Source organism: Microcebus murinus, chromosome 4 (genome assembly GCF_040939455.1).
Source record: "Microcebus murinus isolate Inina chromosome 4, M.murinus_Inina_mat1.0, whole genome shotgun sequence".
NCBI lineage: Eukaryota > Metazoa > Chordata > Mammalia > Primates > Cheirogaleidae > Microcebus > Microcebus murinus.
In genome coordinates, this window is record NC_134107.1 from 8,971,966 (window position 1) to 9,041,060 (window position 69,095).

Genomic DNA, 69,095 nt, shown 5'->3' on the forward strand with positions numbered 1-69,095 from the left:
GACTCTGTCTCAAAAAAAAAAAAAAAAAAATGTTAAGGTACACAAAAATCATAGGCATTCAGCACAGGATTTATACGAAGACCAATTTCATCTGGGTAGATAGCTTCTAATTTAGTGTCCATTTTCTTTTCTTTTCTTTTTTTCTTTCTTTTTTTTTTTTTTGAGACAGAGTCTGGTTCTGTTGCCCAGGCTAGAGTGAGTGCCGTGGCGTCAGCCTAGTTCACAGCAACCTCCAACTCCTGGGCTCAAGCAATCCTCCTGCCTCAGCCTCCCGAGTAGCTGGGACTACAGGCATGTGCCATCATGCCTGGCTCATTTTTTTCCTATATGTTTTTAGTTGGCCAATTAATTTCTTTCTATTTCTTAGTAGAGACAGGGTCTTGCTCTTGCTCTGGCTGGTTTTGGACTCCTGACCTTGAGTGATCCTCCCGCCTCGGCCACCCAGAGTGCTAGGATTACAGGCGTGAGCCACTGCGCCCAGCCTAGTCTCCATTTTCTAACTGGAGCAATGGGCTCAGGGCAGAGCCCACTAACAAACAGGGCTAACAAAGCGTTTGCAGTTCCAGGGCCTAATACTTATATATGTGAAAAGCAGGTATGGCTGGAAAGTGGAGAGTATAAACCCCCAGCAATCAAGGATTCTACTTTAACGCTGAATTCGGGTCCCCCAAAGGGGGAAATGCCTGGGGACAGGCTGCACACTCGTCAGTGTGTACCTCACTGGGGGGATGTTCCCCCAAGGCTGAGGGCACCCCAAGCCCAGTTGGCCCACTCTGGGATCAGCCCATCCACGTGGGTTTCACCCCTTGATAATGGCATTTCCATAGTGCCCAGACCGCACCTGTCTCATCTCAAGACACAAAGCAGCAAGCAGCCCCTGCAGCAATAACCACCCCCTGCAACCCCCAGAACCGCAGCCCTCACCGGGGACTTGCGGCTGTCACACGGAGGCCCAGTGCCCTCCTGCACTGCAGGCTAAGCTCCGGAACCCCCAAAGCCAAAGATACTGGGGAACTCCTGCAAGAAGAGCAGAGCTTTAGGCTAGGCGCGGTGGCTCACGCCTGTAATCCCAGCACTCTGGGAGGCCGATTGCTTGCGGGCGGATTGCTCCAGGTCAGGAGTTCGAAACCAGCCTGAGCAAGAGCGAGACCCCGTCTCTACTAAAAATAGAAAGAAATTAATTGGCCAACTAATATATATAGAAAAAATTAGCCGGGCATGGTGGCGCATGCCTGTAGTCCCAGCTACTTGGGAGGCTGAGGCAGGAGGATCGCTGGAGCCCAGGAATTTGAGGTTGCTGTGAGCTAGGCTGAGGCCACGGCACTCACTCTAGCCCGGGCAACAGAGTGAGACTCTGTCTCAAAAAAACTCAAAAAAAGAGCAGAGCTTTAGACCTGAGAGGAACCTGCCCAAGACTCCGGGGCTGCACGTGGAAGGCAGAAGACCCCCAGAGGGGGGCCTGGCGCCTCTTCTGTGTTCCTCCAGGGGTCTGGGGCTGCTAGGATCTCCCTCTAGACTTCTTCACGTGGCATCAAAGACGGCAAAAGGAAGAGGGAGCAGAAATGGAAGGAGATGGAAATCAAGTCTTAGAAGAGGCGGTCTGGGGAGATTCCAGGCTTTCCAAAAGGCCAATGACATTTTACAGTTTTCTCAGCAAAAATGATGCTGACGAGAAAGGGAAGAGAGCAGTCCCAGGTCTGGGCGTGCGACTTCTCGTTTAGCGCTGTCTGATCATAAGACAGTGACAGCTGCCCTTGGCCGCGCTCCAAGTACCCAACAGGCTCTGCTCTACGGCCTTCCCCTGTGGCAGTCCCTGAAGCCACAGCAGGCTCGTGGAAACACGCGTGGGGACATCCAGCGCACACGCTGCTTAGTGACGGAGGTGGCCGTCTGATTGAAAGCCCTTGCGCTCAGCTGCTGGGGTGCCCTGTGTCCTGTCTTTTCCCTGTCACACGTTTCTTCCATGCCTCACCGCCTTGCGGCGGCTGGGAGGTTTTGGGGTGGCAGTGGCTTTGGGCCTCGGGCCACCCTTGGCCCCGCAGAGTAAGGGCTGAGCTCTGCAGCCAGAGGAGCGAGGGACAATGCTCGGGTGAGGGCAGCTGCAGGGACCCGGGACCCAAGCAAGGTCAAGGTGGGTGCTGGCGGGGGCTGCGTCCGTGGGAGGTGGGGCCACGGGGCTTGGAGGCCCCTGGGCGAAGCACGGCAGGCGAGTCCCGGCAAAGCCCACAGGCTAACCGGGCAGCAAGGTGTTCCCGTGAGAAGGGAGCAGAGAACGCTGCCTGCCGAGGCCACCAGCCAGCTGGGACAAGGATGTGGTGTGTGGGCAGGGGCTTCCTGCCACCCCCAGGCAGCGCACCATGCAGGTGTGTGATCACCTGTCCAGCCTTCACGGGGGCATTTACGTTCTATAAGGACAGTGATGTGGATGGCTCCTGCTTTTTTTTTATTCAATTAAGAAATGCAGGCCGGGCGCTGTGGCTCACGCCTGTAATCCTAGCTCTTGGGAGGCCGAGGCGGGCGGATTGCTCAAGGTCAGGAGTTCAAAACCAGCCTGAGCGAGACCCCGTCTCTACTATAAATAGAAAGAAATTAATTGGCCAACTGATATATATATAAAAAAAATTAGCCGGGCATGGTGGCGCATGCCTGTAGTCCCAGCTACTTGGGAGGCTGAGGCAGAAGGATCACTCGAGCCCAGGAGTTTGAGGTTGCTGTGAGCTAGGCTGATGCCACGGCACTCACTCTAGCCTGGGCAACAAAGCGAGACTCTGTCTCAAAAAAAAAAAAAAAAAAAAAAAAAAAAAAAAAAAAAAAGAAATGCAACTTGTTAACCTCATCCATTTAAGAAAAATTGTAGTTAAATACACAGAAAATTACCCATTTTATTATTTTTTTTGAGACAGGGTCTCATTCTGATCCTCAGGCTGGAGTGCAGTGGTGCTAGCTCACTGCAGCCTCCAACTCCTGGGCTGAAGTGATCCTCCTGCCTCAGCCTCCCAGGTAGCCGGGACGAGCGTGAGCCACCACGCCCGGCTAATTTTTCTTATTGTTTGTAGAGATGAGGTCTTGTTACGTTGCCCAGGCTGGTCTCCAACTCCTGGCTCAAGTGACACTATTATCTTGGCCTCCCACAGGGCTGGGATTACGGGCGCGAGCCACTGTGCCTGGCCTTACCCACTGACATGTACAGTTCGGTGCCGTTAAGTACATCACACTGTTGTGCAACCATTGCCACCGGCCACCTCCAGAAATTTTTTCATCTTGCAAAAGTGAAGCTCTGTCCCCATGAAACACTAACTCCCTATTCCCCTCCCCCTTTCCCTGGCACCCTTCTACTTTCTGTTTCTACGAATTTGACTCCTCTGGGAACCTCATGCTCGGAATCATACAAATAGTTGTCTTTTTGTGACTGTCTTCTTTCACTCTGCATGATGTCTTCAGGGTTCACCCATGTTGTAGCACGTGTCAGAATTTCCTTCCTTTTTAAGGCTGAATAACATCCCACTGAATAACACTCCACGTCTTGTTTATTCATTCATCTGTTGCCGGACTCTTGGGCTGCTCCCACCTTTCGGCTCCTGTGAGTGACCCAGCACAAAGACAGTGTGCAAACGTCTCTTCCAGACCCTGCTGTGGATTGCTCTGGGCATATGTTCGGAAGCAGAATTCCTGGCTCATATGGTAATTGTTTTTAATTTTTTTTGAGACATAGTCTTATTCTGCCCTGGCTAGAGTGCTGTGGCGTCAGCCTAGCTCACAACAACCTCAAACTCCTGGGCTCAAGCAATCCTCCTGCCTCGGCCTCCCGAGTAGCTGGGACTACAGGCACGCGCCACCATGCCCAGCTAATTTTTTCTATATATTTTTAGTTGGCCAATTAATTTCTTCCTATTTATAGTAGAGACGGGGTCTTGCTCTTGCTCAGGCTGGTTTTGAACTCCTGACCTTGAGCGATCCGCCGGCCTCGGCCTCCCAGAGTGCTAGGATTACAGGCGTGAGCCACCGCGCCTGGCCTGTTTTTAACTTTTTGAGGAACCTAGTCCAGTTAACTTTCACCAGTTCAACACCGATAATGGCACCAAACAGTTCCCCAGATGGCAGTGGCTCTGTGTCTTTCTAGGTAATACAAATAGTAAATTTGAGCACTTACTATGTCCCCACGGCAAACCGGCAGGGCAGGTGCTAGTATCATCCCATTTGGCAGATGAGGAAGTTGAGGCTCAGGGACTGGGTAACTTGCTCAAGGTCACACTCAGCTCACTGGGGTTCAGGACTTGCCTCCAGAGCTCACACACACAATTGCCAAACTGAACCACCTGACTGCAGCAGACGCTTCCAGAATCGAAGTTTCAAATGTAGCACAAAATACGACGTGTCTAAGTCAAAGAATATGGAACGTGACTCCTGCCTTCAGCCTTCTCTGACCTGCACACGAAACAGCGACCACGCGAGAGGGTGCTGGGAGAGAACCAGAGAGAAGGGCTGGGCGAGGGACATTGCCAGGCCCCGTGATTCTACGTTTATTGAAACTTCCAGATGTGGCTGCACCATGGCCGCATTAGAGATGAGGGCGAGCAGCCCGTGTGGCGAGGTTCCGCCCTGCCACCCTCCCTACCCCGCACCCCACAACCAACAGGGTCCCAGAGGCCCCTCAGGTTCCCCCTCTCCACGTCCAGGCGGACGGGGGACCACAGGCTGGCACGCCCAGCGCCCCCTGCTGCACGCGGAGCACGTGACCGGGAGCCAGGGCGTGGCGCCTGTCCTCCTTCCCGATCTCAGGGCTGCCCCATGCAACTCTCTGGAAACACGTAAGGGGAATTATTTACCAGTTTGATTAGAGATATCACGCCGACAGCCCTAACTGTTCTTTTGGAGGACGGCCCTGTCTCCTCGAATGAACCACACCAAGGTCCTGGGGGCGCCTGAGCCCCTCATGCCCCGGCCTCAAGTCCTTCTGTTTGCTGGCCCCTCCAGTCCTCTGGCCACTCCAGTCCTTCTGGCCACTCTGGGCCAGGCCCTTGTCCCTTCTCACCTGGATTAGCTTCCAGCGTGTCCTCCCCTTGCTGCCTTAGCCACCCCCGCAGATGGGAGCGGTCCCCGCTCCCGGGGCTGTCCGCCGTGCCCGCCCACAGCCGCCTTGCCAGCTCTGCCAAGTGGAGCAAAGGGCACGCGCAGGGGCGCTGGGCGCGGGCCGCCGGCCCCAAGCTCCGGCTTTCAGAAAGGCAAATGGCTGTAAACAGGTGTGTTCTGATTACCCAGAGGTGGAATTTGCTCATGTCTTTGTCCGTTTCGTGGACTTGAGGCTGGGCCTGTGCTGCCGGCTCTCCGGTCCCAGCCGTGTCCTCACCTGCCCTTCCGGCCTGCCGCCCGGGCGGAGGCTGCCAAGAACACTCTCAGCCGCCTCCGGCAGCCGCGAGGCTGCGCGCAGGAGGCCGCGCTTGCCTTGCCGTTCTCCCCAAGGCCCTATTTTCTCTGGCTCAGGGAGGCGGTTGCCTATGGACATGTTTAAGTTAAAACAATGTAGAACAGACATGCGTGGCTTTTAAAATCAGAACACAGAAACTCAGTCTCCTTGGAAAACAAGAATTTACTTTTACATTTCTGTGAACACGAGCTTGGCGGTCACAACAAACCCGGCGCGATCTCAATGCTGTTTATCCGGAGGACGGTCTGCGGGGTCACGATGACTGAAAAGAGAGGACACCATGGCAGGCCTGACACAGTCCGAGCACCACTCACAGCCACAGAGAGCCCAAAGCTGCTGGCCCTACCACCCCCAGGCGGCCCAGGCCCCTGGTGGCGCCCCGTGTCCCACACGCCCGCGTCTGTCCCATGGTGTGCGCCCACGGCCTCACCGCCCCCGTGAGCACGAGCGGAGGCTGGAACACAGCGCCTTGCAGCCGTGTCTCGCCCTTCTTCCCCCACCGTCCACACTGCCACCTCCGGACTACGTGGGGTGAGGTGGCCCCATCTGACTGACTTTGAGGCTACCTAGAAGTGTCAGAAGACACACATGTCCTCCTACCAAACTGACCCTAAGGTGACAGCAAATGCTGCTGCTGCAGGTACGTTTAACTGCACCACACAGCTGGCAGTGTAGGCCAGCAGCTGCTGCTGTGGCTGCGCGGGGACACAGGACTCTGCAGCCGTCGCTTGTGTGTGGCCCTGTGGGGTCCTGTCCTTGAGGCGCCCCCACCGTGGGGACGGTCTTCAGTGGGGGCTCCTGAAGGACGGCACCGGGTCTGCTCGTGGACTAACTGCTGCGTTGGGGGCAGCGGCAGGTGTCACGAGTTAGAACAAAGCAGGTCGCGTGAGGCCAGTTGAGGAGAAAGAGCGTGAGGCCAGGCCCCTGTCCCCTCCAGGACGGGGTGGAAAGTGAGCGGCGGCAGCTGCACTGAGACCTGCAGGCCCCCAGCCCCGCATGCACCCCGCCCGAGGGCCTGCCCGCAGCCAAGGACACACCTGTGGCCCAGGGCACGGCCAGCGGGACTTTCCCTAACTTACTTCTTTTCCTCCTGTAGTTTTTCCTCTTCCTAAATTTCATGTTGATTCTTGGCCACGATTCTGTCCTTTCAATGATGGTGGCTTCTATTCGAACAAGATCCTTTCTAGAAGGAAGGAAAATAAACAATGATGTACCTCCTTATTTTTCAATTTTACACTTGATCTTAGCCAAAAGGCCGAGAAGCGATTTTTTAAAATTTTACAAATGCCTAACGCGAGAGTTTCTAAAATGAAGGTTTACTTTCTTTTTGGCTGGTTATAAAAGTGATGTGCCAGGCTGAGCGCGGGGGCTCACGCCTGTGATCCCAGCAAGCTGGGAGGCCGAGGCGGGAGGATCGCTTGGGCCCAGGGGTTTGAGGTTGCAGTCAGCTCTCATGATGCCTTTGCACTCTCGCCCGGGTGACAGAGTGAAAAAAAAAAGCGTTAACAAAGAACAGTTCAGGGGGGAGAGGGGGCAAGGGCAATATACGGAACCTTAACATTTGTACCCCCATAATATGCTGGAAAAAAAAAGAACAGTTCAGTGGAGTCTGTGAGCACATCTTAAAAGGGCCACACTGTAATGAATTATTAATAGTAACAGACTAATAACGTGGTCTGGATGTTCTTTCTCACGGGACACCAAATATCCACTTCGATTAGGTATAAACGTTGTGCTCAGTGTGGGCAGTGATTATAGCCCTAACCCCCTCCACCTGGCCTAACTATGCCATGTCCACCGTGTGCACGTTAGGCCCTGGGGCCCTAGACAAAGCCCAGAACTTAACAGTGCATTACCCGAGGAGTGGCTTGCCAAGCAGCGTGAAGTTCTCAGCCCCAACCAGCAGGACCTGAAAAAATTAAACAGGCGCATTTCATCATTGGCTTATTACAATAAAGAAGATAAAAGTTGCTGAGAACAGGTAACAATGAGAACACAATGCAAAATGAGAAAGACATTGCTTACCTGAGAATGAAAACATCATGGCATGAATTTCATCTGCTATCTAATTATTCCTTTAACATTGAATCATTGGGCTGTGAGCCTATAATGGGGTGGCAGTACATAGCAATGGGACTATCTTATGTGCACACTCCAGACCCTTACAGGAAGGAGGTGGGAAATTTGATTATTTGATGCCATGATTATACAAGAGGTTAACTGTATTAACCTCTTTTATAAACTGTGACTTAGGCAGGGTGTGGTGGCTCACGCCTGTAATCCTAGCCCTCTGGGAAGCTGAGGCGGGAGGATTGCTTGAGGTCAGGAGTTTAAGACCAGCCTGAGCAAGAGTAAGACCTTGTCCCTACTAAAAATAGAAAAAATTAGCTGGGCATGGTGGCGAGCACCTGTAGTCCCAGCTACTCGGGAGGCTGAGGCAGGAGGATCGCCTGAGCCCGGGAGATTGAGGTTGCTGTGAGCTAGGCTGATGCCACGGCACTCACTCTAGCCTGGGCAACACAGTGAGACTCTGTCTGAAAAACAAAACAAAAACACCCTGTGACTTAAACAAAACTCTTTATTGGATGTGTGATGTAGAGAGAGAAAATGCACAAATCATACCACAGTGTCTCTTCAACCAGTTTACAATACTTTTAATAGTGAATGATTAGAGGGGAGGGGGGGGCATGGGCAATATACGTAACCTTAACATTTGACCCCCATAATGTGCTGAAATAAAATAAATAAATACTGTGGCTCACGCCTGTAATCCTAGCTCTTGGGAGGCCGAGGCGGGCGGATTGCTCAAGGTCAGGAGTTCAAAACCAGCCTGAGCAAGAGCGAGACCCCGTCTCTACTACAAATAGAAAGAAATTAATTGGCCAACTGATATATATATATAAAATTAGCCGGGCATGGTGGCGCATGCCTAGTCCCAGCTACCCGGGAGGCTGAGGCAGAAGGATCACTCGAGCCCAGGAGTTTGAGGTTGCTGTGAGCTAGGCTGACGCCACGGCACTCACTCTAGCCTGGACAACAAAGCGAGACTCTGTCTCAAAAAAAAAAAAAAATAAATAAAATAAATAAAATAATTAAAGAAAAATAGTGAATGATTTAGGTTCAACTGTATTCTTTTAATGACTGCAAAATTCTGAACAGTCAGGCAACCATTCTCAATCCAGGGAAACTGTGACACTAAGTGTGGCCACAGATGAAGACACTGTTAGCTTCCAAGTGCAACAGTGTTTTTATTAGATATGGGAAGATTGCCTTTACTTTTACTGATAAGAAAAAATCTAATCATACTAAACTCAAATGTGTAAAGAGAAAGTATATTTTATGACAATCTAAGTGGACATTTTCATTAGATACTGAAAAATAATAAAATAATGTCTACTAATACACTACTGAAGTATCCTCCTCATTTTAGACATAAAAAAAATAAATGTGCTTTTGCTCAAGAGCTTATGACAGAGTCCCTGGTGTCATTAAGAAGAGAGCTTTGCCAGACACGGTTCCATTAAATTAATTAGTTTGGCTCTGAGCTAAGGAGTCAGGTCAGATCATCCGAGAAACAGAGCTTCCTGTTCTTCTTGGCGTACATATGCAAAGATCTACGTTCACAGAGGAGGAGTTTCAATTAACAAGGAAAATCATATATCTTAGATTACACTGCTAATTAAATAATCAAAGAAAAATTATCTGCAGCGCCCAGGGAATTGCCTCTAAACCAGGCCTTAGTGTTTAAAAACAGCAGCAGCCATCAAATCTAATGGTAGGGTTTTGCAGAAACTTGACACATTTTCCCCTTAAACGCGGGCTTGAAAACTTACCACATGCTTAACTGGGTTTTTTATTATATCTGCAATCAAACATTCTTCTATGGGAATACATTCATGAGATTGTAAGGTGAAGCAAATTTTTATTTCTTTTTTTTTTTTTCTATTTTTAGTTGGCCAATTAAATTTTTTTTTTAATTTTTAGTAGAGACAGGGTCACGCTCTTATTCAGGCTGGTCTTGAACTCCTGAGCTCAAACGATCCACTCTGTCCTCCCAGAGTGCTAGGATTACAGGTGTGAGCCACCGCACCCGGCTGATTTTTTTTTTTTCAGACAGGTTCTCACTCTATTGCCCAGGCTGGAGTGCAGTGGCATCATCATAACTCACTGTAGCCTCCAATTCCTGGGCTCATGTGATCCTCCTAAGTGGCTGGGATTACAGGTGCGCAACACCACACCTGGCTGATTTGTCTAGTTTTTATAGAGATAAGGTCTTGCTATGTTGCTCAGGCTGGTCTTGAACTATTGGGCTCAAGTCATCCTCCTGCCTTGGCCTTCCGAAATGCCAGGTTTATAGGCCTGAGCCACCGCACCTGGCCCGAGACGTGTGTTTTCATCCTCAGAGACGTGCTGTCTCCTCCCTCTAAGGAACCAACCCGCTAGGCCAGGCGCTCTGCCCTGGCCCTGCCCTCCGCCGCAGCCACCGGCCACTCTTTCCCTCCAGTCCTTCGCAGCCCTGGCTTTGCTGGCCTTCGCTGCAGACTGGAAGAAACCTCCTCAGGGATGGACTGAGGCATGACGATTGCACATTTGGTGGCCGAGTCCCTGCATATACAAGCGACTCAGGGGTCTCACCTTCTCCAGTCGAATCCTCTCTCCACATGCAATGTCCGGTGCGTTTTCAACTAAGATCAGGTCTTCGGAGGTCACCTTCCACTGGCGGCCAGCAAAGTGCACCACAGCAAAGAGCCTGCCGTACTGCCCGGTGGCGATGAGCTCGTTCACCTTCCGCACGACCTCTGTGGGGAAAGGCGGCTGGGCAGTCACCCACGGCTGCTCCCCCCCACCAACTCTCCCCTGCTGCAGCGTGCCATGGAGTTCCCAGGGGAGGGGTCCTGGGGGGCACGTGACAGCTTACCCCTTGGGGGCACCTCACTGGTGGCCACCCAGCCCTTGCTGCCCATCCTGCAGGTGCAGGCTCAGGGTCAATCTGTAGTTCCCAGGAGCACAGGCACATTGGCACATGGGGCTTCTAAGGACAGAAGCTTCCCCAGACTTCACAGAGCGTCCAAACCACCTTCTGCAGTTCTCTGGCCTGAGCACTTGGCATGCCTGGCTCCATTTCTGTGCCTCTGGGCAAAAACCTCCACCCTGTTTAATCCCATTCCTTATGAGAAGCTGGGCGGGGGGACATGCACACTGGTAAATGAAAGGAGAGGCCTTCTGCAGCAAGGAATATCCACAATCACGTCCCCATGGGCTGCGTGGATTGCCTGCATGCCTCCTTCACACGGGCTCTGTGCCTGCTGCCCCTGCCCTGGCGCGGGTAACAATCCCCTCTGCCCCGCACCATTTACTCCGAACAGCACCTGCTGACCGCTGCCCTGCCGGCCTGGCCTAGGGCTGGGTACAGAACGAACACGACATAGTTTCTGCCCTGGCACAAGGGCCCAAACCAGCAGGTGCACCTGGCAGAGGGTGGAAGTCTCGGCGTGTTTACCTTGCACAGTATCTGAAACGGTATTTTAAAATACCAGGAGACTCCACTCAACAGCTAGATCTCTAGCTTTCTGGAAGAGTGAGGATGACGGCAACAGTGGCTGGCCGTGCGGTCCCTTCTCAGGACACTGCACGGCTTGGAAAGGTCCCTGACACCCCTGCATGTCTCTCCAGCAGCCAGCGAGGCACCGGCTTCTGTTCAAAATCGGGCCTAACTGTTCTTCTGACTGGGGAGAACTGTCCCTGAATCCCATGTTTCTACTCACGGTGGGCAACAAGAGATGGACCACGTGCCCCCTTCCCTCAAGGGGCTGGGCGCGAGCTCAGGGAGTGTGTATTAAATGAATGAGCACTTTAAATTTTGGTGTTAAATGGCAAAAAATGAACATGAGTGCTCACACTATTGTGTCTAGGAGCCCCTGGAAAGGTGACTTCCTTGCTCTGTGGCCTGGTGCCCATCTTTGTTGGTGACCAGGGTGGGGACGGCACTACCCTCTGGTTTGTCTCCCGGGGAAGTCTTTTTTTTTTTGAGACAGAGTCTCGCTTTGTTGTCCAGGCTAGAGTGAGTGCCGTGGCGTCAGCCTGGCTCACAGCAACCTCCAACTCCTGGGCTCAAGCGATCCTTCTGCCTCAGCCTCCCGAGTAGCTGGGACTACAGGCATGCGCCACCATGCCCGGCTAATTTTTTCTATATATATTAGTTGGCCAATTAATTTCTTTCTATTTATAGTAGAGATGGGGTCTCGCTCTTGCTCAGGCTGGTTTCAAACTCCTGACCTCGAGCAATCCGCCTGCCTCGGCCTCCCAGAGTGCTAGGATTACAGGCGTGAGCCACGGCGCCCGGCCATCTCCCAGGAAGTCTTTTACCTGTGTGGTGTCTGCTCTCCTCAACCGGGTCTGGCAGGACAACTTCCGGCCAAGGTGGTGAACTCAGGGATGTTTTAGGAACATATCTGTGAGAAACATTTAATATGTGCAGGTCACACACACGTGAAAAGGCAGCTCAAAATCCCTAAGAAATGGCTGTGCACAGTGTCAGGAAGGATGAAAGTCTACCCAGTCCCTGACTTGGGTCTGCATCCTCCGGTCACCTGCTAGAACGGTGACACTCACATTCATAGGAAAGGCCCAGCTGTAGGGAGGAGCCCCAGCTGTGAGTGTGCACATGTGTGTGCGTGTGCATGTGTGTGTACATGTGTAAGGCTGCTATCTCAATGCTGAGGGATTCTAGGCAGCACCAACACTCACTCTTTTTTTAAAAAAAATATTATTATTTTTTTTAAGAGACAGGGTCTCAAACTCCTGGGCTCAAGTGATTCTCCTGCCTCAGCCTCCCAAATAGCTGGGACTGCAGGCGTGGGCTACTGCCCCGTCAATACTCAGTTTTTAGGACAGATCCCACCTCTCTGGTGTGATCCTGAGGACAGGCATCCACATGCCCTCCTAGAACTGCAACGTATTTCAGTGAGCAATAGCTAATCATTCAATAATCAAAACAGGACTCCTCAGCATTCTGTTCCAGAAGAGGCCTCCTGGAAAACTCTCAGGCCCGGGATGGTGGCCCATGCAGAAGGCTGGACTCCGTTAGTGTCCTCAGGGAACATTTACTCTTAGAGATACGTGCTGAAATGTTCAACCCCTCCCTCCACTTTTCTACAATACACGACTCAGGGCGAGCAGCTCTCCTGTCTCCCAAACTTGGCTCTCGGGGCATTCAGGGGCGCTGAAGTATGTATGGCTCCAATCAGCCTTCCCACCCGCGCCTCACACGGGATCCTGTCCTGCCCTCCCTCCCCCGTCAGCGCCCACCTGCAGCTCCTCCCAGGCAGGTGCCTGTTCCTCCTTCACGCCCAGACAGGAGCCGGGAGACCTGGGTCTGAACCCGAGCTCTGCCGCTGATGACTCTGTGTCCTGGTGTCTCTAGCTGAGAAAATGGGACTACAAGCACCTGCCTTAAAGGGCCGAAGTGGGATAGGGATAGTATTCCTGGCAGGCCCCAGCAGAGTGGGGCCTCTGTCGGTGCTCAGTCCCCGGAGCAGCAGCACTGTTGCCAGGACCTGTCCTGTACTGGGGTCATCTGTGTCCCTCTCCTCCCCACACTCAGAGATGCCCAGCTCGGTGCAGGCTCCCCATTGTCCTCCCCTGCTTGGCCTCAGGTGGCTGGAGGTGGTGGAGGGAAGAACGGAGGGGAGGGGAGAGTAGAGGAGGGCAGGGGAGGGGAGGGGAAGCAACAAAGGGGGAGCCTAGACTCAAAAGAAGGTGGGGTCTTCCTGACTTCCTGCTGTCTACAAAGGAGGAGCAGGTAGAGCTCAAATCAAATTACCCAGAACAGTTTTTAAGCTTTTGTTGTTGCTGCCACCTAAAAGCGAAATTTCAGTTTTTCTACGCCAGGGTTGCATGAGGAAAAATAAAGAGTTGCGACATAAGGGAAACGTGCTGACGTCCACACGGAGGCCCGCGTCTGTGTGCCCTGCCGCTGGTGCTCAGGAGGAGCTTTCCCGCCGAGTGGAGCCTCGGAGCTCCCAGAAACCTGAACCTGAGCTCTGCCACTGCCCTTGAGGGACGAGGAGGAAGACGCTGCTCTCTGCGAGGAGTCTCTGACCTGCCTGGCCTCTCGTCTCCCCCACTGGGTCCGGCCATGCCCAGTGAGAAAAGAGCAAAAGACGGGAAAGTGGGACCCTGGCAGGAAGGGCATAAGCTTTCACAAGGGACAAAATAAGCCCAATCTAGTAAAGTGCTCACTTAAGACTTCTTCCTGTACTCAGATTCAGTTTTCCATCTTCTGCTGAGAAACAAGAAAAGACTCCCGTATCTCCCCGCTGCCAGGAATCCCGGTGTCGCAGTGACAGCAGCTGACGCTGAGCTCACTGCGTGCCTGGCACTGCTCTGGGATCTTCAGAAGCAAACCTTTACTGAATTCCCACCTAACCCGTGGAGAAGCCAGCACTCCTTCCATGTGTGGAAGCTCAGGGTCCCAGGCTGTGAGGGGCGGGCTGGGACCCCACCCGGGCCTTCCCTACAGGTAACCTGTACCCTGTACTGGCCCGTACTTCCGACCAGCGAGTGGGATTTTGTCAAGTTCACTTTCTGCAGTTTATACTACTTACAAACATTTTCCTCTAAGTATAAAATTTTAACACAGAATGTGCTTTTACAAATTAAATGAGTTTCTAGAGATTCTGACACAACTTTCCTGGTTAGAAATCTTGAATTAGGCGTCAAAGGTTCTCGGTGACAAAAGGCAGAGAAAACACATGGCCTACATCTTTCTCTTTGGACTCTTGCAGTTCTGTCTATATTTTAAGGGTCTAAGAGAAGAACACTGTCAAAGAAAAGAAAACTTAAAAACATTCTTGAATACCCAAATGAGGAAGTTTTGACTCTTTTTTTTTTTTTTTTGAGACAGAGTCTTGTTCTGTCATCCAGGCTAGAGTATCCTGGTGTCAGTCTAGCTCACAGCAACCTCAAACTCCTGGGCTCAAGCGATCCTACTGCCTCAGCCTCCCAAGTGGCTGTGACCATGGGCGAGCACCATCACACCTGGCTAATTTTTTCTATTTTTAGTAGAGACAGGGTCTCGCTCTTGCTCAGGCTGGTCTCGAATTCCTGAGATCAAGCAATCCTACCACCTCGGCCTCCCAGAGTGCTAGGATTGCAGGTGTGAGCCACCATGCCAGGCAGACTTTTTTTCTTTTTCTTTTTAATACAGACAGGGTTTTGCTCTGTTGCCCAGGCTGGAGTACAATGGCATGATCATAGCTCACTGCAGCCTTGAACTCCTGGGCTCAAGTGATCCTCCTGCCTCAGCCTCCCCAGTAGATAGGACTACAGGTGCACACCACCACAAATGGCTGAGGAAGTTTTGACCTTTGAAAGACAGTTCTACAAATGAAAGGGAAAAAGTCACCAAAACCCACATTTTGGTATTACCCTTGTGGAGATGAAGTGCTCTGTGAACTCAATCTTCGAGAAGCAGACCAAAGGGAAGCTGAGGGAACAAGAGAAACATAGGTAATTACCACCACAAAATGCACAACTGCTATTACTGGCATCTGGTTTAGACCACTTCACAACCTGCCAACAGAAAAATCTAGGTGGGCAAAACTAAAATATCACTTATGGTTATGCGTGTTGAGATATGTTCGCCACGGCATATAAAAGCACCTAAGACCAGAATCACCCACCAACTCATTCCCTGATCAAGTGCCCAGTAGGTCAGACCCTGTTCTGTGGCCCGGTATGGGAGCAGCCTCCAAGGTGGCCTGATAAGTCCTGCCTCCTGGTGTTCTCGCCCTGTTGTCCCTCCCATAGGTTGCTCTTTGCGTACAATGGCTTGTGGCAGAAGCAATGGTGCACCACTCTCAAGACAGATTATAAAAGATTGCGACTTCCTTGTGGCTGCCCACTCCTGCTCCTCTCTCTGATGTCCAGCTGTAGGAGCTGCTGTGCTGTGAACGGCCCTGCGGAGAGGCCCATGTGGGAGGGAACTGGGCCTCTGGCCAAACCCACGTGGTGAGCTTGTGAGTACGTCCTCCAGCCCGGGGGGAGTCTGAAGGTAACTGCAGCCCCACAGACTTTCCTGACTGCGATCTAATGACGGACCCTGGGCCAGGACCACCCAGCTAAGCTGCTCCCATACTTACCCTCAGAAATAGTAAGAGGTAATAAATGCTTGTTGTCTACAGCTGCTAAATTTTGGGTTAATATGCTATGTAACAGTAGATAATTAATACACCAAGGGACAAAGACATTCACAGTCTACTGAGAAGAGACTCAGAAATACTTTTTGCATAGTATTTAGGTGCAAAAAGCAGACAAGAAATTTCTTAATAATTAAAAGAAATTGAACTATCATTTACATACCATAATTCACCCTTTTAAATCCACCCGTGAGCAGAGGCTTCCCATTCTCATCTCCTTGGCTGGTTTCTCCTCCTCCATTTGGGTGCCTGGGGCTCAGCCCTTGGACTGTCCCTCTTCTCTATCTACGGCCATTCCTCGGGGGCTTGCATCTGGCTGGATGGACTTAAACAATCCCTGAATGCTGGGGACCGCCAAGCGTACACCCCAGCCAGGACCGCCCTCCTGGCCTTGCACATCCAGCGGTCTGCGTACCATCGCCACTTGTGTGTCTGGTGGGCACTCAAACCCACACAGGCCCCTGGTCTCTCCCCTGCCTGCTTCTCCCACGTTCCCTCCCATCTCACACAGTGGCAACCTCAGCCTGCGAGTTGCTCAAGCCCCAAACCTCTGTCACTTTTGGTCTTTCTCTCTCTCACCCCTCAGCCAACCCACCAACAAACCCTGCTGGCTCTTCCTTTGAGGGATCCTGAATCTAACCACTTAAGTCATCCAAGCTGTCACCTCTTGCCTGGCTTATCACCAACACCCTGCTCTCACCCTTGCCTCCTTTCCTCGCACAGCAGCTAGAGCGATTCTGTGAAAACTTAGATCATGTCACCGTTTTACTGACCTCCTCCAAGAAATTCCCATTTCACTCAGAGAAAAAGCCAAAGTCCTTACAGCGGCCTATAGGGCAGGGGACAATGCGACCCCCTCCTGTCTCTGAATCCATCTTTCATGCTCTCCCCCTTGTTCACTATTGCACCTGCCATCCCATTTCCTTGATATTCCTACAATACACCAGGCTCACACCTGCCTTGGAGCCTAAGCCTTGGCTATTCTTTTTTGGTAGACATGGGGTCTTGCCATGTTGCTCGGGCTGGTCTCGACCACCTGGCCTCAAGCGATCCTCCCACCTCAGCCTTCCAAAGTGTGGGAATTATAGGTGTGAGCTACCATGCTTGGCCTGACTGGGCTATTCTTCACCTGGAACACTCCCCTGCTTTGCCAGGTACCTGCGAGGCTAATTCCCTCACTTCCTTCGGGTCTCCACTAAAACCTCAGTAGAGAGGTTTTTTCTTGGCCATCCTATTGAAAATGGAATCTCTCCCTCCCAACTCATGCCTCCTTTATCTCCATAAGACTTATTGGCTTCTAACATACTATATAATTTGCTTATATTGAAAAATTGCCTGTGTCTCTGAACATCCCCTCCCCCATTAGAATGTTACCTTCATTAAAAGCAGGGATTATTGTTTTGTATTTATTACTAAGGTATCCTTATCCCTAGACAGGTGCTCAACAAATGGTGAGTGAATAAAATGTATTCTACTAAGCCTCTGTTGGAATACTCCAGTGACTGGGAACTCAGCATCTCTCTTGGAAGTCACCCCACTGTTAAACGCTCAGTTAGAAGGCTGGCCATGGTGGCTCACACCTGTAATCCTAGCACTCTGGGAGGCCGAGGTGGGAGGATCACTTGAGGTCAGGAGTTTGAGACCAGCCTGACCAAGAGCAACACCCCGCCTCTACTAAAACTAGAAAAAAAAAATTAGCCAGGTATGATGGTGTGTGCCTGTAGTCTCAGCTACTCAGGAGATTGAGGCAGTAGGATCGCTTGAGCCCAGGAATTTGAGGTTGCAGTGAGCTACGATGATGACACCGTATGCTAGCCAGGGCAACAGAGCAAGACTGCCTCAAATTAAAAAAAAAAAAAAAAGCCCAGTTAGCAATTTTCTGCACTTGATCTGATTCTAGCTTTGGCCTTGGGCCTACAGGTTACAAATGAGCTCTATCCTCTCCCACAAGATCATCCTGGTGATTGTGTCTTTCCTTCTTGTCTCCTTTACTCATTCTTCAAGGCCCTGCCTGCTCACCATTTTGGTCCCCTTCTCTGTACTCAATTCACTGTGTATCTTTCTTTCTTCAAATGTTGGTCTGTACTTGAACGCAGCATTTGAGGGGTGGTTTATGTTGGTAGAATGGAGTAAGTCCTATTGCTTTTGTTAAAACTTCCCTGCATACTTAAACTCAAGTTTTATTATGAAAAATGTCAAGCATACAAAAATAAAGAGAGCCAAATATTGAACACTCAGTTATTCCTCCCTAGGTTCAACAGTTATCTCACGGCCAATCTTGTCATCTACACGACCTCTGCAATTATTATTTAGTAGACTTTTTTTTAAGAGTAGTTTTATGTTCACAGCACAATGGCGTAGAAGGTACAGAGATTTCCCATATATCCCCTGCCCCCACCCCTCACAGTCTTCCCAAATATCTACATCCCCTACCAGAGTTGTACATTTGCAGAAGTCCATAATTTACTTTGGTTCACTCTTGGTGTTGTATATTCTATGGATCTGGATAAATTGATGACATGTATCTACCACTATAATATCAGAATAGTTGCCCTAAAAATCCTGTGCTCCACCTATTCATCCTTCCCTCCCCAAACCCCTCACCTATCTAGCTATCTTTTTTTTTTTTTTGAGACAGAGTCTCATTCTGTTGCCCAGGCTAGAGTGCTGTGGTGTCAGGCTAGTTCACAGCAACCTCAAACTCCTGGGCTCAAGTGATCCTCCTGCCTCAGCCTCCCGAGTAGCTGGGACTACAGGCATGTGCCACCATGCCCGGCTAATTTTTTCTTTTTTTTTTTTTTCTTTTTTTTTTTTTGAGACAGAGTCTCGCTTTGTTGCCCAGGCTAGAGTGAGTGCCGTGGCGTCAGCCTAGCTCACAGCAACCTCAAACTCCTGGGCTCGAGTGATCCTTCTGCCTCAGCCTCCCGGGTAGCTGGGACTACAGGCATGCGCCACCATGCCCGGCTAATTTTTTATATATATATCAGTTGGCCAATTAATTTCTTTCTATTTATAGTAGAGACGGGGTCTCGCTCTTGCTCAGGCTGGTTTCGAACTCCTGACCTTGAGCAATCCGCCCGCCTCGGCCTCCCAAGAGCTAGGATTACAGGCGTGAGCCACAGCGCCCGGCCCTAATTTTTTCTATATATTTTTAGTTGGCCAATTAATTTCTATTTTTAGTAGAGACGGGGTCTTGCTCTTGTTCAGGCTGGTTTCGAACTCCTGACATCGAGCAATCCTTCCGCCTCGGCCTCTCAGAGTGCTAGGATTACAGGTGTGAGCCACCATGCCCAGCCTTTTCTTTCTTTTTTGTCTCCATAGTTTTACCTTTTCCAGAATGTCACATAGCGGGAATCATATAGTATGAAGCCTTTTCAGATTGGCTTCTTTCACTTAGTAGCACACATGTAAGTTTCCTCCATGTCTTTTCATGACTCATTTTTTTTTTTAGTGCTGAATAATACTCCATTGTATGGATGTGCTACAGTTTATTTAACCATTCACCTACAGAAAGATATCTTAGTTGCTTTCCTGTTTTGGTAATTACTAATTAAGCTATTATAAACTCTCCTGAGCAGGTTTTTTTTTGTGGATCTAAGTTTTCAACTCTTTTGGGTAAACACCAAGGAGCTCTGTGATTATTTTAAGCAAATTACAGACATATTGTTTCATCAGCAAAGATGTCAATATATTTCTATGAAAGACAAACAATCATTTTAAAAAAACATAACCACAACATCATTCTCAAAAAAGGGAAACGATTCTTTAATAGTGTCAAATATACAGTTAGACCTCTTCCTTTTTTTCAGGTCAGGGTGACACGTGAGATCCAATTTTAAGGCATAAACACTCCCCCATACAATCACTTCAACCATTTTTGAACAGAGATTTACAGAGTTTTTGACGAACATAACCTTTTTTGAGTCTCATAATCACCCAATGCCTAAAATACAGCTGCTGTTTTTGCAGAATTAGTTAGGATTGGACAAGGATATTCATCACCATTTTTCACGAGGGCACTTTTCAAAGTGGCTTGCAGTCTGGGGAAATGTCACAAGCACAGACTTTGGAGGTGCGTCTGAATCACTCCTCCTATTTCCTCCCCGTGTGACCCTGGGCAAGTTAGCTAACTCCTCTGAATATTAGTTTGCTCCCCCGTAACACAGGGCCTATACAGAAGTTGAAAGGCTATCGTCAGTATTTAAGTTACTAATTGAAGGAACTAATTCAAGGTAGAGACCGAGCCAGGGTATACGTGGGAAGGGCCTGATAGGACCCAGTTTCCCCGATTCCAAAGCTATATTCATCAGAAATGCAATCAACACAAGACACTAGCTGGGACCCAGACACACACGTGGCGGGACTGCAGGGAGCACCGCTGACCCCGCATCCTCCCTTCACCCCGAGGCTCGGGTCTCACCCGCTGCGGGTCCCGAAGATCTCAGGATGCTGCGGCTGCACGAGGACACCAGCCGCCCGAAGGTGACCGTCAAGGCTGAGGCAGCCACAGCCGCCGCCATCTTCCCGCAGCCTTGGCCGGAAGCGGAAGCCACACGAACCTCGTGCGTCGACGCACAAGCCCGGCGGGAAACACTGGTCCGGCTGGGAACACCGATCCGGCGCGGAAGCGGGGCCTCAGCGGCTCCGGGCTAAGGCCGGCGGCGGCGATGGCTTCGGCGGCTGTGGAGAGCTTTGTGACCAAGCAGCTGGACCTCCTGGAGCTCGAGAGAGACGCGGAGGTGGAGGAGCGCAGGTACTGGCGGCTGCGGGCGCCGCTCCTCTAGGGCTTGGTCCGGCAGGTCCCTGCAGCTCCGCCCAGACCCCGGGCGGAGTCTCCGAGGGGCCCGGCCTGACAGCTGGGCGGGAATTTCCTCCCGCGACCCCTCGAGTCCCGGCCGGGCCCTGCTCGGCCTCCTCCGGAGATGGCAACCTCACCGCCTCCCGGGCAGCCCGCTCCGTTTTGGGACCTTAAGGAGCCCTTTCTTTTCTCCACCTGAAACCCCCTGTCTGAACTTACACTCTCAGCTTCTGGCTCCGTCCCCAGTTCGCCCCGCGCCGGGTTCGCAGCCCTTTTCCTTATTCAGACTCTGTAAACGCCAAGTTTGCGCCCGTCCTGTGGCAGGCCTGGGCAAAACGAGTAAGATGCGGCGTCTGGCGTTGATTCGGTCAAGTGGAGGCAGGGCGTGAGCAGCAGGGGACAGAAACGTAAAACGCTGGGGCCCGCGTGCCCAGCGCCGCCTGTGTGTAGAGAAGGTGCGGTGGGAGCTCCGGGGAAGAACTTCCTGTCCCAGGGAGGGTCAAGGTGGCTCCTTGGAGGAGGTGGTGCCTGAGCAGGGCCTGAAGAAAAATAGCAGTTAAGCTGGTGGAGCGGAGGAGCATTCCTGAAAGAGGTGTGGGGAGCCCTGAGAGAGCCCGGCTTGTTTCTGAGTGGGAACGGTTATTTGCCTGAAACAGTAAGAACCTTTGTTCTTACTGTGTACACTTTCCAGGCATTAATTCCTTAATTCCTTTAGACCTCATGCCAACCCTACAAAGTAGTTGACTGTTAATGTCATTTTCCATCTAAAGAGACTGAGACAGAGAAGGGTTAAGTGACTTGCCCAGGATAACACAGCAGAGTCAGGTTTCGAGGTCAGGCAGTCTGATTCCAGAGTTGGCATTCAACCATTCATTGAAAGGAGTTGAGAGGCTTTTTTTTTTTTTTTGAGACAGAGTCTCGCTTTGTTGCCCAGGCTAGCGTGAGTGCCGTGGCGTCAGCCTGGCTCACAGCAACCTCAAACTCCTGGGCTCAAGCAATCCTCCTGCCTCAGCCTCCCGGGTAGCTGGGACTACAGGCATGCGCCACCATGCTCGGCTGATTTTTTGTATATATATTAGTTGGCCAATTAATTTCTTTATATTTTTTTCATAGTAGAGATGGGCTCTCGCTCAGGCTGGTTTTGAACTCCTGACCTTGAGCAATCCACCCACCTCGGCCTCCCAGAGTGCTAGGATTATAAGCATGAGCCACCGCGCCCTACTGGCTTTTTTTTTTTTTTTTTTTTTTTGGACAAAGTCTCTGTTGCCCGGGCTAGAGTGTTGTGGTGTCAGCCTACTCACCGCAACTTCAAACTCCCGGGCTCAAGTGATCTTGCTGCCTCAGCCACCATGCCCGGCTAATTTTTTTCTATATTTTTAGTTGGCCATTTAATTTGTTTCTATTTTTAGTAGAGACGGGTCTCGCTCTTGCTCAGGCTGGTTTCTAACTCCTGACCTTGAGTGATCCACCCGCTTTGGCCTCCTCCCAAAGTGCTAGGATTACAGGTGTGAGCCAACCTCGCCTTGAGAGGCTTTTGATCGTGACAGTTAAGAGCTTTTGCAATCATGCTGACCTTATTAGAATCCCATCTCCTTTGTTTATGACCATATAATTTTGTAGGTTCTGTCTCTGAGCCTTACTTAAAAATGGGCTGATCCCCACCCCACAGGTTTTCCCTGAGAATGAAATGATCCACTGTCAGTCAAGTGCTCAGCACTGTACCAAATGTAGAGTGAGTGCAGTGAAGTACTGACAGTGGCTCTTCCTGACGATGATGGACAGACAGGCAGGGGCCAGGCTGAGAGGGGCCTTGCAGAGGCGCTTACCTGTATTCTGTGTGCAGGGGATGGCCATCAGTGGGGTAAGCAGGTGAGGGAGGTGAATAAATTTGCATTTTAGGAGGACCCCTTGGGTGCTCTTGTTGGCACTTGGACAGGAAGAGGCCAGAGGTAAGGCAGTTAGGAGGCTCTGTTTAGTCTGGGTGAGCAGTAATGTGGGCTTGAACCAGGGCCGTGGTGGCCAGGATGAGAGGCAGAGACTGAACCAGAGTATACGTGGAAGGGGCCTGATAGGACTTAGTGGCGATTGGGAATCAGGATGTGGGGAGTCAAGATAGGGAAGGGGAAGGTGACTTTAGGTTCTGTCTCAGGTAACTGGAAGAAGGGTCATGGCATCAGCTGTCCCAGGGGCTATAGGAGGGGCAGGATTGGGAGTAGAGCAGATTTGCAGTTCTGTTGGGGCATATTTCGTGTCTGTGCCCAGATCTTTATCGATTTTTCTTTCCCTTTTGCTTTTCCTGCATGGGTGGAAGTAGAAACTGGTAAAGGTACAAATTCTGGAGCATTGATACTGGGTGTCTTGCAGGTCCTGGCAGGAGAACATCTCTCTGAAAGAGCTCCAGAGCCGAGGCGTGTGTTTGCTGAAGCTGCAGGTGTCCAGCCAGTGCACCGGGCTGTACGGACGGCTGCTGGTCACCTTCGAGCCCAGGAGATGTGGGTCGGCGGCAGCTCTTCCCAGTAACAGCTTTACCTCTGGTGTGTGCGTGTTGTTGTGGACATAATATGTTGAAATATTGTTGGCACTCAAACTGTGACTTGTACTCTTATAACTTATAATGTGACTTGTACTCCAGATTACAGCGACCAGTTGGAGGATAAAACATTGCAGTGAAGAAGTCTTAATTAGAAATCGAATAATTTATGTGGCTTTTTGGTCATCTAGAGCAGCATTGTCCAAATGGCAGCCATTAGCCATGCATGGTCCTGGAACACTTGAAGTGTGGTTAATGTTTGCTGCAAGTGTAAAACACCTACCAGGTTTTGAAGATTATTTTGAAAACAATTTGGAATATCTCACAAGTAATTTTTTGAATACTGATTCCATGCTGAAATAATATTTTTCTTATATCGGGTTAAATAAAATATCTTGTTATTAAAAACAATTTACCTGTTTCTTTTAAATTCTTTAATATGGCTGGGTGCAGTGGCTCATGCCTGTAATGTCAGCATTTTGGGAGGCCCTGGTGGGAGGATTGCTTGAGGCCAGGAGTTTGACACCAGCCTGGGCAACATATAAAAGATGACGAAGAAAAAAAAGAACAAACAACAGCCTAGGCAACATATGAGATGCTGTCTCTACAAAAAAATTTTTAAAAAGATTAGCTGGGAATGGTAGTGCATGCCTGTAGTCCCAGTTACTTAGGAGGCTGAAGTGGGGGGATCACTTGAGCCCAGGAGTTCTTGGCTACAGTGAGCTATGATCATGCCACTGCACTCTAACCTGGACAACACAGCAAGACCCTATCTCTAAAAAAATATATTTTTTAAAAATATGGCTACTAGAAAACTTAAATTACACATGACTCTCTTTATATTTCTTTTTTTTTTTTTTTTTTTTTTTTTTTTTTTTTTTTTTTTTTTTTTTGAGACAGAGTCTCGCTTTGTTGTCCAGGCTAGAGTGAGTGCCGTGGCGTCAGCCTAGCTCACAGCAACCTCAAACTCCTGGGCTCAAGCGATCCTCCTGCCTCAGCCTCCCGAGTAGCTGGGACTACAGGCATGTGCCACCATGCCCGGCTAATTTTTTATATATATATCAGTTGGCCAATTAATTTCTTTCTATTTTTATAGTAGAGACGGGGTCTCGCTCTTGCTCAGGCTGGTTTTGAACTCCTGACCTTGAGCAATCCGCCCGCCTCGGCCTCCCAAGAGCTAGGATTACAGGCGTGAGCCACAGCGCCCGGCCTATATTTCTTTATAATGGACAGCCTTGGTCTAGACTGTTAAACATGCATAGTTCTGTATTTCTTTTTATTATTATTTTTTATTTTGTTTATCATTATTATTATTATTATTATTTATTTTTTTTTTTTTTTTTGAGACAGAGTCTCGCTTGTTGCCCAGGCTAGAGTGAGTGTCGTGGCGTCAGCCTAGCTCACAGCAACCTCAAACTCCTGGGCTCAAGCAATCCTGCTGCCTCAGCCTCCCGAGTAGCTGGGACTACAGGCATGCGCCACCATGCCCGGCTAATTTTTCTATATATATTAGTTGGCCAATTAATTTCTTTCTCTTTATAGTAGAGACGGGGTCTCACTCTTGCTCAGGCTGGTTTTGAACTCCTGACCTCGAGCAATCCGCCCGCCTCAGCCTCCCAGAGTGCTAGGATTACAGGCGTGAGCCACCGCGCCCGGCTTGTTTATTATTTTTAATTTTTATCTTTTTTTTTCTGATAGCTCAGTATGCAGAAAGCCCAAATAGTTCTGTATTTCTAAGCCTTTCTCATGCCAAGTGTGCTTTAGCTAAACTAGTGCCAGCCTGTTGGAAAGGAGGAGAGGTTAGAAGAACCTTCTTAACCATGCACCTGGGCTGCTTGTGTTAGACAACCTCAGCCCTGGAAGTCTACAGAAAATAATGCTGCCAGTGCTGTACTTTTCACTATAAAAGTCTCTCTACCTTTATTTTGGTGGTGACAGAGTTTTGTTGATTTCATGTTTTGATTTCCTAGATTTTTTTTTTTTTTTTTTTTTTGAGACAGTCTTGCTCTGTTGTCCAGGCTAGAGTGCCATTTTGTCAGCCTAGCTCACTGTAACCTCAGACTCCTGGGCTGAAGCAATCCTCCTGCCTCAGTCTCCTGAGTAGCTGGGACTATAGGCACGTGCCACCACACTCAGCTAATAATATTTTCTATTTCTAGTTGTCTGGCTATTTTTTTTTGTTGTTTTTTGGTAGAGAATGGGATCTCACTCTTGCTCAGGCTGGTCTTGAACTCCTGACCTCAAGTGATCCTCCTGCCTTGGCCGCCCATAGTGCTAGGATTACAGGCGTGACTCACCATACCTGGCCATGATTTCCTAGATTCTTTGTCAAACAATTGTTGGAAGGAATACTGGCCAGATTTGGAGATGAGATGAGGGGACTTGGGGGAAGGGCAGCAGGAGGAAACTGCTGCTTGGAGTCAGACCCGAGCAGAACTTGAATCTTACACTTTCTTGTTACGTGACCTAGAGTTAGTCACTCACCCTCCAGGGAACAACAGTGCTGTGTGGGGTGGCCATCAGGGTTAATGATCAAATGTGTATGCATTCACATTCAATCAGGAATTTGCAAAGGTAAAATTATATATTCATTTAATAATTGTCATGGAGTGAATGAACAAAGGAGATTAATGAATATTTGGTAAACAGAAAGAAGAAGTGGCATTTATGTAGAGAAGTAGCAAGCTGAAATTTTGGTGTTTTGATACAGCTATTGATCAAAGCCAGGTGAAGTGCTTATTTGTTTGTCTTCTGAGCAGTTATTAAGTCTCAGTAGCTCAGAAATATAAACCTGAAATGTGGGGTCCTATACAGGGTGGCCCATGAGAAAGCAGTTGTGGGGACGGGCTCCTTTGTCCTCAGTGCCGCAGTGGTCCCTGTGCACAGAGCCAAACCCCTGCCCTGGGACCATTATCTCGGGCGTTGTTGCCATCTACCGTTTGTCTTTATAAAATCAGGGAAGGAGATAGGGATGAGATTCAAGATGCAGATGAAACTCACTGTCTAGAAGATTTCAGACACAGAGCAAGTGGGGTGTAGACAGATACGAGCGACCCTGGCTTTTGTCTCAGTGTGGACTCTGTTTCAGCTATAACTGCCAGTGTTCCAGGTGACAAAACCCGGAGCACACTGGCATACGTAGGAAGGGAATGCTTTGGTTGTCCTGACTAGGAGGCTGGCTGCAGGACTCAGAGGAGCGTGCGGGACTCAGTTCTTCTTCGTTTCTTGGCTCTGTCCTCTGCTGGGTTGGTTTCCATCTCATACCCCTGCATCCTCTCAGGTTTCCGTCCGGGGGAGACAGTGAGGGTCTCTATGCAGATGCCCAAGCACAAGGCTCATTGCATCTTGGGGCTTTGATTTGGCCACATGCCCACCCTTGAACTAGTTGCTGTGCCAGGGGGCATGTGAAACACAGATGGGCCTAGGTGTGGGTCTGAGGAAGCCCCCAGACTCACCCGGCAGAGGGGAGACACCAAACAGTTATCAATGGCTGCAGAGAGATCCGTGTTGTATGGGTAGCAAACAGCCACTGTCCCCTTCCATACTGAAGTTCCATTTCTAACTGGAATGTTCTTCCCCAGATGTGCCTGTGGCCTTCCCTTCCTTCAGTGCCCACCTGCTTCCCTGCCATCCTCAGGCCCTTCCACAAGCTCTTTCTAAAATAGTGCCCTCGTCCCTCTCTGTCCCCTTCTTGTGCTTTATTTTTCCTTGGAGCACTGGCAGTGACATCTTATAGATCAGTGCGTTTGTTTCTCTCTCCTCCTGGTGTGAGGGCAGGGACGGGCCCTCAGGGTCACGGAGCAGACCAGTGGCCAGAGCAGGGCCTGGCACACAGTGGGCATTTTAGATATTGTATTGACTGTCATGCTTGTTTTGAATAGTTCATTGATCTCAAGTACATTTTCACAGATGATTTAGGTGTCAGTTAAAAATTTTTTTAGTATTAACTGATTTCATTTACTAAAGAAAGTAACAAAGACACAACGTCTGAAATGGGCTGGATTTCATGACATCAAAATCAATATTTGACTTTTTTCTGGGTTTTGTGTAACGGAGGTTTTGTTTTGCAGGCGATATCGTGGGCCTGTACGATGCTGCCAGCGAAGGCGGTCAGCTGGCCACCGGGATCCTGACCCGCATCACCCAGAAGTCGGCCACGGTGGCCTTTGATGAGTCCCACGATTTCCAGCTGAGCTTGGACCGAGAGCATTCCTACAGACTGTTGAAACTTGCCAATGACGTCACTTACAAGCGACTGAAAAAGTAAGTGTTTGCGGATGGAAATCATACGTAACATTTTCTTTAAACACAGCCAGCTCACTCCTGCCACTTCTCCGTTGAGCAGAGAGAGCAAGGCGTCCCCGAGTGCCCCACAGGTGAGATGGTGGCAGTGCTGGGGCAGGAGCTCGGTGCACTGAACCACTGGCTTTCGCCGAGCTGCTAATTGTGGTTTTCTCTCTTGGCAGAGCTCTGGTTGCGCTAAAGAAGTATCATTCTGGCCCCGCGTCCTTACTCATAGAGGTCCTCTTCGGCGCATCAGCCCCCAGTCCTGCTAGTGAAATAAGTAAGAACGCTGGGGTTTTCTTTTTCTTGAAATCGCTACCGAAAGTGTGGAGAACAATGTGACCTGGGCTGTTTTAGTGAGAGTTTGGGAAGTTCGACCAGAAGCTGTCTACCTTAACATCTTTGTAAAAGTTTCTGCGAATGAGGGCTGGGCACAGTGGCTCCCGCCTGTAATTCTAGCTCTCTGGGAGGCTGAGGCAGGAGGATCATTTGAGCTCAGGAGTTCGAGACCAGCTTGAGCAAGAGCGAGACCTCGCCTCTACTAAAAATAGAAAGAAAATTAGCTGGACAACTAAAAAAATATATAGAAAAAATTAGCCAGGTGCGGTGGCACATGCCTGTAGTTCAGCTACTTGGGAGGTTGAGGCAGGAGGATCGCTTGAGCCCAGGAGTTTGAGGTTGCTGTGAGCTAGGCTGACACCATGGCACTCTAGTCTGGGCAACAGAGTGAGATTCTGTCTCAAAAAAAATTTTATTTTTCTGCGAATGGCTTGCATAAACTAGACTGTCCTCCTTGTATTCAGAACTAAAGAAGTAGCTCATTCCATGGAGGTGTTTATCTTTTATTTTTATTTTTCACCATCTGTCTAACTAGATGAACCACTGAGTTTTTATTTAGTTATTTTTGAGACAAAGTCTCACTTTGTTGCCCAGGCTAGAGTGAGTGCTGTGGCATCAGCCTAGCTCACAGCAACCTCAAACTCCTGGGCTCAAGCGATCCTCCTGCCTCAGCCTCCCGAGTAGCTGGGACTACAGGCATGCACCACCATGTCCGGCTAAATTTTTCTATATATATTAGTTGGCCAATTAATTTCTTTCTATTTATAGTAGAGATGGGGGTCTCACTCTTGCTCAGGCTGGTTTCGAACTCCTGACCTTGAGAGATCCTCCTGCCTCAGCCTCCCAGAGTGCTAGGATTATAGGCGTGAGCCACTGTGCCCTGCCTTTAAATATTCATCTTCTTTTTTCATTTCCCTTTGGAAATTCTAAAAGCACTCACATTTCAATATTTTATTTTTGCCAAGCATTTACTGAGGGGCTACCGTGTGCTAGAAACTGAGTTGGAAATTTATTTACTGTGTTTTGGGGACCATGGTATGTCTTGATCATAGAGCTATTATGCAAGAAAAAGGGGACATGGATGGTGTGGAGTAGTGGAATGTGACGGGAACTTTGGATTCGATGGTCTGTCACTGGTCTCACACTCTGCCCTGATAACAGTTTTACACGTTGGCCGAAGCCTGGCAGGTCTAGAGCAGCACCCTTTCTTCTGGGCCCCTCCCCCGTTATCCCCCTCTGTGCAGCAGGCACCGTACAGTGACTGCTGTGGCCACAGAGCCGGACACAACGGTCCTCGCTCTCAAGAGCACAGAGCACAGGACCCAGGTCATTGGTCTTGGTCACGGCAGATTCAGAATAGAAATGCAGTCCTGGAATTTGTTAGTACTTTTGTGGTCACGTATTTGTCTTTGTCATTTTATGGGTACAAGAGGGACAATGTGGTAGGAACTAATATGTGCCAAGAAACACATACTTCATTTCTGTTATTCTAGAGCTGCGGTTCCTAACCCCCGGGCCACGGACTGGTACCCCAGGACTCTGCCACCCCCACCACAACACCTCCCTCCACGCTGTGGAAAAATTGTCTTCCATGTAACTTAGGAACCAGAGCTGCACAGCAGGAAGTGAGCGGCGGAGGCAGTGGCGGCGGCGGTGGGTGAGCTGGCGAAGCTTCATCTGTGTTTACCGCCGTCCCCATCGCTCACATCACCGCATAAGCTCCGCCCCCACACCCCCTGCTCTGTGCATGGAAAAATTGTCTTTCATAAAACCAGTCCCTGGTGCCACAAAGATTGGGGACCGCTGCTCTAGAATCTGAGTTGGGGCAAACTTTTTCCATAAAGGGCCAGTTGGTGAATATTTAGACTGTTTGGGCCATGCTGTAGCAGCAAGCAGCCAGAGACTGAGTGGGCCTGGCCACGTTCCAGTAAACCTTATGACAACAGGCAGCAGGCTGGACGTGGTCCAGTTTGCCGATTCTTTTGTTTTTTCTTTTGAGACAGAGTCTTGCTCTGTTTCCCTGGGTAGAGTGCAGTGGTGTCATCATAGCTCACTGCAACCTCAAACTCCTGGGCTTCAGAGATCTTCCTGCCTCAGGGTCCCGAGTAGCTGGGACCACAGGCGCATGCCACGATGCCCAGCCAATTTTTCTATTTTTTATAGAGACAGTGCCTTGCTCTTGGTCAGGCTGAGCTCAAGGATCCTCCCACTGTGGCCTCCCAGAGTGCTGGGATTACAGGCTTGAGCCACCTTGCCAGGCCATTGCTGGTTCTTGTTCTAGGAGGGGAGGAATCTTCTTGTTTTTTTTTGTTTGTTTGTTTTTTGTTTTTGAGACAGAGTCTCGCTTTGTTGCCCAGGCTAGAGTGAGTGCGGTGGCATCAGCCTAGCTCACAGCAACCTCAAACTCCTGGGCTCAAGTGATCCTCCTGCCTCAGCCTCCCAAATAGCTGGGACCACAGGCATGCGCCACCATGCCTGGCTAATTTTTTGTATATATATTAGTTGGTCAATTAATTTCTTTCTATTTATAGTAGAGAGGGGGTCTTGCTCTTGCTCAGGCTGGTTTTGAACTCTTGACCTTTAGCAATCCGCCCACCTCGGCTTCCCAGAGTGCTAGGATTACAGGCGTGAGCCACCATGCCCGGCCTAGGAGGAATCTTCTTTAGAAACAAAGCAGACCAGTTGTGAGTCGCTTGGATTGACCCTGTGGAGGTCGCATGTGTTCCTGTGTGCATCATTTATTGCCATCGGTGCACACTCTGCGGAGCAGCAGCAGGTGGCAGAGCGCTGGAGTCTAATGCTGTTGCTGCTTCCGCAGACCCGGTGGCATTCTACAACGCCTCCCTGGACGCCTCCCAGAAAGAAGCGGTTTCTTTTGCGCTGTCTCAGAAGGAACTTGCCATCATCCACGGGCCTCCTGGCACTGGGAAAACCACGACAGTGGTGGAAATAATCCTCCAAGCTGTGAAGCAAGGCTTAAAGGTGGGTGCTCCTTCCCTGTCAGAACCCCTCAGCTACTGGGGTGTCATGCTTAGCGGGGACTCAGCAAGGCCCCAGCCTCAGTTCTGGGACTGGTCGGGAACATCACTGAGCATTTGTTTGTTGAGCACTGGGCCAGGCGCTTTTTCATATCTGCCAGTCCCGTGGGACATGGGGCACACGCACGGGAACACCAGCCCGGGTTACTGAGAATGGCTGCTGGAAGCCCTCTGAGACTGCAGAGCCTTTGTTGTGCACCAGGCCACTGTCCAGGGTCTGTTGCTCAGCACAGCTGCTGTGCTTGGGGCCCTGCTGGGGCATGGAGTTGACGCCAGTGGGGTGGAGGTCATGCCAGGCATTTGCAGGGGCACGCCTGAGGCCTCCTTCCTGGACTCCTTTTTGTCTTGCGGTTGGGAGTACACAGAGACCTTCCTCTCTGCCTCTTCTGCCAGCTGCCGCTCACTTCTCGTAGCAGAACTGTAGTTCCAGAAGCAAGACTGAGCCCATTCAGAGAGATTCTTGCTGTGCGACTCTGGCAGACGATGAAACGGCTTCACTGGTGACATGTGGGTGCCCCATGACTATTTCAGGGCACACTTTAATTTTTTTAGACAGAGTCTCACTTTGTTGCCCAGGCTAGAGTGAGTGCTGTGGCGTCAGCCTAGTTCACAGCAACCTCAGACTCCTGGGCTCAAGCAATCCTCCTGCCTCAGCCTCCCGAGTAGCTGGGACCACAGGCATGCACCACCATGCCCGGCCTATTTTTTCTATATATATTAGTTGGCCAATTAATTTCTCTCTATTTATAGTAGAGACGGGGTCTCGCTCTTGCTCAGGCTGGTTTCGAACTCCTGACCTCGAGCAATCCGCCCGTCCCGGCCTCCCAGAGTGCTAGGATTACAGGCACGAGCTACCGCGCCCGGCCCACACTTTAATTTTTGAGTCTTCTCTTCCAGTTGCAAGTCACTTAACATGCTTTGGTGCTTTGGCGACTAACACATTTTGAAGATTATCCATTTGTAGGTTCCAGCTACACAGAGGTGGGATCAGTTTGCAGTAACGTGTCCTTTAGGCTGTCCTCATCCGTGTTAAAGCTGCACGCTCACACTGTAGCATGTGCAGCAATCAGCCTTGCCCTCTTTACCTTTGAGGCTTCCTGTTGTTTTAATGTCAACTCAAGTGGTTTGATCAGGAAAGAAACGACCAGACCCTCACTTGCGCTCGGCGCTCGCAGGTTCTGTGCTGCGCCCCCTCCAACGTCGCGGTGGACAATCTGGTGGAGCGTCTGGCTCGGTGTAAGCAACGGATTCTGCGCCTCGGCCACCCCTCCCGGATCCTGGAATCCATCCAGCAGCACTCCCTAGATGCCATCTTAGCGCGGAGTGACAATGCCCAGATTGTCGCAGATATCAGAAAGGACATCGATCAGGTCTTTGTATGTGTCTCAGGCAGCGTCCACTTGGCGTGTAGTTTCTGATCTGCAGCCTTTTTAAGGGGTGAACTGTATCTGTCTGTCTGCATTCCTCCTGCTCTTCTCTTGCCTCTATTGAGCAACTTAAAAAATTGGACTGCCCTTTTAGATAGAGAACTGTGCTCAGCCTTGAATAGAGACTCCACCATCTTCAAGGTACCTGATAGGTACATGAGGAGCTGTCTTTTTATTTATTTATTTAGAGACAGAGTCTCACTCTGCTGCCCAGGCTAGAGTGCCATGGGGTCAGCCTAGCTCACAGCAATCTCAAACTCCTGGGCTCAAGCAATCCTACTGCCTCAGCCTTCAGAGTAGCTGGGACTACAGGCATGTGCCACCATGCCCGGCTAATTTTTTCTATATATATTACTTGGCCAATTAATTTCTTTCTAGTTATAGTAGAGATGGGGTCTCGCTATTGCTCAGACTGGTTTCGAACTCCTGGCCTCGAGCAATCTGCCCACCTAGGCCTCCCAGAGTGCTAGGATTACAGGCATGAGCCACCGCGCCTGGCCGCTTTCCTTTTCTTATTCCTGGTTAAATCAGTGTCTCTCGGGATTTTCTTTCTCTGTAAATTAGGCAAAATAAAACACCTCCATCCCCCCTGTCAAAACTCCCTCCTCCAAACCAGACATCACAAGTGAGGAAGGGGTTATGTCTTTTTGGGGTAGCAAAGTGAATTGGGATTTAGGTAAGCATTTTATGGGTTGAAAAGAATTTTTTTTTTTTTTAAGGCCAGTCCAGTGCGGTAGCAAGAAGGGGGAAAGAGAAGAACAGGGAGTTCGATCTGTGAACAATCAAGTGGGGTAATTCACTACCTTCAGACCAGCCGAAAAAATTCTTTAATCTTTTGAAAATGTGGAATAGACATGAAGCTCAGCCTCTCCATTTATGAGCACCCACAACCCAGATCCTGAGATGGGCAGGAGCTTTTTCTTCCCCAAGAGCACGCCCGATGACTCTGCCCGGGGAAGGCTGGTCCAGTTTGTGGCGTCATCTGAGTCTGCAGTTGAAACACGGCCTGCTCCCGGGACTGGGAGCGTCCCCTTTCTGCCGCACCCCGTGTGGGGGACAGCGACTTTAGGGCAAGTTAGGACGTAGTGCTTGGTCACCCGTGTGTATCTGCGGCTCCTTCCAGACAGATTTTTTTTTTTTACTTTTTACTGCTTTTTAAGGAGCTCATTGAACTGGACCAACTGATTGTAAATAGAAATACTACATAGAGTTAAAGAAGGGCAAAGTCATGTCGAGAATAATTGCATTTTCTTTGCTCCCCTTTGCAGGCGAAAAACAAAAAGACCCAGGATAAGAGAGAGAAAAGTAATTTTCGAAATGAAATTAAGCTGTTGAGGAAAGAACTGAAGGTGAGGGAGGAAGCAGCCACGCTGGAAAGCCTCACGTCGGCGCGGGTGGTCCTCGCCACAAACACGGGTGAGCGAGGCGCCCCCATCCTGCCCGAGTGGCCTCAAAGGACGGGTTCGGGGTGCTCCCTCTTGTTCAGTTTTCTGGAGGGGCTCATGTAGGATTGCCATTATTTCTTCCTTAAATGTTGGATAGAGTTTAGCGGTGAAGCTGGACCTGGAATTTTTTCTTTTTAGAGAGATTTTTAACTGCAAATTCAGTTTCTTTGATAGATACAGGGCTATTCAGGTTGTCTCTTCTTTTTCTATTTTTTTTTTTTTTAAAAAAAATTCTGTCCCCCAGGCTAGAGTGCAGCATGACCTTGAATTCCTAGGCTCAACTGATCCTCCTGTCTCAGCCTCCTGAGTAGCTGAGACTACAGGTGTGCACCACCATGCCTGGCTAATTTTTTATTTTTTTTGTAGAGATGGGGGTCTCACTGTATTGCCTAGTCTGGTCTTGAACTCCTCAAGCAGTCCTGCTTCGACCTCTCAAAGTGCTGGGTTTTGTTTTTTTTTAACTTTTTTTTTAAATTTATTTCAGCATATTATGGGGGTACAGATTTTAAGGTTTCAATAAATGCCCATTACCCCCCTCCCCCCACAAGTCTGAGTTTCCAGCATGACCATACTCCAGATGGTGCACATCTCACTCTTTATGTATGTATATACCCGCCCCCTCCCCCTCCCCCATGCCCAATACCCTATTACTGTAGTACCTATGTGTCCAGTTAATACCAGTTAACTGCTCAGTTAATACCAGTTTGCTGGTGAGTATATGTGGTGCTTGTTTTTCCATTCTTGGGATACTTCACTTAGTAGTATGGGTTCCAGCTCTAACCAGGAAAATATAAGATGTGCTATATCACCATTGTTTCTTAGAGCTGAATAGTACTCCATGGTATACATATACCACATTTTATTAATCCATTCTTGGATTGATGGGCACTTGGGCTGTTTCCACAGCCTTGCAATTATGAATTGTGCTGTTATAAACATTCAAGTGCAGGTGTCTTTTTTGTAGAGTGTCATTGGATCTTTTAGGTAGATGCCCAGCAATGGGATTGCTGGATCAAATGGTAGATTCACTTGTATCGCTTTAAGATATCTCCATATTGCTTTCCACAGAGGCTGAACTAGTTTGCAGTCCCACCAGCAGTGTAGGAGTGTTCCTCTCTCTCCGCAACCACGCCAGCATTTATTGTTTGGAGACTTTTTGATAAAGGCCATTCTCACTGGAGTTAAGTGATATCTCATTGTGGTTTTGATTTGCATTTCCCTGATGATTAGAGATGTTGAGCATTTTTTCATATGTTTGTTGGCCATTCTTCTGTCTTCTTTAGAAGAGTTTCTGTTCAAGTCCTTTGCCCACTTTTTAATAGGGTTATTTGATTTTTTCTTGCTGATTTTCTAAGTATATTCTAGTTATCAGCCCCTTATCGGATGCGTAGTATGCAAAAATTTTCTCCCATTCTGTAGGATGTCTGTTTACTTTCATGAGTATTTCTTTGGCTGTGCAGAAGCTTTTTAGTTTGATCATGTCCCATTTATTTATTTTTGTTGCTGCTGTGATTGCCTTTGGGGACTTATTCATAAACTCTTTGCCTAGGCCGATGTCTAGGAGAGTGTTTCCAACATTTTCCTCTAGAATTCTAATATGTTATCCAGCGTGAGTTGGTTTTTGTGAGAGGTGAAAGGTGTGGGTCCTGCTTTAGCCTTCTACAAGTGGCTATCCAGTTTTCCCAGTACCATTTATTGAAAAGGGATTCTTTTCCCCAGCATATATTTTTGTCTGCTTTGTCAAAGATTAGGTGGCTATATGAGGATGGTTTTATATCAGGATTCTCAGATCTGTTCCACTGGTCAATATTTCTATTTTTGTGCCAATACCAGATTGATTTAATTACTACAGCTTTGTAGTATAGTTTGATATCTGGCATATTAATGCCTTCCATTTTGTTTTTGTTGCCTAGAATTGCTTTTGATATTCAGGGTCTTTTTTGGTTCCATACGAAGCATAAAATTATGCTGATGGGATTTTAATAGGTATTGTGTTGAATTTGTAGATCAGTTTGGGTAGTATAGACATTTTAATGATGTTGAGTCTGCCGATCCACGAGCATAATATGGATTTCCATCTGTTTACATCCTCTGCTATTTCCTTCCTCAGTGTTTCATAGTTCTCCCTGTAGAGGTCTTTTACGTCCTTGGTTAAGTATATTCCTAGGTACTTTAATTTCTTTGTTGCTATTGTGAAGGGAATTGAGTCTTTGATTTGGTTCTCAATTAGATTGCTGTTGGCGTATATGAATGCCTCTGATTTCTGTGTATTGCTTTTGTATCCTGAGACTTTACTAAATTCATTTATCAGTTCCAGGAGTTTCTTGGTTGAATCTTTGGGGTTTTCTAGATATAGTATCATATCATCAGCAAACAGTGAAAGTTTGATCTCTTCTGCCCCTATTTGGATACCTTTAATTCCATTTTCCTGTCTGATTGCTGTAGCCAGGACTTCCAAACGTGCTGGGTTTGTAGGTGTGAGCCACCATGCCCAACCATGGCCCAGGTAGTCTCTTTTTGAATGAACTTGTATCTTTCAAGAAATTTGTCCATTTAATCTAAATTGTCAAATTTAGAGGCATAAAGTTGTTCATAATATTCCCATATTCTTTTAATATCTACAACATCTGTGATGATATTATTCTCTTATTCCTGATACCAGTTTGTATATTCTCTTTTTTTCTGACCTGGCTAGAGGTTTTTCTGATCTTCCTAAAGAACCAACTTTTGATTTTTCTCTGTTGTTTTTCTGTTTGCTATTTCGTTGATTTTTTTTTTTTTTTTGAGACAGAGTCTCACTCTCTTGCCTGGGCTGGAGTGCTGTGGTGTCAGCCTAGCTCACAGCAACCTCAAACTCCTGGGCTCAAGCAATTTTCTTGCCTCAGCCTCCCGAGTAGCTGAGACTACAGGTACACTATGCCCGGCTAATTTTTTCTATTTTTAGTAGTTTTGGCTAATTTCTTTCTATTTATAGTAGAGACAGGGTCTCGCTCTTACTCAGGCTAGTCTCAAACTCCTGAGCTCAAGCAATCCTCCTGCCTCAGCCTCCCAGAGTGCTAGGATTACAGGCGTGAGCCACTGTGCCTGGCCCTTCACGTTGATATTGTTTCCTCTTTTGTTTATCTGGGTTGAATTTGCTCTTCTTTTTCTAGTTTCTTAAGGCTGAAGCTAAGATCATTGATTCGAGACCTTTCTTCTTTTCTGATATAAGCATTTCGCTCTACAAATGTCTTCCCCACAAATTCTGATGTGTTGTATTTTCATTCATTTCAAAATTTATCTCATTTGCCTTTTGGTTTTTTAGAAGTGTGCTATATTGTTTCCAATGGTTGGGGATTTTCTAGACATCCTTCTATTGTTTTTGTTCTTTCTTTCCTTTTCTTTAAAAAAAGATGAGGTCTGATTGTGTGGCCCAGGCTGGACTCAAACTCCTGGGCTCGATGATCTGTCACCTCAGCCTTCCGAGGAGCTGGGAGTATAGGCGTGGTCACAGATTTCTGTCGTTGATTTCTAATTTCATTCTGTGTAGTCAGAAGACTTGGCTCCTTTCACTGAGACTCATTTTATGATCCAGAATCTGGTCTCTCTTTGTGAATGTTCCATGTACACTTGAATAGAATGAGTGTTCTGATTTTGTTGGGGTGCTCTGTAAATAATGAGATCATGATGGTTGGTAGTGTTGTTCAAGTCTACTGTATCCTTCCTGATTGTCTACTTGTTATATCACTTTTTGAGAGAGGGGTGTTGAAATCTCTGAATATAATTATACCTGTCTGTTTCTCCTTGCTATCAGTTACTGCTTCATGTCTTTGGAAGTTCTTTATTTAGGGGAATGTCAGGCTATGCTTTCTTGATTAATTAACCAATTTGTCATTATGAAATAACCTTCTTTATCCCTGGCAATGGTATTTTTTTTTGAAATCTACTTTGATTTTTTTTTTTTTGAGACAGAGTCTCGCTTTCTTGCCCGGGCTAGAGTGAGTGCCGTGGCGTCAGCCTGGCTCACAACAACCTCAAACTCCTGGGCTCAAGCAGTTCTTCTGCCTCAGCCTCCTGAGTAGCTGGGACTACAGGCATGTGACACCATGCCCGGATAATTTTTTTCTATATATATTAGTTGGCCAATTAATTTCTCTCTATTTATAGTAGAGACGGGGGTCTCGCTCTTGCTTAGGCTGGTGTCGAACTCCTGACCTCGAGTAATCTGCCCACCTCGGCCTCCCAGAGTGCTAGGATTACAGGCGTGAGCCACTGCACCCAGCCTACTTTGATATTAAAGTAACTGTTCCATGGCTGGACGCAGCGGCTCACGCCTATAATCCTAGCACTCTGGGAGGCTGAGGTGGGCAGATTGCTCGAGGTCAGGAGTTCGACACCAGCCTGAGCAAGAGTGAGACCCTGTCTCTACTATAAATAGAGAGAAATTAATTGGCCAACTAATATATATAGAAAAAATTAGCCGGGCATGGTGGTGCATGCCTGTAGTCCCAGCTACTCGGGAGGCTAAGGCAGGAGGATTGCTTGAGCCCAGGAGTTTGAGGTTGCTGTGAGCCAGGCTGACGCCATGGCACTCACTCTAGCCCAAGCAACAAAGTAACACTCTGTCTCAAAAAAAAAAAAAAAAAAGTAACCGTTCCAGCTTTCTTTCTTTTTTTATTGTGATAAAAACCATAAACATAATCCCCAGCCATCTATAGAAAGAATAAAGATAAAATTTACTATCTTAACCTTTTTTTTTCTTTTTTGAGACAAGGTCTCACTCTGTCACCTGGGCTAGAGTGCCATGGCATCATCATAACTCATAGCAACCATAAATTCCTGGGCTCAAGCAATCCTCTTGCTTCAGCCTCCCAAGTAGCTGGGACTATAGGTGCATACCACTATGCCCGGCTAATTTTTCTGTTTTTTTTTTTTTTTTTGTAGAGATGAGGGTCTTGCTTGTGCTATCTGCACTGTGAAGTCACACGCGTGATCTAAATGCATCTCTTAGTTATCTAAAGCCCAGTCCAAGTTCTTTCACCCGTGTGGGTGCTTTTCTTAGCCATCTCTGAGAAGTTAGCCTCGAGAAATTTCTCAAGATACATATCTTCATCATAGCATAATACATACATCTTTAGCATAATTCACTCAGGCGGGATGCAGAAAGGGTGGGAGCTGACATTCACAGCATGTGTTAAAATCTGCCTTCCTGTGCCAGGCGCTTTACACGCGTCACCATTCAGGTGTCGCCATAACACGCGTGTGAGATGCGGGTGTGGCTGTGTCTGTGGACGGGTAAGCGGGCCGGGGCCCCAGGCTGTCTGGGGCTGGCGGGGACCCGGGTCTCACTCACAGCCCAGCTCCCCCCGCTGCGCCGCCCCGTGTTCCGGGAAGGAGAAGTCGGCGCTGCGGTTTGTGCTGTCAAGTACGTGGAAGTTTGTTCTCGGTGAACGTTCGGCACTTAATTGTTCTGTGTGTCCAAGGAAGAAACCTCAGAGGAGAATCAATTAAATTCTACTTTGAGAAAATGATGGAGATATGATCTTTAGAACTGAGACAGATTCCTGGGCTTGTGGTCACAGACCCAAGGAGGCGGTGAGTTTTGGTGGTTGAAGGTCAGGTAGCCCGTGGCCAGCGGACACCCCACCTTGCACTTAAATACAGATGGGTTGGAACCGTGAGTTTTCTAATGTTCTTCCCAAGTTTTTATTCCAAGAGGTCATTTATCCCACACAATTTTCACCCGAGACCCGATGATGACGTGAGTTGTGTCTCCCGGTGTGACTGCCGTCGTTAAGGCGCAGCCAGCGCCTCTGTAAAAACTCTCTGCTCCCTGTCCGACCAGGTGCTTCTTCCGACGGCCCTCTGAAGTTGCTGCCCGAGGGCTACTTCGACGTGGTGGTCGTGGACGAGTGCGCCCAGGCCCTGGAGGCCAGCTGCTGGATCCCGCTGCTGCAGGCCAGAAAGTGCATCCTGGCCGGAGATCACCGGCAGCTGCCGCCCACCACCGTCTCGCACAAGTAAGGGCCCCGCGCTGGAGGTGCCGTCCTCCGCCCCTCACCTGCCACCCCTTTCTGCCATCCTTCCAGGTCCAGCAGAAGTCCTGGGCTCACCCAGAAGCTTGGCTGTGCCTCCTTGGCGTGTTTCCCAGCTACAGCCCCCAGCCCATTTTACTGCGCTTACTCGTGCAGACTCTGATCTGTCGGGTCGGGTGCTCCTTGCAGCGGGGGGTTGTATCACCTTCCTCTTCACGTCCCCAGAGCCAGGTGCAGTGCCTGGCACTTTTCCAGGGCTCAGTCGGTCCTGTTGAGTTGAATGTCCCCCAATGAGCCAGGCCGGTTTGCTGGTGCAATGCAGTGAGCACCACTCCATGGGCTGCGCTAACGGCCTGTGGGTGGATCAGCTCACAGCCTGACATGGACCCTTTAGTCGTCAGTCTGCAGGCCTGTCCCCAGATGGGGGATGCTGGGCAGAGATGTGGCGTGCTGTGGCACTGCGGCCTAGCACAGGCCATCCTGGAGGGAAGAAGTGCGGCCACCCACCCCTCTCTCACCACTTTCCCACACTGTCCCTTACTCGCCACTCCGGCCCCACAGGCCTCACGCCCCTCCGCCTGGACCAGATGCTCCAACAAGCCCCTCAGATGGCCCCTCTACGTGGTCTCTCCTGACCGCCCCGTCTAGGCGGGATCCCTGTCACCTCGAGCCCCTTACTGTGGTTCACTTTGTTCCCTGGCAGTGTCGTGTGTTCATCTGCTCGTCTGCTCTTCCCACTAGAAAGTTCCACAGGCCTGCGAGCAGGCCCGGCACACAGGCTGTCTGTGAACGAGTCCATGGTCCATACCCAGAATGGCATCCATGGGTGAAACTCTAGGATGCCGGCATTGAGGCCCCCTGTGCTTAGACATTACTTTCTTCCGATTTCTCTGGCTGTTTGAAAGTCTGCGTCACTGTGGGTGTGCAGACACCATGATCAAACCTGAAACTCTTGTTGTTTTCTGAGGACCAGGAAAAGGGGTGTGCAAGGAAGTCGGTCAGATGGGACTCATGAAAGGGAGCAGGCGGCCTAGGAGTCGGGGATATGTAGCCCAGGATGCCTGGGAGAAAGACAGCCTCAAAAGTAGTCCTTCACAGTGAGGATTTGGGAGGGAGATGTCCGTGGGAGGGATAGAGGAGAGTGCTGGGAAAATGCCTTTTGGAAGATCGTCCTGGCGGGAGAAGCGTAGGAATCCGGAGTGGAACCTCCCCAGGAGAGGGAAGGGGCTCGCTGGGTTGTTTGTCCATTTGGCTTGTTCCAGGGAGAGGTTCTGAAGGTGTCCTTACGACAGGGCTTTGTCCTCCAGAAAGCCTTTGTGTGGAGCAAGTGCGGATCTCTGCCCTTGGGGGCCCCTTGTGTCCCTGGAGAAAGTAGGCTGGTTTGGGGGGGATGTCGGGTGGAGCCGTGCTGCGTGCTTTCTAGGTTTGCAGTTGGTGCTGATCATCACTTCACTTCTTTGGCATTCATTATCTTTAGTAGAGAATTTAGTAAAGATAGGTTAATCACAGAGGTCGTATATTTCCAGAGGGAGGATCTTTGAAGTGGAATTGGGGACTTTCCCCCCAGTTTTGGTGGCTGTCAACTTGGGGAGAGACGCTGTGCCGTAGTGCTGCCTGGTGCGCCGAAGCTCGCTAGCTGGTGGTCTCGGGCTGGTGACTTAACCTCTCTGTGTCTCACTCTCCTGATATGTAATGTGGGAATCATAACAGTAGCCACCTCACAAGGTGTGAGGGTAATAATATAGGTGACGCAATGATGCTGAGAGCAGCGCCTGGCACCTGGGGAGCGCTCCATGCGTGCTAGCTGTTGCTAGTAGTAGTGGACCTATGGCTAGAGCATGTGATGATTCTTTGTAAAACCTACCTGTGTTGGTTTCCTGTCATTGCTTTAACAAATTGCCACAGACTTAGTGGCTTAAAACAGCACAGGTTTATGGTCTTGCAGTTCTGGGCTCCACATGTCCAGAATCGGTGCCACTGGTCTTGATCGGGGACGAGAATCAAGTGTCGGCAGGGCTGGCTCCTCTGGAGGCTCCGGGCGAGCCCGTCCCCGTGCCCTTTCCAGCTTCCAGAGGCCGCCCCAACCTCTCCGTCTCTGCAGCCGGCAGCGCAGCGTCTTCAAGCATCTTCTCTCGTCAAATGGCCTTCTCTGACCCTGACCCTCCAACCGCCCGCCCCGCCAGGCCCTTGTCATTACTCTGTCATTGCCATCTCCCCATCGCGGGATCCTTGACTTTGTCTCATCTGCAGAGTCCCTGCCGTCACGTAGGGGACAAAGTCACAGGTCCTGGTGATCAGGCCGTGGCGCCTTTGGGGCTGTGACTCGCCGTCCCACCTCGGGCTACCTTTAGGTTGGAAGCCAGCGGTGAGTTGGGTCCCGAAGTTTGAGGGCCGCTTCCTCACTCGCTGTGGGCTCACCCCGGACTCTGGGACTCGGCCCTCCTTCCCGTTCTCCCCCTCTCGTTCCAGGGCCGCGCAGGCGGGGCTGTCGCGCAGCCTGATGGAGCGCCTGGCCGAGGCGCTGGGCGCGAGCGTGCTGCGGACGCTGACCGTGCAGTACCGCATGCACCAGGCCATCATGCGGTGGGCCTCGGAGGCCATGTACCAGGGCCAGCTCACGGCCCACCCTTCGGTGGCAGGCCACCTCCTGAGGTGGGTGACTGGGCTCCGCCCCCTTCCCTCTGCCCCAGCCGACCCACCAGGGTCACCCGGTTGTAAGCAGTAAGCGCAAGTGAGACGTGTTCCACTTAGACTTCGGAGTTCGGGTCGACTCCGAGACTCATCTTCTGGAAGGCAGCACGGCCTCGCCCGGAGAGCCGGCCCAGGCCTGCTCCAGCTGCTGTCCCCCTGCTCGCCCTGCGCCCTGGGGCGGCCCCTGGAGGGAAGGGTTGGTTCCCTGGTGTGGGGTTTAGGTGCCGCTCTCCAGCTGGGCCCTTACATGCTCCCTCTGTGCCGCGTGCCAGGGACCTGCCGGGCGTGGCCGCCACGGAGGAGACGGGCGTGCCCCTGCTGCTCGTGGACACTGCCGGCTGCGGGCTGTTTGAGCTGGAGGAGGAGGATGACCAGTCGAGAGGGAACCCCGGTGAGCCTGCGTGGGATGCTTCCGCTTTTTAAAAACAAAAGTCACTTTACATTGCTTAATTCAGGGAGGAACTGGGTGAAAGAAAGAGGCAGTGAGAGCCAGTCACTGATGGGCATGGGGGCCTTGGAGGCAGACACTACGAAAGGCTGAGCAGCATCGAGTTCTTCTTAGGGACAGATGGGCTGGGCGACATTCTGTGGCCTTCGGCTGGACGCAGGGGCCGGGCGCTGCCCGCTTGGTCTGGTCGTGAGAATCTGTCCTGGGCTCACGCCACTGCCTCCCCAGACACAGACGGCCACCCAGACACGGACGGTGTCCACTGTTTGCGTGAAACTCCAGCTGTCGGGGTGCTGCTGACCCTGGCTGTCCCGTGAGGTGGTCAGCTCCCGTCAGTCCCCGGGACACAGCGCAGGAGCTGCTGTCGGGAGACAGGAGCCTGAAACGGGCGTGAGTGGTGGGTGCCAGCTCGGCGTGCCCCTGCGCTGGAACCTGTTCTTGATTCCCTGCAGGCGAAGTCCGCCTCGTCAGTCTGCACATCCAGGCCCTGGTGGATGCTGGTGTCCAAGCAAGGGACATTGCTGTCATCACGCCGTACAACCTCCAGGTGCGGGAGGGACCCCCGTTTTGTCTCTGTACACAGCAGTTGGGACTCAGTCAACCTAGAGGCCCCCAGAAAAAGGGCAAGCTATTGGCTGTCGTGACCTAAAAGTCCAGGAGTGGGGCCGCCCTCATCACGACTGGATCCAGGGCCAACAGGATACCAGCCAGAGCCCCTCTGTCTGTCCGTCTGTCTTACCTCCTGTGCTCCTGCCCATCCTGATCTCAGCTTGATTCCCCTGGGTCGGCTCTGTACTCAGGCTGGCTTTCCCAGGTGGCCGGCAACCTGCGGATGGCACCGTCCTGCTGTTGGCAGTCCTGGCGGAGCAGCCTGTGCCTTTACAGCGTTTCCCAGAGAGCCTCAGCTTTGCACAGGGGTCCTCAAACTACGGCCCGTGGGCCACATGCGGCCCACCAAGGACATTTATCTGGCCCACCGCGTGTTTTTGCCCCGCTGCCTGTCCTGCTTAGCAGCCGACTCGTCCCAGGCCCGCAGTGCGCACGTGTGGAATGTGCGCCGTGCTCTCCAACGGTCTGAGGGACAGTGAACCGGCCCCCTGTTTAAAAAGTTTGAGGACCCCTGGCTTTGCATCTCATTAGTCAGGCTCAGGTGTGTCCCCACGCCTGTCTTGTTTAGTAGGAAAGACATACCTGCTTGAGTTTCTTGGGGTCCGTGGAAGTGGCCGTCACCCCTTTTGGGTGCACAGGCATCGTCACGGGGCTGTCTGAGGCCGGTGACTGGCCCACGAGCCAAAAGAAATGATAAATTGCCGGTGGTGGTGGTGTCCTCTTTGCCGTGCCGACGTGCCACCAGCTGCTCATTGTTATGCGTGTGGGCGGGTGTGAGGGCCGGGGGGCTGGCGGGGCGTGGGGCTGCAGCCGTGCTCCCCGCGTTCCAGGTGGACCTGCTCAGGCAGAGCCTCGCGCACAAGCACCCCGAGCTGGAAATCAGGTCCGTCGACGGCTTCCAAGGGCGAGAGAAGGAGGCAGTGGTACTGTCCTTCGTCAGGTCCAACAGGAAAGGTACGTGGTCCCTGCTGAGTCCCCCGGGGCGGGCACAGAGCAGCCGTGCTGATTCAGGGGCACGCTGGATCTGCGCCAGGTGCCACGCCAGTCGCCATGAGGCGACGGCATGTCACTGTCAGGCAACGGGACTCACGAGCGCGGAGCCATGAGGGTTCCAGCAGGACCCCGCTCAGGTGCTCAGCCCAGCCGGGGGCGGGGCAGGCGCAGTCCTGGAAGGTGGCACGTGAGGGCGTGGTCGGTGGGGGAGGGGTGGCGGGAGGTTTGCGCCCTACCGAGGACACGGAGCCCCGCAAGCCCAGGGCTGGTCCTCTAGCCTCAGGTGGATGAGCCTCAGGGTGCGGTTTTTGTGCCGGTGCGTTTTATGGGCATCCTGTTCAGTGAGGCAGAGTTGAGCCCAGAGATAGCGCAGTTGATGGGCTCGGTGAAGCATTTTCAGTCGGGGGTTGACAACAGAGAAGGCAGTGGGACAGGCTGTGGTGGGAGAAAGAACAGAAGAAGGTACTGGAAGGTTCCCTGTGCTTTCCCTCGGGTGTCGGCCACTGCCAGTCCCTGGCGGCCTCCTGGGTCTGTACTCAGGGAGGAGTCGATACTTCCTTGGGAAGGAGCACGGCCTACGAGCCACGAAACCCCAAATGGAGCACCCCAGAGTGCCACGTGATCGGTGGTGGGAACCGAGAGCCGAGCAGACGTGGCCCCCCGGCCGTGCCATGGAGGGCGGTGGCGGTGTGGGAGGCTGGGCGGGGTTGCGATGCTTCGGTGGCTGCTCCCGTGGGGGTGTGGGAGCCGACTTCTGTTGCTCAGACTCAGCCCTGCTCCTCGCTGCTCTGGCCCTTCTTTAGGCGAAGTTGGCTTTCTTGCTGAGGACCGGCGGATCAACGTGGCCATCACCCGCGCACGGCGCCACGTGGCGGTTGTCTGCGACTCCCGCACCGTCAACAACCACGAGTTTTTGAAGAAACTGGTGGAGTATTTCACAGAGCACGGGGAAGTGCGCACAGCCTTTGAGTATCTTGATGACATCGTCCCTGAAAACTATTCCCATGAGGGTTCCCAGGGCCACAGCCAAGCCACCTCAAAGCCCCAAGGCCCTGCTGCGTCTGCCAAGGACGCTCCTGGAGGCCGGCGACAGGAGGCAGCCCGGGAGGCCGGAGCGGCTGCCAGACGGGACCAGAAGAAGCCGGGTGGAAAACCTTTGCTCTCTAAAGCCCAGTGTCAACCCAGCCTCAATGGGGGCAGCTTGGAGGGAGCGGAGAGCAGAGACAGCGTGGACCGCTTCCGGGCCATGATAGTGGAGTTTGTGGCCAGTGAGAAGACGCAGTTGGAGTTTCCTGCATCCCTGAATTCACACGACAGGTTGTGGGTCCACCAAATAGCCGAGGAGCACGGGCTGAGGCATGACAGCGCCGGAGAAGGGAAGAAGCGCTTCATCACCGTGAGCAAGAGGGCCCCGGCACCGCCAGCACCTGCGGCAGCGGCCGGCAGCCAGGCCGTTCTCCGGCCGGAGCCCCCCTGCCCTGTGCAGACGCAGCACCCGCCCAGGGAGCCGGGCGAGGGACAGGCGGATCTGAAGGTGCCACCCCCGGAGAGGACACAGCGGGAGAGGGCTGGGCAGGAGCGGCCAGCCAAGAAGGAGCAGCAGGCTGCAGGCTCGGGGCCACAGAAGCTTCCAGAAAAGAAAAAGAAAAAAGTAAAAGGTAAGTCATATGAGAACACAGGAGTTGTGTCTCCTTACAGGGGTGTTGGTCCCACTTAAACCCACCTGCCTCCCTGGAAAAAATCCGGGACTTCCTCCTGGCAGTGCAGCCGCCTGATTCTTAGTCATGTGACTTGCGTCTCCTGGCTTGATCTGGGCTCCCCCAGGGCAGCGACTGGGTCACAGTCTCCTTGTTCCAGAGCCTTGTGTGGGGCGAGCACGAGGGAGGTGCTCGGAGCACGTTGTTCACTGCAGAGGAAGGGCCCGGAAGAGCAGACTTGGGCGGCTCACTGGAGCCCCTCTGGGGACCGGGAGGTGATCCCGGGCTCCCACCCTGCAGGTGGCCCTGGGGGCCGTGGCCTTGCGCAGCAGCAGGGCTCAGTGTGTTGGAAGCCATCTAGGGCACAGGCTCAGAGCCACAGGGGCTCCCGAGTGCAGGACCGTCCTCGCAGCGGGCTGCGCAGAGTCCGTGACAGGCCGTCTCCCTGTCGGCAAGACCGCGAAGGACTTCCTGCTCCCGTTTGTTCATTTAATTCCTGTGAGTGGAGCAGCGCAAACATAATTCGTGGTTTTTAAAACTAGCCTTCCTGAGCCTGGGGATCCAGATTAATTCAAGCCACAGGTATTTATTGAGCAGCTACTGCATACCACCAGGCTTTGCGCTAGAGAACAAGGCTGCTGCCACCCACGTCCCCAGCACAGACGGTGCGGCAGAGGGAGGAGACACGACCGCTCTTCAACCTTGAACGAGCATTCCGTGAGGCCACGGAGAGGAGAGTGCCACGCCTGTGCCAGCAGGGCCCGGCCTGCCTCCTGCAGGGAGCAGCGTGTGCTGGCGGGTGCATCGTGGTCACTTTGGAACCGAGTGTCCTGGAGAGGTCTTGCCCAGTTTGAGGGACTGTGGCACCACTTTTGAGGTGTTCCTTCAGGCAGCCACCTGCGGGAGTCCATTTCCCGCTCCAGCTCTGAACATGACCTGTCCTGCAGGGATCCGACCTCTGTGCCAGTGTCTCAGCTGCAGCTGAGAAGCCGGGCCCCTGGTGGGGAGGCGCCGTGGCTGTGTGCACAGGACCTGCCCTGGGTCCACCTGCTGACACGCAGGAGCACGGCCAGGTCACCTGAGCCTCCAGTTGGAGGCAGGAGCATTGGGTGGAGTGATGGGAACAGACTGGCCGTCCTTACGTTTATGAGATTTCCCAGCATGCTCTCCTTCTCGCCCCCCACTGGGGACTGGACACGCTCTGCCTGGTCCTCATGTCCCAAGGGCTCTTGCTCCATCGAGGGTGCTGAGAATGGGGAGCCTGTGGTTGGCATGGCCTTCTCCAGGGCTCTTAGCGCTGCTCCTGGGGCACGGCGGGGTCAGTGGCCCTCTCCCTCCCCGACCCCAGTGGCCTCCAGGCCTCGTGTGTGAGCGCAGTGGTGCTGACCCTGCACAGGGCCTGTGGCCTTCTCCACACTCCCCACCTCTGAGGCCGACGGCTCTGACCACAGTGTGTCTGGCTTCTGCGTGTGCCCAGTACTGGGAGCCACACGTGCCCCCCTGTGTCCCATCCCCCAGCAGAGCAGACCGACACCAGCTGCCCGGGTGTCCTTCCCTCTGCTCTCCACACAGCCCGTGTGTGTGTATGTGTGTGTGTTTATCACATGTGTGCTTTCCAGAATTGTGACAGATATAACTGCATTTATTTCCCATGTGTGAGCATTTTCCTATTACTAAAAAATATTTTCATGCAGCTGGTTAAAAATGTTAAGGGTCTTCTAACCTGTGAACTGTTTCTATGGCTTTGGACTGTTACTTTGTTTTGGGGTTTTGTTTTTATGGTTAATACCATAAGGAGCATCTCATACTTGAATGTTTCTCTGGATTACAGAGGTTGAACTTTTCAGACACTGTATACACTGCGAACCCCTTCCTGCAGAGTCTGTGTCCACTGTCACACCGCCCAGCGGTGACCATATTGCATGTGTTCAGAGGGACATTCCTGGCTATTAGCTCAGCGAAGAGTAAGGGGACGTCTGAGGGGCCACTCAAAGCCTGGACGAGGCCGGGCGCTGTGGCTCACGCCTGTAATTCTAGCTCTTGGGAGGCCGAGGCGGGCGGATTGCTCAAGGTCAAGAGTTCAAAACCAGCCTGAGCAAGAGCAAGACCCCGTCTCTACTATAAATAGAAAGAAATTAATTGGCCAACTGATATATATATAAAAAATTAGCCGGGCATGGTGGCGCATGCCTGTAGTCCCAGCTACTCGGGAGGCTGAGGCAGTAGGATTGCTTGAGCCCAGGAGTTTGAGGTTGCTGTGAGCTAGGCTGACGCCACGGCACTCACTCTAGCCTGGACAACAAAGCGAGACTCTGTCTCAAAAAAAAAAAAAAAAAAAAAGCCTGGACGGACACGGAGTCGACCGAGTGCATACGGGCACACTCACGCTAAACCCGTGGGCAGGAGGTGCTGGGCGCAGCCTTGCAGCGGGGCCCACAAGGGGCTGCCGCGGTTTATCCTCGTGCCCGGTGGGAGTGTTCAGGCCGGACTCTGCTCTTCCCTGTCTGCCAAGTGACACTGTCCTTCCCCCAGGACACATGGTCATAGATCTGCCCTCGGAGGAGGACTTCGACGCCCTGGTTTCTGCTGCCGTTCGGGCTGACAACACCTGTGGCCTTCCTGCGTGCACGGCCAGCGTCGCCACCCTGGGCCAGCTCTGCCAGCTCTGCGGCCGCCGCTACTGCTTCAGACACCACCTGCCCGAGGTACACGGGTTCCCGCCCAGGAGCAGACTGCAGGGAGGGTGGCGGGAGCCGCCTCTTGAGGGGGCAGGTGCTGGGCAGACCTACTCCAGCCAGCTCTCAACACCTTGAAGGTGTTCTCTTTAAAAAACAGCAATCAGACGATGGCTCATGAATCTGCCCACTGTCTGTGGGTTCATCTGTCTGTTTAGGACGGGCTGGGGGCTGTGGCCCGTTTCCTCGAGCACTCAGGGGTAAGAACCCTCCCGGCCAGGTGTGGGCACCTGTGGGGCGCTGGGGGCCGGAGCAGGCCTTGTCTTTCCCCTGGGGAGTGCTGGGCCTGGTAGGGGGTCTTGCTCCAAGCAAAGAAACCCAGGGGCCAAGGTGGCCATGCGGGGACCCACCCAGATGCAGCAGTCAGTGGGGGCTTCCTGGAGGAAGTAACACTGGGGCCGAGACTGAGGGATGGAAGGTGGGGAGCTGAGCGGAGGGCAGGGGTGACCGCAGGCCGGCGGGCAGCCCTTACTGTGTGTGCAAAGGCCCCGGGCGTGGTCGGGGAGCTGGAGTAGGGTGCAGGCAGCATGGGAGAGTTGGGCTGGGCAAGGCGAGCCAGCCAGAGGGGTCAGACCTGACCTGAAGGCGGCAGGGGTCCCTGGGGGTGTCAGCAGGGCCGTGACGTCGCCAGACTTGGCTGCAGCGTGGAGGAGGTGGGGGCTGGGAGGTAGCGCCAAGTGGCCCAGGGGCCGTGCGGTTGGTCGGGTAGTGTCCACATAGTCTGTCCTCATAGTCTGGGTGCTCCAGCCGCCAGCCCCGCCAGGGTGCAGAGCCCGCCCTGCCTGGCAGCGTGCAGGGTGCAGGAGCGCCTCGGGGGCTCTCTGTGATCTCACGTGGGGGCTCCCGCAGCCCCCAAGCTCTCCGATGGGCAGAGATGCAGGGTCTCTCCCTGCCCCAAGCAGCCCAGCGCTGACTCTCGGCCCTCCCCAGGTCCACGGCTGCGGCGAGAGGGCTCGCGCCCACGCGCGGCAGAGGATCAGCCGGGAAGGGGTCCTCTACGCCGGCAGCGGGACCAAGGACCGGTCCCTGGACCCAGCCAAGCGGGCCCAGCTGCAGAGGCGGCTGGATAAGAAGCTGGGGGAGCTGAGCGGCCAGAGGGCGAGCAGGAAGAAGGAGAAGGGGACCTGACTCGTCGTCCCCACACGGGCCCCCCCGGGTCTGCTGGGAGGGGCACGGCTCCCCGAGGCAGGACCCGCCGCCCAGGGAGCCACCAAGCCCACGCTCTGCCTCCAGAGGGCCGGTGGGGTGGAGGGCCCGTGGGGGAGGTTGGACTTCGGCCCCCAGGGCTGAGGGTCCGCTGTGTGGGCGGCACGGGGCGGGCCCTTCCTGACGCCCCCTGGCCGCTTCCCGCCTCTTCCTTCGCTCCCGGCGTCTGGGTCCCGGGAAGGTTCTGCTGCCTGGACACACGCCTGGCCGCACACCGTCAAAGCAGCGACCCCTGTCCGGGGCTGGCCAGCTCTCAGCCCCTTAGGGCGGGGGTGCTGTGAAGAGACAGGAAGCTCAGCCTTGCTAAGTGTGCTCAGAGTGGCCTGGGCGGCCACTGTCCTGCCTTCTGTCCCTGCGCCCGCAGCGACACCCCACCGCCAGGGCAGCAGGCGCCTTCAGGGCTCCGGGGGCCCCGGCCTGAGCTGGCCCTTCCTCTGTGCTGCGGTTTGGGGACCCGGTGACCGTCTGGGAAACAGCCGTCCCAGAGTGTCAGCGTGGCCAGCACTGACCCGGAGCCCTCTCGAGCCTTCTCCGGTGTTCTTCGCCAACTTCTCCATTTAAGAGAACCTCAGGTGGATGTACTTTAGCCTCAGGTTTTTGTTCTGTTCCAAAAGGATATAAATTATTTAAAAATTAAATAAAAATATGCATACTGTCCACAGTATGTTTGCTGTGTGTCTGAAGTGAACACTCCAGAATGGCATGACCTCTGACCTCCCGTGGCAGACACTCCTCACAGACAGTTGCCCACTCTCCTTAAACCCCATTTATGCCCAACTTGTGGATATTCGTGCACATTTCTGGACCTTGTGGCCTTCAGAGTGGAGACGGCCTCCCTGACCTGCACCCGAGGGTCTGTGCCCAGGTGCCACTAGTCACACCTGTATCAAGGTGCCCTGCAGGACACACGGCACAGAGATGCCAGGCCTGCACACTTGGACCCCTCTGCTTTTGCCGGGGCTGGGCTTCCCTCTCTCCCCGCTGCCGGCCCACTCTAGGCCCCTCCCCCTTTTGCGGACGCCCTCCTCCCTCCCATCTAGTGGCTTTTGGACTGACTTGCTGGGGACGACGGGGAAGGGGCAGGGACTCTGCTGCATTCGGTAGTCACGTGCCACAGGGTTACTCAGTTCCTTCTCAGAGCGCAGACGGTGCCGCCCCCTGCAGAGTGCTGCCGAGTGTCGCAGACACTGTGGGTCCCACGCCCCTCGGGGACCGTGGCTGGTGGGAAATGGACGTGCCAGTGGCTGCCGGCAAGGGACCGAGAGAGCCAGGCTGGAAGTGTGTCCTGCGGTGGTGGGCTGTGGTGGTGGGGTGCGGTCTGCGAGGGTGTGGCCTTTGTCTCCCTTGGGCTTGGGCTTCAGCGCCCTGCCACCCAGAAGCTGTGTCCTCAGCCGGGACAGGGGACCTCGCCCTTCTGGCCATAGCAAGGCCAGGCTCAGGGAAGGGCCGGAATCCAAGCAGGGCCAGAGTTCTGCTCTGGGGCTGACCGGCAAATGCTGAAAGAGATGTTGGCTCCTCTTCCGCTGGAGATGGCCGGCAGCCACCCGCCCTGCCTCCTAGCGGAAGCCCGTCTGCAGGAGAGGAGGACGCCAAAGAGAAACAGACCCTGAAACAGAGGTGGGGGAATGGCCCGATGACAGTGTTTGAGCACCTGGATCTAGCCACACCTGACCTCCATCCCGCTCTTCCCAGTGTCCTGAAGCAGTGAATTCCCCTAGCTGAAGAAGGACTGCCTTGGGTTTTTGTCACTTGCTGCCAAAGGATCTTTGCTGCTCCAGTCTTGCCCACATCTGTCTTTCTGGGTCTACCCACTCCCAGCCTGGACGGTGCAAAGTCAGTGTCCCTCCACCCATTAGAGAAAGAGCAGGGTTGGCATCCAAGCCCTGCACCTTCATCCAGGTGCTGCTCCTGTGGGTTGTCCCACCAGGAAGAGCTTAGAGTAGAGGGAGGCCGGCAGTGTGGGTCGCGGTGGCAGGACCTGCGTCTGAATGCCAGCACCACCGTCCACTGTGTGGCTTCAGCAAGTCACACCCCTCTCTGGGCCCGTTTGCTCATCGCAGAGCAGGCTGGGAACAGTGGCCGCCTCGCCAGCCCTGCTGAGGTTGAGGGAGGCACAGCGTGCAGCAGGAAGCCCTCGCAAGGCCCGGGCCCGGTCAGAGGTCTCCGTGGTGCGCGGCAGCGTCTGTCGGGTGGCCGTCACACCCCCAGCCCGTCCCCCGCAGGGACCACTCTCCCTTCCACTGCTGACCTTGCTCAAGCCATGGGCGACGTGTCATTAAGATGTCAGAGTTGAAGGTTGCAGCATAAGACGTTTGCATTTCTCATCCCAGGGAGGCCTTGTTAGGAAAATGTTTGTAGCTGGTTGCTTGGAAAATGTCCTACTGTTCGCCCGGGACGGAGTAGCCCACAAAAAGGAAAAACTCATCCCAAGCCAAACGCCGCCCTTGCCAGCAAGTGTGGCCTCGCTGGGAGCGGCTGCAGCCTGTGGCCCTCCCGCAAGCGGGGACCGTGCGTGGTGAGGATTCCCTTCCCGCGAGGCTGCCCGCTGCCTGCGGAGGCGCCGCCGAGGGCCCCTGCCGTTCGCTCCTGCCCTCGGCGAAGGGCAGTGGCAGCCCAGCACGGCTGGAGCCACTGTCAGCCCTGGGGTTTGTTCCCAGGCTTTCCACGGATGTGCTGCATAGTTTTGTGCCTCAGTTTCCTCCTCTGTGAAACGGGGAACCTACAAGCCCCTCTCACGGGGTTGTGGTGAAGGTGGGATGCGTTGAGCACACAAGGCGCAGGGAACAGAGCCTCGAACCTCGCTGTGCGGCCACCATCGTCATCGTCCCGCAAAGCTGCAGCGAGGCAGGTGCAGCCCGCAGTGGGGTTCAGTGAATGCCCTTTCCCGCTCTAGACGGGGGCGAGGGTGCCCAGGGTCCCGGGAGCCCGAGCCGGTCAGCTGCCAGGACGTCGCCGCTCCCCCAGCGGGGCTTCCCTGCAGGTGACCCGGCTCGCCCCAGGCCCTGCCCGGCAGGCGCCCTCCGTGTGTGCCTTGGCTGCTTTGGAGCCCTGCCCTGGGGGTCACCGGCGTGGGCAGGCGGGCACCACGCTGCTTGGGAGATTGTAGGCCCAAGTTACAACCTTGGCACTTAAAAGGAATTGCATTCTTTGCCAGGAGCATGGCAAAAGCTGCAGCCTTATTTGGTCTGGAAACTTCTTTGCTTGCAGGAAAAGTGGAGTGGGCAGGCAGACCTCTCCTGTGGGCGGGCAGATGCGTAGCTGGTGCTGAGTTGTCCCGGGCTGTGCTGCCCGGTTTGAGAATTGTTTCCATCTCGCTCCTCCGTTTTGGGCGGCTGGCCTTTCCCGGCGGTGGCGTCTCCCTTCTCCCCTGAACTCAGCCCGGCTCTGACCCCTGCCCCCACCTGCCAATGAAGTATTTTGTTGTGCGGCTTGCTTGCTTTTTCTTTCAATAGTCCAAAGCCAGTTCAAAGTGCAGCTTTCTCGAGTTGTAAATATTGCACAATAAACCTCCCCTTGCAAGTGTACAGGGATAGGGCTGTGCGGTCCTCCCCCCGGAGTCCCCCGTGCCGGCTGTGGGCCTGCAGGGACGGGACCCTCTGCTCCCACCCCCAGCCCAGGCAAGCACTGATCGGCTTCCTGTCCCTATAAATTGCCTTTCCTGGAAACTTCATATAAACATAGACTTTCCCCAACTTACTGCTGATTGGGCTTAGGATTTTTTTACTTTAAGATGGTCCAAAAGTGATACGCGTTCAGCAGAAACCGTACTTCAAGTACCCATATGATAACGGTTTTTCACTTTCAGTACGTCATTCAATAAATTACATGAGATTTTAACACTTTGCTATAAAATAGGCTTTACGTTAGATGGTTTTGCTCAGTAAATGTTCTGAGCACGTTTAAGTTGGGCTGGGCTACGCTGTGATGTCTGGCAGGTTAGGTATGTTAGATGCACTGTCAACTTACCATGCTATCAATTTACGATGGCTTGATCGGGTGCTCTAGTCGAGGAGCATCTGTATGTGGCCTTTTGCATCTGGGTTCTTTTACTTTTCATCATATTTTTGAGGTTTGCCCATGTGGTGGCATATATCTTTTTCATTCCTTTTTATGGCCGGATAATATCCTGCTTATATGGATATACCACATTTTGTTTATCCATGCACCCATTGGCGGATGTTTGGATTGCTTCTGCTTTCTGGCTTGAGAACCACGGGTCCGCTATGAATATTTATGTTAAAGTCTTCTTGTGAACATGCGTTTGCATTTATCTTGGGCAGAGTCTTAGGTATGGAATTGCTGGGTCATACGATAAGTTTGCGTTTATTTTTCTAAAGAAACTACTAAGCTTTTCCAGAGTGGTTGTACCATTTGACATGCTATGTACAAGGGTTCTAATTTCTCTACATCCTTGCCAACATTTGGTATCGTCTGATTATTATAATATTATTAACTGTTCTAATATTAACTGTTCTAATAGGTATATCAGGGGATCTCATTGTAGTTGTACTTTGTAGTTCCTTAAAGACTAATGATGCTGAGCCCTTGTTCACGTCATTAGGAAACATTTGAATATCTCCTCTGGTGAAATTTATATTCAAATCTTTTGCTCATTTTTTTTCTTTTTTCTTTTTTTTTTTTGAGACAGAGTCTCACTCTGTTGCCCAGGCTAGAGTGCCGTGGCATCAGCCTAGCTCATAGCAACCTCAAACTCCTGGGCTCAAGCAATCCTCCTGCCTCAGCCTCCCGAGTAGCTGGGACTACAGGCATGCACCACCATGCCCAGCTAATTTTTTGTATATATATTTTTAGTTGGTCAATTAATTTCTTTCTATTTTTAGTAGAGACGGGGTCTCGCTCAGGCTGGGTTTGAACTCCCGACCTCGAGCAATCCACCCGCCTCGGCCTCCCAGAGTGCTAGGATTACAGGCTTGAGCCACCGCGCCCGGCCTTTTACTTGTACTTTTTGTTGTTGTTGCTCATTTCTAGCATTTTCTACAAAGGTGAGCATTGCTTTCGCAATCAGAACCAGGACAATTCCTGCTGGTTTCCCAGCTAGGCAGCCGATGGGGTCACAGCTGCTCGCGTTTTGCGGGGAGTGCCGAGGAAAGGCCAGAGCCCTGGGTCCCCGGTGGGTCTGGGGTCCCCCGAGTTCGTTCCCCATCTTGGGCCCTGTGTGACTGTGGGCTGCGGGGGGTGGGGCCTGCGTCTCACGCGGGTGAGGAGGGGGAGGCGGGCAGTGAAACAGGGGACATAGGCCTGAGTTGTGTCTTAGAAAACCCCTCTGGTGACTGCCTAGAGGAAAGGTGTCTGAAGTGGACAGTTGTCACCCAGGGAGGCCCGACCCAGCAGGAGCCGTGGGAGGGATGGAGAGGTGGCAGGGCCCGGGATGCAGGGGCACATCTGCCCAGCGTCCTTGAGCGAAGCCGTCAGGACCTGCTGCCTGGCCCCCGAGGGTGCGGGGCTGGGAGGATCTCCACGCGGCATCTCGGGGGACGGTGACGCAGTGGTGCAGGCAGCTGCCCAGATGTTCCTAATAGTAACACTCGCATTTCTTTCTTATTTAATGCACACGTGTTGCCCAGAAGTTCTGCACTTCCGGAAACGTACGCGTATGGAGAATTCCGGATTTTCTAGCGCTGCCGGGCGGGTTGGCGTCTGCGGGCCCTGTGTTCCAGGGAACTCCCGCAGGACCCCTGCTGGGGCAGAGGCCGGGAGGCAGGAGGGACTTCGCTCTGGGAGCTCGCTGCCCTCGGCCTGGCCCTTCGCGAGTCCGCTGCATGGACCCAGGAGTATGTGGGGGCAGGTGAGTCCGCTGCATGGACCCAGGAGCGTCTGGGGGCAGGTGAGTCCGCTGCATGGACCCAGGAGCGTCTGGGGGCAGGTGAGTCCGCTGCATGGACCCAGGAGCGTCTGGGGGCAGGTGAGTCCGCTGCATGGACCCAGGAGGATGTGAAGGCAGGTGAGTCCGCTGCATGGACCCAGGAATATATGGGGGCAGGTGTCGGTGCGAGTTTGTCTGATGGGAGAATGGGCACATTCTGTGCCTTGGTTGCTGGGGAGACACCTGGCAGCACCAGCCCAGCCGGGCAAACTGGGCTGTGGTTCCAAGGGTGATGTGTGGCTCCAGGGGCCGGTTCTGAGTGGTCTCAGCCAGTCGTGGCCAGCCCCTCCCCGACCAGTGCCTGTTCTGGGGTGCGGGAGGAGCTGGAAACCGGGTTCTGTGCAGTGGACAGAGGAGAGGAGGTCAGCTGGGGCCTCTGGAGGAAACATCCCTTCCCTCTAACAGGAGAGCCACGAGAGGGCGCTCTTGTGACCCGGCCTCCCGGGTGCTGCCAGCCTGTGGATGCAGTCAGGTGGAGACAGGATGTCCAGAACCTGCAGCTGCTTTGTGACCGTGAAGACGCCTGTGGACGAAAGCCAGTTCCCTGAGGACAAAACAGTGCAAGGGACCAGGTCTTGATGGCACCAGGCGGCTGCCAGCCCCAGCCCCAGGCCAGCCCCTCCTTTGGACATTGTGGCTTTTTTTTTCATTGTTGCTATTGGGATAAAATTCACATAATGTAAAATTAACAATTTAAAAGTGAACAGCTGGCCGGGCGCGGTGGCTCACGCCTGTAATCCTGGCTCTCTGGGAGGCTGAGGCGGGCGGATCCTTTGAGCTCAGGAGTTCGAAACCAGCCTGAGCAAGAGTGAGACCCCGTCTCTGCTATAAATAGAAAGAAATTAATTGGCCAACTAATATATATATAGAAAAAATCAGCCGGGCATGGTGGTGCACGCCTGTAGTCCCAGCTACTCGGGAGGCTGAGGCAGGAGGATCACTTGAGCCCAGGAGTTTGAGGTTGCTGTGAGCTAGGCTGACGCCACGGCACTCACTCTAGTCCGGGCAACAAAGCGAGACTCTGTCTCAAAAGAAAAAAAAAAAAGCAAACAGCTCAGTGGCATTTAGTACATTCGCAATGTTGCACAACCATCATCTCTAAATAGCTCCAAAACAGGTTCATTCCCCTAAAGGGACACCTCGTGCCCACTGACAGTCCTTCTCTAGCCCCTGGTGGCCGCTGGTTGACTTTCTCTCAGTAGATGTGCCCGCGCTGCACAAGCTCGGCGAGGCCGTTTAATCCTTTGCAGCCCGCGCCGCAGCTGCTCCCGTCCGTCGCCGTCCCCGATTGTCCACGCCCTGTGTCCTGCCGATTTTCGCTGCACGTGTCGTCAGCATTTCCTCGTGTGTTTTCCATGGTTGTCACAGCTGTCATTCTCCGTGGCCTCACCGCGGGGCCTGTAGCTGGCGCGCCGTTTCCTGACATTTCTTTCCCGGACCGGGGGTGCCGGGCGGCGGTCCACAGGCCCAAGCTGAGCATGGGGTTTGCACTTCCAAACGGTGGGAAAACAATCAAAAGAAGAATGACACCCTGGCTAGCCAGAAAATAAATCTCCTCTTGTGTGATTGCAAAAAAAACCAAAAAACACACAAAAAAAGAATGACATTTTGTGACATGTGACAACTGTACAACGGCACATCTCAGTGTCAGGGAAGTTTGCTGGGAACACGGCCACACCAACCTGCTTCCTGCGGTCCCACGGTGGCACCCCGAGGCCCACAGAACTAACGTATTTCCTGCGGCCCCCTCACGGAGCAAAGTCTGCCCCCGGCTCGGACTGTTCCCAGGGCCCGTTGCTGCGGTTTCTCAGAACAGTTTGCTGGGTGGTGGCTCTGCCGGGGGTCTAGGCCCAGGGGGGTGAGAAGAGTGGGTGGTTCCAGAGCAGGGGTGGGGTGGGGAGAGTGACGGGGAAATAAGAGAGGGGCTGGGGGAAGGTCACAGGATCTGGGAAGGCCTGAGGAGGGGACACCGTGGAGGTGACATCTGTTCTGGGACCTGAGTCTCGAGAAGGGGCAGCTGTGCAAAGGCCCTGGGGCAGGGCGTCCAGGGGTGGGGGGAGAGGGCGAGGTGAGGCCGCTGCAGGAGGCAAATGTGAGGGGTGGAGAGGGACGGGGCGGGGCCCAGGTGGGGTTGACACAGGAGCGTCCTTGGCTGCCGGGGCTGTAGAGAGCAGATTGCAGGGCAGGGGCGAAGCGGGACGGGAGAGAGTAGCGGGTGGTGGAGGGAGTTGGGTGGGCGCAGGAGGTGTTTTGGGTTGGAACTGCCAGGGTTTCTAAAAGGCTGTGCGAGGGGTGGAGGGAGAGGTTAAGGCACCTCCTGGGGTGGGGGGTTGGGAACGGGACTTTGGGGTAAACCAAGGACTCTGCCACTGATGAGCCTGCTTTCTTTTATTTCACACCTGAAGGGGAGGTGGTAAGAAGGCAGGTTGAGACGGGAGTTTGAAGCTCAAGGGGGAGGTGGGGGAGGGGCTGGGGGCGGGGCGCAGGCACCATGGGCTCCGCACTCCATGCAGGACCTGTGGCTCACCTGTCAGGCCGGTGGAGAGAGGGGCGACCTACAGCTCTGTTTTTCCTGGAGTTAGTGTCTCGTTTTTTCTCATTTCCTTAATCTTCTGTGTACTTTCCTAAATTCCTCCTCAAATACTCTCATTAGCTGAAAAATCCCTCTGTTTTGGTTTTTGCCATTTAGTGGCTTTCTGAGAAAGGCTGAATGGAGGGTAATTTTTTTTGAGACAGAGTCTCACTCTGTTGCCCGGACTAGAGTGCTGTGGCATCAGCCTAGCTCACAGCAACCTCCAACTCCTGGGCTCAAGCGATCCTTCTGCGCCACCGTGCCCGGCTAAATTTTTCTATTTTTAGTTGTTTGGCTAATTTCTTTCTATTTTTAGTAGAGATGGCGTCTCGCTCTTACTCATTCTGGTCTCAAACTCCTGAGCTTAAGCGATCCTCCTGCCTCAGCCTCCCAAAGCGCTAGGATTACAGGCATGAGCCTCGGCGCCCGGCCTGGAGGACAAATTTTTAAAGAGCTTTTCTTTATCCGCCAATAGAAGTCATTGACTCTATTTTTATTTAAGAGCGCGGCGCTAAGGGCTGAGGCAAAACTCTGTGTGCTGTTGGTGGGCCGGGCGAGTCCGTCAGTGGTTTCATTCTCGAATTACAGGGAGGAGACCAGGGATTCCCTTGGGGAAGCCCTTCACATCCCTGTCTGTAGGTCTGGTCTGCTGGGCAGGCCATTTCCCCAGCGTGGCAGACAGAACAACAGCCCCCAACGATGTCCCTGACCTAATCCCCAGGGTCTGTGAATATGTGACCTTGCATGGCAAAGGGACTCTGCAGGTGTCACTAAGGTAAGGATCTCGAGATGTGGAGATTGTGCTGGGTTGTCCCAGGGGGCCCCGTGTAAGCACAAGGGTCCTTAAAAAGAGGGAGGCGGCGCTGCGAGAGACAGGAGAGGCTTTGTGGAGACGGAGCAGGGAGAGAGGCGGAGAGATCGGAGACGCCATGCTGCTGGCGTTGAAGGCGGAGGAAGGAGCCGCCAGCCGAGGACTGCGGGTGGCCTCTGGAATCTGGAAAAGGCAAGGAGACAGATTTTCTCCTAGACCCTCCAGAAGTAACGCAGTCCTGCCAACCTGCTGACTTCGGACCTCCAGAACCGTAAGATCAATTCGTGCTGTTTGAAGCCACGGGCTTTGTGGTCATGTGTTCTAGCTGTCATGAACTGATGCACCCGGTAAAGGACCCTCTCCCCTCTGCCCAGGGAGCTGGGGGTTGCCCCTGACCAGTGCGCACTGTCACCTTCCCTCCAGTTTTCAGGACGGCCCCTCGTCCCTGCCCGGAGCCCTGCCTGCTGTCCCGGGTGCAGGCCCGGGCTTCCTCCGAGCTGGAGAACACTACGCGTCCGTCCCCTCGCCCCGTTTACAGATAGACGCTGACTCTGCAGGCCTCTGGGTTGGCCGGAGCGTGAGACGGCCACGAGACCCGCTTCCTCCCGGGGCCCACCCTGGAGAGGCAGAAGGGCACGCTGGTTAAGTCAGCTCTCGGCTGGGGCCGCGACGCCTGGCGCCAAAGTGCACTTCTGCTGCCTCTGGCTTCCTGGCGAGCCGAACGCGAGTGAAACGAGGATACTGCCGGGAACAACTCCCAGTGCTGGGGGGACGGACGGGGTTGACTTGTGCACCACGCCAGGACCTGCTCCTGGCCCCAGTGCGGGCTGCATGCCAGTCGTTATTAGCGATGCCACATCCTGAGTTTGCATTCGTGCCTGGCGTCACGCCGACTCCTTCGCCTGCGCTGCCTCCTTCATCTTCCTTGCAACTCTATGGGGTCGCGTTAGCAAAACCTTTCCCTGGGAGAAATTCCTGGGAAGAGGGAGTTCTCGGTCATCTTTGCAGCTTTCCATGACTGGGGACTTAACGCAGTGGGGTCTTCAGCCAGGACAACCGTCCCCTGGCCAGGCTGGGGTGGGCGAGGGAGGCTGGGATGTCAGACCCAACACAAGGGTGTTATTCTTACTTGACGAAGCATGTACTAAATGGCTGCTGTAGGCCGGGCGCGGTGGCTCCCACCTGTAATCCTAGCACTCAGGAGGTCAAGGCGGGTGGATCACTCAAAGTCAGGAGTTCGAAAGCAGCCTGAGCAAGAGCGAGACCCCGTCTCTACTAAAAAATAGAAAGAAATTAATTGGCTAACTAAAACAATATAGAAAAAATTAGCCAGGCATGGTGGTGCCTGCCTGTAGTCTCAGCTACTTGGGAGGCTGAGGTAGGAGGATCGCCTGAATCCAGGAGTTTGAGGTTGCTGTGAGCTAGGCTGACACCACAGCACTCTGGCCTGGGCAACAGAGTGAGACTGTGTCTCAAAAAAAAAAAAGGCTGCTCTATGCGTGAACTGTGCAGGGTGCTGGGTGCCCACTGGGGCCAGGGCGCATCTCTTGGGGGCACTTGGCAGGGTGGCAGTCACTTGGGGGCTGTGCCCACCCTGCCTGCCCTCTTCCTGGTCTGCAGGGCTGGCACAGATGGGTCACGTGGCCCCCAAAGCCCCACCCGCCCCCACGCCCCGGCTAGCTCTGTAGATCTCGTCCTGCCTCCACCAGCTGCCCTGCGAGGCCGGGAGAAGGGCTGGTGCGGCCTTGCCCGCTGCCGTGGCCCACCCACAGGCCCTCCGCACCCCCCCCGTCCAGGGCCATCTGTGCTGCTCAGATGGCAGAGCGCACGCTGCCAGCTCTCGGCTCCTCACCCGCACTGGCGTTCAGCTGCCACATGTCCAGGAGGGCCCTGGAGGCCACTGAAATGTCGACTGTCTCTGTACTGGTTGATAACCAGCCCTGACCTGAGCCCGAGTACCCCCATGGCCCTGGGTGGGGGTACCCCGAGCCTCTTTCCCAGGGACCCCTGGGACCTCTCTCTCAGTGGCCCAGGAACCGAAGGGTTGGCCCCTGGCACAGCGGGGCCCGATGCCTGCAGAGGCCGTAGCTGTCTGCCCCAGCTGCTCGGTACTGGGCCTCGCTGCCTGAGTGGCTCATGCCGCTCCTCGCTGGGTCCTGTGCTCACCGTCCCTGCCCCTGGCCCCGCTGACCACTGGCCAGCTCAGTGACCGCTGGACACCGGGGTCAGCAAAGGGCAGGGAGCGCAGGGGCAGGGCCGTGCACGGCCTCAGGCTCAGGCCCAGGCAGAGGGCAGGGGTGGCGGCTCAGGGCCAGGGTGTCGGAGGGTTCTTGGTGGTGCCCGTGGGGGGCATCTCCCTCCCCCACCCCCGCCTGGGCTCCCCCCGCAGCGCCCAGCGGGGCACAGCTCCCAGGGGCTCTCGCGGCCTCTGCCTCCCCCGACTGCCCAGGGGGAAGCAGGTGACCGGCATTGCACGGCCATTCTCCGACGAGGCGAGAATTCTCTGATAGCTGTTTACACTCACGGGGTGAGTAAAACACCTGTATACTTTTGTGCCGACATTTACTTAATAAAAGAAACAAACTCCCTGTCTATGAACGCTGCCTTACTTCTTAGATTCATCATGCCCTGTTATATTACATTTCCCCCTGTGGTATCAATAATACTGCTACCTGTTAAAATTTTTTCATAGTAAAAGGTACAAGGAGATACCCATAAGAATAGTATGGGTATTCTGCAGCCTTTTTACAAACAGGCAGGTACGGAACCTGCGTGTCTCCATTAACAGCAGAAGGGACGGATGACCTGGGACTACCCCTGAAAACGCGCAGTGCCGGGGCAATTTACACCAGTGCGCCAGAGCTCGCGGTCCACACGGACAGATGTCAGAAACGTGACGTTGAGCGACCCCGTCTATATGGAGTTTAAAAATGCAAAACAGTTCCTCTAGTGATCTGCGAATGCACGCTGTGCAGTAACAACAGGGTCGCATGCAGGGGAGTCACAAAGCAAGTTAGCGAGCAGCTGCCTGGGGAGAGGAAGCGGAGGGGAGGGTCAGGAGGATACGCCCGGGCTGGGACCGTATCTGCAACTGCATTCGTTCATTTGTGTATTCGTGTATCCTGCAATTTAGTACTTTCAATATTCCGATCAGGAAAAAGTGTCAAGATTTGATAAAGCATTTCCATGTCTTACAGCCAGATAGATTAGCAGAGTGGACTCACCCTCCACCTGAAAAACAAAATCCAAAATACAGGATAAAACTTTTTTTTTTTTTTTGAGACAGAGTCTCACTCTGTCACCCGGGCTAGAGTGAGTGCTGTGGCGTCAGCCTAGCTCACAGCTACCTCAAACTCTTGGGCTCAAGCAATCCTCCTGCCTCAGCCTCCTGAGTAGCTGGGACTACAGGCGTGTGCCACTATGCCTGGCTAATTTTTCTATATATTTTTAATTGGCCAATTAATTTCTTTCTATTTTCAGTAGAGACAGGGTTTTGCTCTTGCTCAGGCTGGTTTCGAACTCCTGACCTTGAGGGATCCTCCCACATCAATCTCCCAGAGTGCTAGGATTACAGGTGTGAGCCACTGAGCCCGGCCAAAGCATTTAAAAAAAAAATTCTCGAAGGCTCCCGTAAGCAGGCGGGAAAGTAAGGTCTTCTCTGGCAGAAGGGATAGCGAAGGCAGGTGCCAGACACAGACCCTGAGCCCTGCAGCTGGCCACAGCCTGGGCTTTGTGAACTGGTCAGGGGCTCAGAGGACAGACATAAAGTCCAAGGCCACCCTAGGTGGGGACCAACAGGAGGCCACAGACAGCCTCAACGTGAACCTGAACCAGAAAATGCCTTCCCGAACTCCCCCCCCACACACACACACAGACGGGAGTGAGGAACTGTCTCGGACTGTGGGGTTGGGTGGTGGGGAAAAGCATTTATTCCCGTACCCTGGTCCCCAGACGCAGCCCACATCCACCCTCCCCAAGTGCCAGGAGAGGCTGGACGCCGAGACTTTGGTGCAGGGTGGGTCTGGGCTAGTCGTGCCTCCTGACACCTCACGGAAGGAACCACAGGTCATTCCACATAGATGAGGATTCACGTAAAATAAGTGGTTTGCGATAACAAAGATGAGCCGGAAATCAGACACGTAGAAACATCCCGTCCCGGCGAGCCCGTGGACTCAGAGTCCTGTCTCCGGAGGGTCCTGGGGCGGCGGCCGCCCCTGCTCTGCTGACCAAGTTCATGAAGTGGCCACAGAAGAGAGAATGTTTTATACGTTTCAAGAAATAAAAGAGAGGGTTGAAAACACAAGCAAAGAGCAAGGGGTTTTTGTTAAGAAGTCAAATGGAACTCCTAGAAGTTAAAAGTATACTTGGGATGTAAAAATGAAACCTCAACAGATGGGCTCAGTAGCAGATTAGACACAGGTAAAGAGCAGGTCAGTCACGTGAACTACAGAGCAGAGGAAAACATTTGGGGTGAAGCCAGGGAGACAAACGGACAAGTCAAAGGGGATTTGGAGTGTGGGTAACAGAGCAAAGGCCCCGCCTTGGGGCAGGCGGGACAAGGTGGGAGACAAGGCCCCGAGTCCCTAGTGTGTGCTCCACTGTGTCATTGAACTTCACATATACAATGCAAATCAAAGACAAAATTACGGCCAGGTGCGGTGGCTCATGCCTGTAATCCTAGCACTCTGGGAGGCCGAGGCAAGAGGATCTTTTGAGCTCAGGAGTTTGAGACCAGCCTGAGCAAGAGTGAGGACCCCGTCTCTACTAAAAAAATAGAAAGAAATTAGCTGGACAACTAAAAATATATAGAAAAAATTAGCTGGGCATGGTGGCGCATGCCTGTAGTCCCAGCTACTCGGGAGGCTGAGGCAGGAGGATTGCTTGAGCCCAGGAGCTTGAGGTTGCTGTGAGCGAGGCTGACGCCACGGCACTCACTCTAGCTCAGGCAACAGAGTGAGACTGTATCTAAAAAAAAAAAAAAAAAAAAAATTGAAAAAAAAGACAAAGACAAAATTACAATGAATTTCAATATGGCGACCGCAGAGCACTGCGTCCCAAGCACAGGTGTCCAGGCGCTGGCGACAGCCCCCACTGGCATCAGCGGCAGCGGCGCGCCTCACCCCTGCGTCTCTCTGGGCCAGGAGGTCAACGTGACAGGTTTGGGAACAGCGGCCCTGCAGGGTGCAGCTTTGCAACGGAAGTGGCCCCGGGCGGCCTCTACAACTCTGGAATCCTTGCGGAGACCCTTGGGGATGGGAGGGAGAGCTTGGGGAGGAGGTGGGAGAAGGGGTTTCCTTGGAAGAAGCTGCTGCGGCTGTGAGTTCCAGCCCCCTGGGGCCAGAGGCTCCTCTGAGCAAGGTGTCACCCTGATGAGGGAGGGGACTTGTGAGCCTGTGAAGGGGGTGGGTGACAGGCACCTCCTGCCTGCTAGCACCGACCCCACTGCCCCAGAGGAGGGGTCCCAGTCCGGGCCTGGACCAGCTCAGGCCCCCGTGACCACTGTCCTAGTCCCTGCACACCTCCCTTGTCCCCGGCACTTGACAAAATGACGGTCGAATAACCGTGTATCAGTAATCCCTGTGTGACGGCTGCCGTCCACCCCGAAAGACGGAGGGGCCGCTTCTGATTGATCCACGCGCCACGGGCCACGTGGAGCTCCACGGTGGGTGTTTACTCAACGAGTGAAAGGAACCCAGACTGTGGGTCACCGGCCAGGAGACCCCCCTGCCCCTGAGCCCCACGGCTGGCTCTGAAGGAATGTCCTCGCCCCCTCCCCCCTCCCGGGGGAACGTTGGGCTACATGCCCTTCTGGTGTTTTCCAAGATACACAAGCAGCCCAGGAAGGCCTGTGGAGTGCGGGGAATGTTATGTCCGTCGTTTGTGCTGATCAAGTGGAACGTCTGAAAGGGAGAACAAAAGTTGTTTGAGATCACCATTTTTTTTTGGGTCATTTTCCATTAATCAGTTTTTTCCACCTTTTTTTTTTCCATCTTTTTAAGTAGATGAAGAAAAATATTCCACTCTTTTGCTCTTGCTTCCTTTTCTTTGACTATGAATAAATGAAAGTTCATTGTGTCCCCAAAGACGGAGACAGGCAGGTGGAGGAACCGCTGGGGACGACCCAGCTGTCACCGGGGCAAGTCCCAGGCTCAGGCGGCTCCGAGGGCAGGCTGGCCTGCGGGAGGCGCCAGTGAGCCCGCGCTGCGGCCCCAGCAGGAGAGGAGGGGGAGCCGCCCAGGGTCCCCAGGGCAGAGGGAAGTGGCCGGGCTGGGTCCTGCCCAGGAAACTAAGGCAGAGTCCACATTCCTGGAACCTGTGCGTGGCGCCTTACGTGGCAAAAGGGGCTTCGCAGCTGCAGGCGAGGGATCCCGAGCGGGGAGGTCATCCAGGAGGGCCCTGCGTGTGACCACAGGGCCCTCAGGAGCGCGAGGCGGGAGGCCAGCGTCAGACAGGAGTGCGACCAGGGAGGCAGAGGTCGGAGGGAGGCGGGGCCCCGAGCCGAGGAACATGCCCGGCCTCCGGGGCATGCAAAAGGCAGGGGATGGAGCAGCCTCCCCTAGACCCCCTGGGAGGGACACGCCTCTGGCTTTAGCCGTGGAGACCCACTTTAGACTTCTGGCCGCCAGGACTGTAAGGTAATAGATTGTGGAGTTTTCAGCCACTACGTTTGAGGCCATCTGTGACAGCAGCCACAGGAACTAACATGGGGCTCCGTGTCCTGCTGTTGTGAGCCGGCTGGCGATTGAGGATCCCCGAGGCTGCCAGTGCGAGTTCTCCTGGTCCTCCCACGCTGGAGAAGGGCAGATGCGGGAGAGCAGGAAGCACGCCGACACCAGGTGGCGGTAATGGAAGGGCCGGGACTCCAGACACTGAGACAAGACGGGTCCTTGAAGCCCCCGGTGCTTTAGTCAGCCCCAGTGGGGAACTCTGTTTGTTCTTCCTGCTCAGCATGCATTCCCTCTTCCTCTGAGAAGACCACCTGGATTTCCCCTTATCTTTGTGTTTCGGGTGGGGTGCTGCAGGGTGACATTTGGCCCAGGCCAGCCACAGTGTGTTGCACCTCCTTCCCGAGGCCCTGTCTCAGGAGCAGGCGTGTGGTGCCGGCAGAGTTGATGTCTGGTCCCTGCGTCCTCACAAGGCAGACGGGGACAAGGGGGGGGCTAGCTCCTTGGAGCCCCCCCCCCCCTTTTTTTTGAGACAGAGTCTCACTCTGTTGCCCAGGCTAGAGTGCCGTGGCGCCAGCCTAGCTCACAGCAACCTCAAACTCCTGGGCTCAAGCGATCCTCCTGCCTCAGCCTCCCGAGTAGCTGGGACTACAGGCATGCGCCACCATGCCCGGCTAATTTTTTTCTATATATTTTTAGTTGTCCAGCTAATTTCTTTCTATTTTTTCAGTAGAGACAGGGTCTCGCTCTTGCTCAGGCTGGTCTTGAATTCCTGAGCTCAAGTGATCCTCCCGCCTCAGCCTCCCAGAGTGCTAGGATTATAAGCGTGAGCCACCAGGCCCGGCCCCTGGAGCCCTTAAATAAGGACACCGGTCACCTCCTGAAGGCCCCACCTCTTACTGCTCTCACACTGGGGACGAGTCTCAGCGTGAGGAATTTGAGGGGACGGCGACACGCAAACCGCAGCAGGGGTCAAGTGGCCTGAGCCCCACAGGCTGCAGCGAATCCCCCGCTCGGAGCTGAAGGTCCGGCCACGGCAGGGGTCCTGCCAGCTAGCTGAGAGCCCCCCAGCACACGCTTCCTGCCGGGGAAGCTGGACACGTTCCCGACTGTGAGGGCCATCTGTGCTCTGCGCTGTGACCGGGCTGGGGGCAGGGCAAAGGAGCCTGCCGGGGACTGGAAATCGGGACCTGAAGGAGCAGGCGGCTCGTAAGCACAGAACCAGCTCACTTTGTCACTGAGCAGCGGCCTCGAACAGCAGCCCGCCCGGGGGCCGCAGGGAGGTGGCCGGCACGGCGGCCAAGCCGGGGCGGGTTTTCTGTGTGCAGTCCCTCCTGTGGCTGTCCCCGCAGGGCCTCTGTTGACGCTACCATGAGTCACATTCTTTGACCTTCTTCGGGAGGGCTCGGCTCCGTTTTCCGCTGTGCCCGACCCCGGCAGGTGGCGTGGCCGCAGGGCCAGATGGCCACCGGGGAAGGTCCGGGGGGCCGAGGGCAACGCCGAGGCCCTGGTGCCAACGTGGGGCCCATGACCGGGCAGGGCCTCGGCTCTGGTTACGGGGCATGAGGGGACGCAGCCCTTCTGCAAGGCAGCCACGATTTTGAAAGAGGAGGTGGCCGGCCCACACCCAGGCCGGGGCAGCCAGCGTCCACGGCTTCTCAACCCCTAAGACGGCCCCTGCTGGGGCCGCTGGCCTCGCGCGAGTTTAACGCGCCCCAGGTGTGGACAAGCGCGCGCGTCCCAGCCCCTCGGCCCTGGGATTAGTTAGGGGGAAAGCACCCGCGTCCGGTCCAAGAACACTGATTCCAGCTTACCCGACACGAGTCAACCCCAGGAGTTTTATGGGAAATGCCGAGGAAAGGGAGCGCTCCTCCCCCCGGGGACACTGAGCTGCTAGAACGGGGGCCTGAGAAGTGGGGGCTCGCTGCACCGGTGGAGGGGAGAGCCCGTCTGAGGACGTCAGAGCTGACGGAGAGAAAGGGAGGCTTCCGATGACACCATCCGAAAGCCTGGATCCGCCCGTGCCTGAAGCCAGCGCAGTCCCGGAGTTTCCCGTTGCTGGCGCCAATAGACTCCTGCTCCCATTCACCTGTTGCCCAGACCATCTCCACTACGCAGTGACCCAAATCCATGATCGTGGGTGTCTGTTTGGGTTCCTTTGCTGAGGCAGCCACCACGGATGCTGTCTGACTTAAGGAAAAAATGAAAGGAAGACGCTGGGGAGACGCATGCGCGGGAGCCGCTGAACCCCGTGCGTGGAGCGCGGGCTGGACGGACACGGGAGCTGCTCAGGGGCCGGCGGTGGCCACGGCGCCTCCCCTCCCTGGCCTCTGGTGCCGGGATTCAGCTCTCCGCAGGGCGTCGCGCAGGTGGGGGAGGGGAGGCGGGAAATTCACACCTGACGGGTGCGGTGCCCGACGTCTGGGGGCTGGGCACGCTTGGAGCTCTGGCTTGGGCGGGGCAGAGGCGACACAGGTAACCAAAGCATTTGTACCCCCGTAATGTTCTGAAATTAAAAAATAATAATAAAAAAAAGATTCAATTCTCCGGGAGTGGGGGTGTAAGTGGGCAGCCCCGGGCCATGTGTCGGTTTCCCGCGGCTGCCATAACAAATTGCCACGCACTTGGTGGCTTAAAACTACAGGCACCAACGGGAATTCATTCCTGCACAGTTCCGCAGGCCAGGCGCCTGAGGTCACAGCAGGGTGGGGCTGGCGCCCTGGGGAGGGGCCACCAGCTTCGGCCGGCTCCGGGCAGCCTCGACACCCCAGCCTCCACCTCCCTCGTCACACGGTGTCCTCCCTTCTCTGTCCCTTCACGTGGCCTCCTGAACGAGGGGCCCGCTCTGTGCAGTGTGCCTCATCTCAACTAATTGCACCCTGTTTCCAAATCAGGGCGCACTTTAAGGTTCTGGGAGAACACGAATTTTGGGGAGACACTTTTCTACCCAGTACAGGCCACGAGCACACCCCGAGGCCGTGTGAGGGCCGAGAAGAAGGGTTTCAGGAGGAGCTTCCTCAGGCACCCACGGCGGCAGGTGCTGGATCCACCCTCCCGTGGAGACGGGGAGACCCTTCCTCCCAAGGCGGGGGGCGTTGGACCCCCCCCAGGCAGCAGGCCCACCTGCATGCACCCTTTCTCTGTGACACGCACGTCCACAACGTCCCTCCCGGCCAGGGCATTGAGAACGTCCTGGTGCTTCGTTTGCCGTGCACGTCCCCAGTCCCTGGTGGGCAGCGTCCTCCGGGTCCCCTGTGGGCCCATGCGTGAGTGACTCAGTGGCTC

At 53.4% G+C, this 69,095-nt stretch overlaps 2 protein-coding genes across 4 annotated transcripts; one reads left to right on the forward strand and one right to left on the reverse strand.

The window, feature by feature from the left end:
• Positions 1-5,569: 5,569 nt before the first annotated feature.
• MRPL21 (mitochondrial ribosomal protein L21) lies at positions 5,570-20,342 on the reverse strand. The gene is made up of 7 exons (XM_012757563.2): positions 20,045-20,342; positions 14,855-14,912; positions 11,792-11,877; positions 10,061-10,224; positions 7,282-7,334; positions 6,505-6,608; positions 5,570-5,687 (listed from the first exon to the last, which is right to left on the reverse strand). The coding sequence occupies exons 1-7, from the start codon at positions 20,142-20,144 to the stop codon at positions 5,623-5,625; spliced, it is 630 nt and encodes a 209-aa protein (XP_012613017.1). The 5' UTR covers positions 20,145-20,342; the 3' UTR covers positions 5,570-5,622.
• IGHMBP2 (immunoglobulin mu DNA binding protein 2) lies at positions 20,254-50,542 on the forward strand. Of its 3 annotated transcripts, none has more exons than XM_012757562.3 (15): positions 20,254-20,377; positions 22,787-22,956; positions 27,023-27,215; positions 27,419-27,516; positions 30,394-30,557; positions 31,789-31,989; positions 33,309-33,456; positions 39,310-39,484; positions 41,969-42,151; positions 42,463-42,581; positions 43,091-43,185; positions 44,078-44,201; positions 45,044-45,898; positions 48,470-48,642; positions 49,603-50,542. In XM_012757562.3, exons 1-15 carry the CDS (start codon positions 20,292-20,294, stop codon positions 49,798-49,800), a joined length of 2,982 nt encoding a protein of 993 aa, XP_012613016.2. In that variant the 5' UTR covers positions 20,254-20,291; the 3' UTR covers positions 49,801-50,542. The 3 variants fall into 3 exon arrangements, with proteins under 3 accessions (XP_012613016.2, XP_075857829.1, XP_012613015.2); XM_076001714.1 differs by having other exon boundaries at positions 31,789-31,983; XM_012757561.3 differs by lacking the exon at positions 31,789-31,989.
• The last annotated feature ends 18,553 nt before the right edge of the window (positions 50,543-69,095 follow it).

What these genes read in the sequence shown, in the direction of transcription:
- MRPL21 (XM_012757563.2), bottom strand. Translation starts at nt 20,144, where the DNA reads ATGGCGGCGGCTGTGGCTGCCTCAGCCTTGACGGTCACCTTCGGGCGG. An exon ending in AGCACTTCATCTCCACAAGG is followed by an intron (nt 11,878 to 14,854) that starts GTAATACCAAAA and finishes TGTTTCTCACAG; the next exon opens with ATATGTTCCTAAAACATCCC. An exon ending in AAACTACAGGAGGAAAAGAA is followed by an intron (nt 5,688 to 6,504) that starts GTAAGTTAGGGA and finishes CTCTCTTTTCAG; the next exon opens with TCATCGTGACCCCGCAGACC.
- IGHMBP2 (XM_012757562.3), top strand. Translation starts at nt 20,292, where the DNA reads ATGGCTTCGGCGGCTGTGGAGAGCTTTGTGACCAAGCAGCTGGACCTC. An exon ending in ACTTACAAGCGACTGAAAAA is followed by an intron (nt 27,216 to 27,418) that starts GTAAGTGTTTGC and finishes CTCTCTTGGCAG; the next exon opens with AGCTCTGGTTGCGCTAAAGA. An exon ending in CGTCAGGTCCAACAGGAAAG is followed by an intron (nt 44,202 to 45,043) that starts GTACGTGGTCCC and finishes GCCCTTCTTTAG; the next exon opens with GCGAAGTTGGCTTTCTTGCT.